We start from the raw sequence: 71,365 nt of genomic DNA on the forward strand, positions 1-71,365 counted from the left end.
CGGTTGCTCCTCTTCCAGTCCTGCTCTCTGCTGTGGCCCGGGAAGGCAGTGGAGGATGGCCCAGATGTTTGGGCCTTGCACCCGCATGGGAGACCAGGAGGAAGCACCTGGCTTCAGATCGGTGCAGCGCGCCGGCCACAACTCACCTGCCTCGGGGCTTCTTGGGGAGTGAACCAATGGAAAAAGGAAGACCTTTCTCTCTGTCTCTCTCACTGTCTAACTCTGCCTGTCAAAAAAAAAAAAAAAAAAAAGATTAATTTAAAGCAGCCTTGAAATATGATAACATATAAATGTGGAGCATTACTGTTCTTTTAACATTGCCTAGATTTTTAGGCATTGCCAAAATTCTTATTCTACTGACTAATCTGTGGTAATAATCCAAGTTAAAAGAAGCATATGTATGTTCCTGAAATTTATGTTCATAAAAAATGGAAAACATCGATCAGAGTATTTTCCAGTAGAGTTTGAATTGCCATTTGGTATAGATTAAAAAAAAAAAACTTTATTTTTGTCACCTTGAAATTTGTAGGGATTCCTAATGTTCTCTTTAAATTTTTATAGCATCTGTGTTGTTAATAAACTGTACAGGTTGAATCATATGGAGCTGGCAGGATATTGAGGTTGTTTTCCAGTCAAACACTGGCAATTACAAATGATCCAAGGTGGTATGTGAATAGGGAAATTTTTATTAAAATATTTTTACAGTTAATACTTTTTTGGTATAAATGGTCGCCTCCTAATTTACTGATTTTTATAAGCTGAAATTTTATATGTTGGGTTTACTTACAGAAGAACCCATTTCAATTTCACCAGGCTTTTCTGCTTTGCACATGTGTGGCAAGGTCTCCTGAGTAGAAATTCAGGAATGTAAGGGCAACTGGAAATCTTTCAGCACATGTCTTTCGCAGCATCAGCCACAATCCTCCCTGACAAGTTGGAGGTTCCCGACTTTGAAACACGGCCAGTTGCTGGGAACCCAGCGCGTATGCTTTCCTTGACCCTTACACACGGGCCTGTTTCCTATTAATGGTTTTTTTTTTGGTTTTGTTTGAGGCATGTGATGGTCCAGTTTCCTGGTTAATTTCCAGATCTTCTGCCATTCTTCTTGTACAACTCATTTTCTTTGTGGTGGGTCTTACCAAGAGATACCGTGTTCAGAGAAAGGGGCTTCTGGAAATTATCATGTTTCAGCAATAGACTTGTTTAAACATCTGACAATCATTTGCAACCAAACATCTCTGGTCTCATCCATGGAAAATATCACACATAGCACAGAAAATTGAAAAGAGCTGGCAGGAGATATCTGTGGAGTTTGCTTTGTGCACTGTTCAAATGGATTCCTAGGAGACCTCAGACCAAGGTTATTTTTTTTTTTTTTAAACTTGTTGGGTGTGTTTCCTTTTGTGGAGAGTAGGGGAATCAGAGTGTGGTTTTGAAGGTGAACTTGAGAAATCAATTAGTGCATCCTCCTCTCGTCTGGAAACTCAGTGTCATTATTACGGGTAGAATGGTGGCTAAGAAAGGAGACCTTGGATCTTGTCTCAAAGAAAACTTTCCTTTTGGACAAGGCAGTGAGCAAAGCAAGATTTGTTTAAGTCAGAAACCTCCTGCAGCAGCCAGGAGGGGGCGCCAAGAGAGGCAGACCCCAGAAACTGCACTGGTTGAGTCTTTTAAGCACAATTTTGGGGGTTGGGGGTTGGGAAAGAAACAGAACAGGCAGCGAACAATCAGAGGGTGGGAACAAAACCCCTCAAAAGGCCGGATTTGTAACGCTGTTTATCCTGTGTCTAGCTCATTCAGGATAAAACAGAGAGCCATCCGAACCATGTGCCTGGTAACTTCTCCTTCCGGGTCTCACGGTAAATAACCCAAAACTCAGCGAGGTAGAATCACTGCTTCCTTCTGTTCTGTGAGAAACCTGGAAACTCAGGAGTGGGGTTCAGTATTTCATCTCACTAAAGGCCACTGTTGGGGAGACGCAAACATTTTGCACACTCTTAGATTTCCCTTTTCCTCATTCCAACCGGAGGGATCTGACTGCCTATATGCCCATCTGCCTTCTCATGTCACTGTGGACACACAGCCTGACATGAAGGGGCAGAAGGAGGCTCCCTGAACCTCACAGGTGGGCAGTGGGCGTTCAAGTCCAAGATCTGAGGGCTCTGGGCGAGGTAACTCCGCAGGTTCAGACCAGTGGTTTCTCAGCACTGGGCGTCACTAACTAAATTTGTCCTTTCAATCTCTGGTTAGGAACCATGACTCTTATCTTTTCTTTAGGAGTCTATTGGTCTGTAAGATTTCTTTCTTCTTCTTTTTTAAAAGAGTTATTTATTTGAAAGAATTACAGAGAGAGTGAGAGAGAGCTCTTCCATCCCCTGGTTCACTTCCTAGATGGCTACAAGAACCAGAGCTGGGCCAGGCCGAAGCCAGGAGCCAGGAGCTTTTTCTGGGTCTCCCATGTGGGTGGCAGGGGCCCAGACACACGGGCCATGCTCCACTGCTTTTCCCAGGCCATCAGCAGGGAGCTGGATCTGAAAGGATCAGCCAGTGCGGGATGCCTGCATGGGATGTTGGCATGCAGGCTTTACCTTCTATGCCACAGAGCCAGCCCTCCTGTAGATTTCTTTAAAACCACTTTCAAGGTTTTTTTTTTTTTGATGAGATTAATAATAGAAAACCCCCAAGAAATCCTAACTTGAAATTAGCCTTTCAGGTGGAACTGATTTAATCCTGGAGCATAACCAGTCTTTGGCTCACAAGGAATATTCCCATATCATTTAGAGACATGGAGAGGCAGAGGCAAGAACATTCCACAGTCTTTCTTAGGAACACCCTTCTGAATGGAATGCTGGTAGCTCCCATTTCTTTAATGTATTAGGAGGTTCTTTGTTGACAGGTCACATTTTTCTAGTATATAAATTATACCATTTTATTTTTTAGGTTTTTATTTATTTGAAAGGCAGAGAGACAAATAGACACACACACAGAGGGAGGAAATGAGGGACAGAGAGATAGAGATGAGAGACAGAGCGAGCTCTTCCATGTCTGGTTCACTCCGCAGCTGAGCACAGCAACCAACTCGGGCAGGCTGAAGTCGGGAGCCTGGAACTCCACCCAGGTCTTCCACATGGGTAAGAAGGGCCCAAGTGCTCGGGCCATTATCTGCTGCTTTCCCAGGCACAGCAGCCAGGACTGAAATTGGCACTCTGGTATGGGACACAGGTGTCATAAGAGCTGGCTTAACTTGCTGTGCCACAGTGCTGACTCCTACACTACTATTAATGTAATCGGCTGAAAACTTTGAGAAAACTAGTGAATAAGCCAGTCACCATGAAACATACAACCGGAGAAGACGAGATCAGCTTCCGCATGATGTGCCACTCCTGGTTAATAATTATAGATGTCTCAGTTGAACCTCAAATGGCAGTTTTCTGCCCATCAATGGAGGAGGAAATGGATTTCAATTTCATGCCCAAGATCTTGTACTAATTAACGTGTGAAGTGCCCCTAATTTACAAAACCATGTTTGCGTGTCTTTAAACAGTGCTATTTATGTTGTTAGATAATTCAAAAAAATTTTTTAGTAGTCCCATTAAAAAAAGTGAAGAGAAATGGATGAAGATCATTGTAACGACAGGCAGTCATATGTTGCTTAACCAAGGAACACATTCTGAGAAACTCACGTTAGGTGACTTCTTCAATGAGGGAGTGTCCCAGAGGGCACTTACCTGGACCTAGAGGGCACAGTTCAGTCACTCGCACGGCCACTTGAAGCCATCCGGAGACGTGGTAAGCCCAGGATATATGAGGTGGCTGCTGGTATAAGAGCCTGGTGTTCTACGGTACGCAGAAGGAGCACACTTTAATGGTGAATAGCATGGTACATGCATAAATACACAAACCAGTTAACACGGGCTCTTACTGTCAAGTAGCATGTTCTGTACATAATTGTGTGTGCATGCTTTTATAAGGCCTGGCAGTGCAGTAGGTCTGTTTACACCAGCATTGCCACAGATACGTGAGGAACGTGTTGCATTACTGCCCTCCGAGGCCTATTATGTCCCTGGGGAAAAGAAATTTTGCAGCTTCATTATAATTTTATGGGACCACTGCTGCCCATTTGGCCTGTTGTTCAATGACAGGTCATTTTGTGGCAAATTATATGACCTAATATGTCCAAACTTCACCATCAATATAAAAATCATTAATGAAATATTTTATATTTCATTTTTTATAAGAGGTCTTACAAATCGCTGTATATTTTTATGTGGGCAATGCCTATCAATTTAGAGTAGCTGTGTTTCGAGTGCTCACTAGCTATGTGGAGACGGTGACTGCTGAACTGGAACAGCCAAGCTCTCAACTGCTGCTGTAGCTATAGTCAGCAGAGGGCTTCAGAAGGGAGAGGGGGTGGGGCAGCATGGAGAAAGAAAAAATGAGCCCCTGTAAAATAAAGAGAATTTGTGGAACTAAATTTCCTAGGGTAGGCTTCTGTTCACCACTTAGACTCCAAACTGAAAACACTGCTTTTCTCTATTTAACACCCCAGGAGGCTTTGTACTCAGTGTTTGCCCTAAGCAAGGCTGAGAAGTGAGAACAGGTGCCCCTGGTCTGGCGGAATAAGAGCGGACTCTGCAGATGGGCAGAGAGACCTGAGGTCAAAGGTCAAAGCAGCCCTGGGTGGCTAAGCTGTACACTTAGGCCAGTCTGTGGCCTCTCTGGCTACGCTCTAATGATGGGGACCTTATCATAGGGACAGGAATCCGAGTCTTTGAGTGTTTTAGCGGGGATGAAATTAGTACATGAATGAGCCACACTGAGTCAGGGTGTGGCGCATGGGAGGTGCTCCGTCTACAGGTGCTGTTATCTTTCTCTTTCTCCATGTATTTTTCTTGCCAGGGCACTCTCTCTCCCTCTACTTCCTGTCTTAGAGCCGGAACTAGTTTCCTGCTACACCTTCTCAGAGCTTTATATCTGCTGCAGCCCCAACTTATAGGCCTGCTGTAATTGGTGGTTGTTATGAATATCAAAACCTACTTGTTGAAGCACCAGTAGTAATGGCAATAACAATTCAGCCAACTGCCCGGTTCAAATCCATGGAAGTGTTAACCTTAAGTCAGTAACCTTGGTGAAAAGAACCAGCAGTACTTTTATTTTTGACCAATAGGTGGCAGCATTGTCTAAGTCACTAGTTTTCAAGTTTCCTTTTTGGCACCTTGTATTCTCTCAACCTGCATGAGAACTTTTAATCAAAAAAAGTCCTCTACAGTGACAGACAATGTCAGCCTCCGCACTACCAGGGGGAACTCCAGATACATACAGAATTCTTGTCCGTTCAGACACCAGGGGAGGTTGCTCTGGCCCAGCATCAGGGTGCCCAGTAAGGGGTGACCTATTGAGGGTGGGTGCCTGGCAGGAGTCTTGGCAGGTCATGTCAGAGAGACTACTTCCCAGCAGGAACCACCCTCCCCATCCCAAAGATCAAAATGTGAGGAATAAAGGGTAGGAAAGTAGACCCCAAGAAGCCGGATGAAGATGGTGACATCTTACATAAATGGAAGCTGTTGGCAGGCATCGAAGACTGGTCTTCATGAAGGTTCATTGTAACAACTGGGAAGTGGATTTCTCATTTGCATCCCCCATTCATGACAGGAAAGACCTGTCATTTTTGAATTAGAAGAATCTCTGTGTGTTTAAATCTACCTATCATCATCTATCAGCTATGATCTGTGAAGGAGAGAGAGAGAGAGAGAGAGAGAGAGAGAGATAACGTGTGAGCTTCTATCCACTGGTTTATTCCCCAAATGTCCACGTGGCTGGGGCCTAGGTCAGGCCAAAGCCAAGAGCGTGGCACCCAAACCACGTCTCCCACGTTGGGTAGCAGGAGGCAACTTCGTGGAATCATATGTGCTGGCTCCTGGAGTGTGCAGTAGCTAGAAGCTGGAATCAGGAGCAGCCAAGACTTGAACCCAGGCACTTGGGTGTGGGAGGCAGGTGTCTCAACCAGTAGCTTAACTGCTAGGCCAAATGCCCACCCCTAAAAGAATGTGTTTTGAAAAAAAGTTCTGTTTTTTTTTTTTTTTTGTATTTTGTCACCTGGAATTTCTATCCATTCTCCCTACTGCCAAGACCCAATGCAAGGATAGCTGGCCCTTAGAGCGATAATCATTAGGAACCATGCTACTCAGCTGTGTGAAGTAGAGAAAGTTTAATTATGGTTGCTTTCCTTTGATTATTCTCATTTTCGTCAGGGGGTCATTTGATTTGGTACGGATCAAGCAATCAACCAGACAACATTTGGAGAATGCAGAAGAGCACCGAGGAGCAGATACAAACCCCACTTTAGCTTTAAAATATGCGTATCTTGAAAAACAGAGCAGAAAGCAATGGGTTAGTGTTCCAGAGGTGTGGCCTAACCCAGAAAAGCTTTTGAATTATAGATCAAGCAGCATGAATTCTGACTAACCATGCTGGCAACAATAACAACAACAAAAGAGCAGGAAGTGTCTAGGATTATCTTGGCTTGTCTGATTAATCAGTCACTGATTTATTATTTATGTATTTCAATACTTGCCATGCTCTCCATTTTATGCTAGATGGGGGGTGGGGGATGGAGTGGAGCCACAAAAAAGGCACAGCCCTCGCTTGCAAATTCTTACAATTTGCTGGAGAAGAGACGCAAGCAAATCAATAATTCTAGTGTGGTAAGCCGCACAACAGGGGAACACACTTGCTATAGAAGCAGAGAGAAAGACACCTAATTTCTGGCTCAGAAAAGCTTCACAGGGAGAGGTACCCCAAGCTGAGTTCCCAGAGGCAAAAGGAGCCATCTCAATTGGGCAGAGGAAGTTGGAAGGAGGGCCCAGGGAGATGAGACTCGTGCAAAGTCCTTCACACTGGGCTGCTTCGTGTTTGTGCGGGGTGCTGAGCACTTTGAGATGAAGTTGGAGCAGACTGTGAGGGTTTGATGGGAGAGTGGGGGAGTGGTGGGGAATGAATTTGGACAGGGGAACAGGAGTGAGATGATGATGCTAAGTCCTCTTCCCCGCCCTATAAACACATTTTACCTTTGAGGAAGATCACGTCACGTGGCCAGCAGGTGACAGAGCTGGGATGAGAACCCAGGCTGATCCCAGAGTCTGCATTCATTATTTTTTTAATGACTTGCTTCAAATATTTGCTTTTTATTTAAAACATTTAAAATTTAAATTGACAACCATTAAGTGTGTATATTCATGGTACTGTGTGATGAGTCAATACATGTATGCAATGTGTAAGTGATCAAATCAGGGGGATTAGCATCTCCATTTCCTTAAATATTTGTTATTTCTTTGTGTCGGGAGCTCATGTGTGAACTCCTCTCTCTTAGTAATAAAATATGAAAGATCTTCAAAAAGTGCATGGGAAATGCACATTATGGAGAAACTATACATGGATTTCAAATGTGTTCACACCAAAAATAAATTTATCTGTCAATTCCATTTTCCATGAATTTTTTGAAGTAGCCTGTGTCTAACAGGTGTAAATTGCAGTAATCAGTGGTGCTGGGGAACACCAGAACTCCTCTTCCTCAGAGCCTGCAGCTGTAACCACTGACTCCACTGGAGCCATCAGCGTAGGCATGCAAATTGAAGCATCAGGCACAGATGAGACTGTAACGGGCAGGTTGTAGATCCAGAAGAAGCCAGTGTTCCAGGCTGGTGCTAGGAGAGACGGGGCACGAAGCAGAAGAGGCGCTCATGGTGATTGGGAAAGAGTTGCTGCAGAGGAAGGAAGAAAACGAGGAAAAGATACCGTCCAGGAGCCACGGAGCAGAATTTCAAGGATGAGGAGTTAACAGTGGCAAATACCACAGAGGTGAGACAAGGACTGAACGCTATCTTTAGAGCTGTGCCTCTACAAGAGGTCTTCAAAAAATTTATGGAAAATATGTATTACAAAAACCTATGGCGGGCGCCACGGCTCACTTGGCTAATCCTCCGCCTGCGGCGCCGGCACACCGGGTTCTAGTCCTGGTTGGGGCGCCGGATTCTGTCCCAGTTGCTCCTCTTCCAGTCCAGCTCTCTGCTGTGACCCGGGAGTGCAGTGGAGAATGGCCCAAGTCCTTGGGCCCTGCACCCACATAAGGAGACCAGGAGAAGCACCTGGCTCCTGGCTTCGGATTGGCACAGCATGCTGGCCGTAGCGGCTATTTGGGGGGTGAACCAACAGAAGGAAGACCTTTCTCTCTGTCTCTCTCTCTCTCACTGTCTAACTCTGCCTGTCAAAAAAAAAAAAAAAAAAAAAAAAAAAAAAAAAAAAAAAGAAAAGAAAAGAAAACCTATGGCCTATGGAGGGTTGGTGGGTGCTTGGTATAGTGGTTAAGATACGGTACGACATCCATGTTCCCTGTCAGAGTGCCTCGGTTTGAGTCCTGACTTCACTCCCAGTTCCAGCTTTCTGCTAATGCAGACCCTAGGAGGCAGTGATGCTGGCTCAAGTAATTGGGTTCCTGCCGCCCACGTGAGAGACCTGGATAGAGTTCCTTGCACCTCGATTCTGCCTACCATCCCACCTTGGCCTGTTGCAGGCATTTGGGGAGTGAACCAGTAGTTGGGAGATCACTCCTTGTTTCTTTCTTCTTGTCTCTCATTAAAAACCTAACACCAAAAGCAAAACAAAGAACCTAAAACAAACCCAAACTCTGGGGAAGAGGCACATAATCTAGTAGTTAATGAGCCTGCATCCCACACTGGAGTACCTGGGTTTGAGTCCTACCTCTGGTTCCTGATTCCAGCTTCTCACCAATGCAGACCCTGGGAGGCAAAAGATGATGGCTCAAGTTACTGCTTCCCTGCCACTCACCCAGCTTCCTGATTGCATTCCCAGCTTCTAGCTTTGGCCTGCGATTCTGGGAACGTGGGCAGTGAACCAGCAGATGAATGTTCTCTCTTTGTCTCTCTGCCTCTCAAATAATAATAAAATAGTAAAATGCAAAGCCAAACACTATGCATGGGTTTAAAAATTTCTTGCACCAAAAAAACACTGATCTTTTAATCCCATTTCCATGAACCTTTTCTTCCTTTTCCTTCCTTCCTTCCTTCCTTCCTTCCTTCCTTCCTTCCTTCCTTCCCTCCTTCCCTCCTTCCCTCCTTCCCTCCTTCCCTCCTTCCCTCCTTCCCTCCTTCCTTCCTTTTTATCTACTACATATTTGAAAGAGTTACAGAAATAGAGAGGCAGAGATAGAGAGATAGGGAGAGATCTTCAATTCTATGGTTTACTCCCTAAATGGCTGCAAAGGCTGGAGATGTGCTGAGCATAGTCAGGATCCAGGAACTTCCTCCAGGTCTCCCTTGTGGGTGCAGGGGCCTAAGCATTTGGGCCATCTTCTACTGCTTTTTCAGGCACATGGTACCACAGGCAGCAGCCCAACCTGCTATAATGCAATGCCGGCCCCCTCTTTTTCTAAAAAAAATTTATTTAAAAGGGAGCTAGAGAGATAGAGAGAGAGAGAGAGAGATCTCATCCGCTGGTTCACTCTCCAAATGCCTGCAATGGCCCCAGGAACTCATCCAGATCTCCCACATGGACAGAAGGAACCCAACCACTTGAACCATCTCTACTGCCTTCAAGAGTTTGCACTTGCAGGAAGCTGGAATTTGGAACAGAGGCAAATATTAAACGCCAGCACTCTGATACTATGTGTGGGTGTCCCATCTGGAGTTTAACCTGCCCCCAGGATGATCTTTGACGTCCCCTGTGCTCATGCAAGGAGCTGCGCCGACCTTAACCTGATCACCCTTCTCTCACCCACCCCTTCCTCTTCATGCCCTCTCTGATACCCCAGTTCTCAGCCTTTTCCCTACACCATTGGGTTTCTGCCCTGATTGGTGTCCTTGCCCCGGCCACGTTCTCATCCAGTCTACTCGCCGGGTTATCCTTCCTCAGTGTCAGCTGCCATTCCCTGGCTCAGAGGCCATCAAGGGCTCTACTCCTTGCCAAGTTCTAGCTGAAGGCCTCCTTGAAAGTGGCTCTGGCTTGTTTTTTTTTTTTACCAGGCTTTTCTGTCTCCTCAGATCCATTGCTTAGGTCAACCCTTTCATCTTTTATACCTAAATCCTTCCTATCAACAAAGGCCACTTCAGGTAGCTCCTTCTCTATTTTTATTTATTGATTTGGAAGTTAGAGTTACAGAGAGAGGAGAGACACAGAGAGATCTTTCATGCACTGGTTCACCGCCCAGATGGCCTCAATAGCTGGGGCTGGGCCTGGCTGAAGCCAGGAGCCAGGAGCTACTTCCAGGTCTCACACATGGGTAGCAGGGATCCATGCATTTGGAACATCTTCCAATGCTTTCCCAGGCCATTTTCAGGGGGCTGGATTGGAAGTGGAGCAGCTGGGACACAAACTGGCACCCATGTGGGAATCTGGCATTGCAGATGGCGGCTTCATCCCCTACTCCACAACGCTGGCTCTGGGGAATATGACACTTTAGTGGTGGCCCTCTTAGGACAATGAATGCATTATCCCTTACTTGTGGTTTCTTTGATTATACTCATATACCTGTCTTGATTTGGCGTGGGAAGGCAAGTTCTATTCCTGATGTATTTTTATACATATATATTCTCTCTTTGCGTGTCATGTGTGCATTCTATATGGAGGTGTTCTATTGAATATTTATTTCCTGAATGAATGGGTGGGGGAGCGCTCTTGTTACTGTCCGGATCTGTGCATTGTCAGGATTTTTTTTTCTCCCCCCCGCCAGAATCCTTTTATTTAAAGTATACAAACTTCATGCATTTCATAAATACAACTTCAGGAACACAGTGATTCTTCCCACCATACCCACCCTCCCATCTGCACTCCCACTCTTCCTCCTCCTTCTCCTCTTCCCATTCTTATTTTATACTAAGATCTATTTTCTTTTTTTTTATTTAATAAATGTGAATTTACAAAGTGCAACTTTTGCATTGTTGTGGCGTACCCCCCAACCTCCCTCCCTCCCGCGGCCCTCCCCTCTCCCACTCCCTCTCCCATCCCACTCTTCATCAAGTTTCATTTTCAATGATCTTTATATACAGAAGATCAACTTAGTATATACTAAGCAAAGGGTTCAACAGACTGTGCCCACACAAGGATATTTCTTTTCTTAAGCATTGCTTTAGACTGAGCCTTCCCTGGTCCCCGAGCGCTCAGCTAGATCATGGCCCATAGCCAGGGGGCTGTGGATTCTGAGTGGTCTCAGTGTCTGCAATGGGAGGGCTTATGCACAGACTTGGCTCCTCAGAAGTGCTCTAAGATGTGCTCCTTTTCCCGTCTGGGGAGAAATCTGCAGTTCCCTGGAGCATCCCGACACCCAGTGTGGTTCGTCTTGAGATGCCTGATGCAGCTGCCTCTCCAGGGCCACATTTACAAGGCGCTTCTGTAGGTGGCCAGACATCCAGGTCACAGGAGAAGGTGCTTGTCCTGGGGATGGAATCGCGGATCCTTTGGAAAGTCTTCATGTTTGATGACTGCATAACATTTCCAGGTTTTCCTTTGCTCATAGATGGAACCAGATTAGGGAATGAGAACCACACACAGGAGGCTGGCCCCAGGCAGGTGGTGCCTGTCTGTCCCGCCTTTGAAACGCAATCAGGAGTGTGGAGTTTCCATGGCTAAGCCTTCTATCCAGCATGGGTCTCTCTGGCCTTCTCCAGCCTTTGAGGGCTATTTTCTTCTCTGGCCACACGGGGATGAGCCGGTTGTTAAGCAGAATGCAGTGGAACTCAAGGGAGGGATTAATGGAAAATATCTTGTGTGTTACATTTATTTGGGTTTCAATGTCAAGTTTAGATCTTGTAATTGGAGCCCAAGGCCAGATGGAGTTCTTACCTTCTTACCAGCTGAGGCAGAGCTCAATTGCTCTTTTGGAGTGAAAGGACTACCAACTTGATCTTTGCCAAATCCTATACCAGGCAGAGAGTCAGCAACATATTTACTTTTATTAAGTTATGTTTTTATTTCTTGAAAGAGAGAGAAATAGAGAGGTAGATAGATGTCTTTCTTCTGCAGTTTCACTCCCCAAATGCCCACAATAACCCTGGGCCAAGCCAAAGCCAGGGGCCCGAAACTCAGTCTGGATCCCCCACGTAAGTGGAAGGGACCCAAGTACTCGAGCCTTCACCTGCTGTATCCCAGGGCGCACATTAGCAGGAAGCTGGAATTGGAAGCAAAGCTAGGACTCCAACCCAGGCTCTCCAATAGCAGACGCACATGGCCCAAGCTGTGTCTTAACAGCTGCCCCAAATGCTTGCCCCAGAAATGAATTTAATTTCCCTTGGTCTTTTTTTTAAGAGTTATTTATTTATTTTTATACGAAAGGCAGTTACAGAGAGAGAAAGATAGAGATTTTCCATCTGCTGATTCACTCCCCAAATAGCTACAACAGCCAGGGCTGAGCTAGGCTGAAGCCAGGAACTAGGAGCTTCTTCCGGGTCTCCTACACGGGTGCAGGGGCCCAAGCACTTGGGCCATCTTCTACTGCTTCCCAGGCCATAGCAGAGAGCTGGATCGGAAGAGGAGCAGCCGGGACTAGAACCAGCGCCCATATGGGATGCTGGCGCTTCAGGCCAGGGCTTTAACCTGCTACACCACAGCACCTGCCCCTACACACCTCTCCCTGTTCATTTAGGCCTCTTATTTCCTGCCCTCGTTTCACCTGTGTTTGATGCCTTTGCTTGCCATTCATTAGGAACTTTGGAGGGGGTCTCCATGTAGAGAACAGAAGATGAGATGGGAATCTCTTTTTTAAAAGGGGGGCTCAGGGGACTGGTGCTGTGGCTGTGGTATAGCTGGTAAAGCTGCCGCCTGCAGTGCCGGCATCCCATATGGGCGCCAGTTTGAGTCTTGGCTGCTCTACTTCCAATCCAGCTCCGTGTTATGGCCTGGGAAAGCAGTGGAGGATGGCCCAGATGCTTGGGCCCCTGCATCCAGATGGGAGACCTGGAGGAAGCTCCTGGCTCCTGGCTTCGGATTGGCCCAGCTCTGGCCATTGTGGCCATTTGTTTTTTATTTTTATTTTTATTTATTTATTTTTTTTGACAGGCAGAGTGGACAGTGAGAGAGAGAGACAGAGAGAAGGGTCTTCCTTTGCAGTTGGTTCACCCTCCAATGGCCGCCGCGGCAGGCGCGCTGCAGCCGGCGCACTGCGCTGATCCGATGGCAGGAGCCAGGAGCCAGGTGCTTTTCCTGGTCTCCCATGGGGTGCAGGGCCCAAGCACCTGGGCCATCCTCCACTGCACTCCCTGGCCACAGCAGAGAGCTGGCCTGGAAGAGGGGCAACTGGGACAGAATCCGGCGCCCCAACCGGGACTAGAACCCTGTGTGCCGGCGCCGCTAGGCGGAGGATTAGCCTAGTGAGCCGCGGCGCCGGCCCCATTGTGGCCATTTGGAGAGTGAACAAGCAGATGGAAGATCTCTTTGCCTCTGTCTCTGCCTCTCTGTAACTCTGCCTTTCAAATAGATAAATACTTAAAAAAAGGGGGTCAGAAATATGTTTTGTGGCATATACAGGCTCAGTACCATAGAAGATGGCTTGTGTTTTCATTCTCTCATGTGCAAGTTAGGTCAGGAAAGAGAGGGCAAAAATGTGCTGAATCCCAACAGCACACACGAGCCTGGAGTTTGAGTAGGAATAGAAGCAAATATTTTTCTTTCTTGTTCTCGAGCTACTTCCAACAATAAGATGAAATAACCATGTTTGCAAAATGTTAGACGTTGTTCCTTCCAATCCCAACAGCACTGTGTTGGAGGAGCAGGCAAAGGAGAAGGTTCTCCCTCATCCCCACACCTGGATCTGAGGGGCTGTCCTCCTGATGAGGCTCACTTCTGAAGTCCTTGTTTTCTCTTCTAACCCAAGAAACTCTTCCTGGTGCTAACTGGGTTCCTCTACAATTGCATAATGAACAGGAGGATCCTTTTATTCACAGAAAGAGAATCAGCACAGCTGTGAAAGGAGTATTTTTTTTTTCAATTCTCCCCCATTTCTCAGCTAGTGGTAAACATGGTCTTGTCACCCGATTCTACTGGTGTAATAATTTGGGCAGCTGTCCCAGGGTCACAGACTGCCATGGAAATGTTCTGCCCTAGCTGAACCCCTGACCTTGTCCCAGGAGAGAAGTCACTGAGCTGTGGCCAAGACAGCAGACTCTGAGGCCAAAGGTAGACCTTGGCATATGACTTGTCTAACATCTGGAGACTCAAGGTTCAATCTTGCTGAGGACCTGGACTTTATCTGCAGGCTTCAAAGTTGTTAGTTCAAGAGTATGAAGCTGATTCCTCATTAATTATATACCCATGTCCAGAATGGACTTCTCCTGTGCCAACTGACAGAGCAAGAGACTGGAGTTTGAATAAGAATAGAAGCAAATATTTTTCTTTCTTGTTCTTGAGCTACTTCTGACAATAAGATGAAATAACCATGCTTGCAAAATGATAGATGTTGTTCCTTCCAAATCACTGGCCACTGCTTGATCAGTACTGTAATGTGGGTCATCTTTTCATAGCTCCCCACCTCCCTTTGGTTGCTAGCTTACACGTGCAGCTTCATTGAGTGGATGATGACTACTTTGAAAGAAACTGCCCTCATTTGAGTGAATACACTTTGGTGTGTGAGTCTTAAAAAGTCACCCACATTCTTGTATGGCCTTACCTTGCAGGTGCTCTTTTCTGCATCAGATAAGCCTCTTTGTGCAGTAAGCAACAGTTAAAAGGCCTAGCTGCTGTAGTCTGGGCTGCTCCAATCGAGTGCCAGGGGCTGGGTGGCTTACAGACCACAGGTGTTTATTTCCTTGCTCCAGACTCTGGGTGTTCGAGGTCAAGGCAATGGAAAGTTTGGTGTCTTTCTTTCTTTCTTTCTCTCTTTCTCTCTTTCTCTCTTTCTCTCTTTCTCTCTTTCGACAGGCAGAGTTAGACAGTGAGAGAGAGAGAGACAGAGAGAGAAAGGTCTTCTTTTTTCCATTGGTTCACCCCACAATGGCCTCTGTGGTCAGCACACCGCTGCTGATCCGAAGCCAGGAGCCAGGTGCTTCCTCCTGGTCTCCCATGAGGGTGCAGGGCCCAAGCACTTGGGCCATCCTCCACCGCACTCCCGGGCCACAGCAGAGAGCTGGACTGGAAGAGGAGCAACCGGGACAGAATCCAGCGCCTCAACCGGGACTAGAACCCGGTATGCAGGTGCCGCAGGCGGAGGATTAGCCCATCGAGCCGCAGCACCGGCCAAGTTTTTGTGTCTTGTGAGGGCAGGTTTCTTAGTGTATGGAGGTCATATTTGTGCTGTGTCCTCACAGGGTGGAAGGTGCTTCTTTTAGGCCTTTTTCATAAGGGCACTAATTTTACTCTTGGCGGCCCCACTCCCATGACCCAGGCATCACCCCAGAGCACCCACACTGGGGCTGAGGACTTCAACACATGAATTTTGGAGGACACTTAGGCTTAGCCAGTCAAACTAATTAAGGTAAAAATCACAATTTTTTTTTTTTTTGACAGGCAGAGTGGATAGTGAGAGAGACAGAGAGAAAGGTCTTCCTTTGCTATTGGTTCACTCTCCAATGGCCGCCGCGGCTGGCACACCTCGGCCGGCGCACCGCGCTGATCCGAAGGCAGGAGCCAGGTGCTTCTCCTGGTCTCCCATGGGGTGCAGGGCCCAAGCACTTGGGCCATCCTCCACTGCACTCCCTGGCCACAGCAGAGAGCTGGCCTGGAAGAGAGGCAACCGGGACAGAATCCGGTGCCCCAACCGGGACTAGAACCCGATGTGCTGGCACCGCAGGAGGAGGATTAGCCTATTGAGCTGCGGCGCTGAAAAATCACAAATTTTTTAAAAAAAGGTTTATTGTATTTATTTGAAAGGCAGAGTTAGAGAGAGGGAGAGAATGAGTTTTTCCATCTGCTGGTTTATTTCCCAAATGGCCACAATGACGGGGACTGGGCCAGGCCGAAGCCAGGAACCAGGATCTTCTTCTGGGTCTCCCACGTGGGTGCAGGGACCCAAGGGCTTGGGCCATTGTTTGCTGCTTTCCCAAGTACATTAGCAGGGAGCTGGATTGGAATTGGAGCAGCGGGGACTCAAACAGCTGAAAAATTGCAAATTAATGGTTTGTGTGACTGAAAACACGCGGATCGTGTCCTGAGGGCCCATCTTTTCCCATCCTTTTGCTCTTCCCATCTCCTGGTTGGTTGTAATTTTGCCATGTTGGCAAGGTTGATGCCACAGCCTGCAGAGATGAATAACCAGATTGGCTCAAATAATCTGGAATTGGTCCAGGAAGTCTTATGATCTCTGAGCCTTGGTGTCCTCATCTGTAAAATAGGAATAATGGTACCTCATCTGTAGAGTACTACATGAAAATCTAATGAGTGAATGAAAGGCGTGGCCCTCAGTGGTTAAGGATAGGGGCTTTGCAGTCACACAGAGTTCCCTCACTTGTCAAGCTACTTTTTTTTTTTTTAAAGATGTATTTATTTATTTGAAAGTCAGAGTTACACAGAGAGAGAAGGAGAGGCAGAGAGAGAATGGCCTCCATCCACTGGTTAACTCCCCAATTGGCCGCAACAGCCGGAGCTGGGTTGATCTGAAGCCGGGAGCCAGGAGCTGGGAGCCAGGAGCCAGGAGCTTCTTCTGGGTCTCCCACAAGGGTGCAGGGGTCCAAGGATTTGGGTCATCTTCTACTGCTTTCCCAGGCCATAGCAGAGAGCTGGATTGGAAGTGGAGCAGCCAGGACTCAAACTGGCACCCATATGGGATGCCGGCACTGCAGGCGGCAGCTTTACTTGCTACACCACAGCACTGACCCCTTGTTAAGCTACTTTTGTGTGAGGATGCCTATAATACTTGACCACAGGTAGTTTGGGATTTAAGATAATAGGGTATATGTAAAGCTTCTGATAGGGAAGGTCTGGCATGTACAGCCACTGAATAAATGGCAGCTTTTCTTTTAAAAAATTATGTATTTCAAACACACACACATACACAAACGAGAGAGAGAGAGAGAGAGAGAGAGAGAGAGAGAGAGAGAGTGTTCCCATTTGCTGGTGTACTCCCCAAGTGACTGCAATAGCCAGGGCTGGGCTAGGTGGAAGCCAGGAGCCAGGAGTTCAATGTGCACCTCCCACATGGGTGGAAGGGACTCACCTGCGGCCTCCCAGGTTTTGTATTAGCGGGAGTCCTGATGGAGAGCAGAGCTGGGTCTCCAGCCCAGGCCTGCAGTGTGGCATGCACGCTTCCCGAGCAGTGTCTTCACTGCTGCACCACCAGTAGCTTTTAAGTGAGTAGTGCCGCAGCTCACTAGGCTAATCCTCTGCCTGCAGCGCTGGTACCCCGGGTTCTAGTCCCGGTCGGGGTGCCGGATTCTGTCCCGGTTGCTCCTCTTCCAGGCCAACTCTCTGCTGTGGCCCAGGAATGCAGTGGAGGATGGTCCAAGTGCTTGGGCCCTGCACCCCATGGGAGACCAGGAGATGTACCTGGCTCCTGGCTTCAGATCCGTGCAGTGCACCGGCCTCAATGGCCATTGGGGAGTGAACCAATGGAAAAGGAAGACCTTTCTCTCTGTCTCTCTCTTTCTCTCTCACTGTCCACTCTGCCTGCTTAAAAAAAAAAAAAAAAAAAAAAAAAGAAAGGTGATCATCGATGATTTGAAGGAAAGGATAAACTCAGGCACGGGAAATAGCAAGAAACGGGCATGGACAGGGATTAATAATGGAGCAATCTAGGATTGGGGCAGCGAAGTAAACTGGGATTGCAGCCAGTGTGGACATGTAGCTCTTAGCTCCTTGTATCAGGACAACGATAAAAATATAGCCACTTAGAGAGGGGCTGGGGAAGAACCTGCCAGTCAGGCAGGAGGTCTGTACCTTGAGAGGGGCTCTGCTATCAGCATCGGCACACTTTTGAAAGTATTCTTTTTATGTAATTACAGGCTTTGTGTTCATTGCATTGCCTTTGCAGTCAGAGACAATTTTCTTAATGCCCCCAGTGGTGGCAAATCTCCCTTTTATGAGGTGCAGTCTGTAATTTGGGCCAAATCTAATGCATAAGGTGGGGAGGGTAAAGTTGAGTAATTCTGATTCAGAGTGAAAAATAAAGACCAAAATTGTGTGATGATGATTTTTCTCTCTGACCTGGGCTTCCAAAGACAGCAATATGAGACAGTTATACCAGTTACAAAAGTCAGTTTCGTAATTTCACGTTTTACGTATGGAATGCATTAAATTCACAGATTATGGAGCACTTGTTAGTTACTGGCATATTAAATGCCAAGGATACAAAGATTAATATGTTTGCTCGTTGGAGAAATCCATGATCTGGAGGTGAGGGGGCCAGGAACTCAGTCATCAGAGTGTGGTAGGATCAGATTGGTGGAGTTTGTTCAGGTTCTTGGAGCAGTCACTAGCAGTGGGGATGGGTGGGGACGGTGTCTGGGAAAGTTTTAAAGCAGAGATGATACTTCCCACTTTACCCTCCCTTCCACCTACACACCCACCCTGCTTCCTCTTTCCTCTCTTAATCCCTCTCCTAACTTTGACTTTATACTCATTAACCCTACACCATGTATCACTTTGTTCCTAAACCTGTATACATGAAATACATGAAATTTGTATACCTTAAATACAATTAAAAAAATAAAGCAGAGGTATTGCTTGAGCAGGAAACTGAAGGATGAGTGTGAATTTGCCAAACCGAGGAGGGTGTGTGTGTGTGTGTGTGTGTGCTCGCACATGTGTTTCGGATGGAGAGAAACGCACGTGCAGAGACCTGTCCACAGAATGTTCTGGAGACTGATGAAGCAGATGAAACAATGGCAGCTTCTTATCAGTCTGGGCAAGGAGAAACATCCAGTTTCTGATATCTAATTAGGGTTAGCATTTGAAGAATTCTAAGGTACCCAGTCTTTTTTTAAAAAAAAAAAAAAAAAACGATTTATTTATTTGTTTGAAAGGCAGAGTTACAGCGAGAGAGAGGTCTTCCATCCACCGGTTCACTCCCCAAATGGCTGCAACGGCTGGAGCTGCACTGATCTGAAGCCAGGAGCCAGATGCCAGGAGCTTCTTCTGTGTCTCCCATGTGGGTGCAGAGGCCCAAGGACTTGGGCCATCTTCCACTGCTTTCCCAGGCCATAGCAGAGAGCTGGATCGGAATGGGAGCAGCTGGGACTCGAACTGGCGCCCATATAGGATGGGGGCACTGCAGACAGCGGCTTTACCCGCTACGCCACAGCACCGGTCCCAAGGTATAGTGTTTTAAAAAGCATAGCATAGGATTCAGCGATGACGCTGAGGTTGAGAGCCTTCCACTGCTCTCAAGTCAGCCTCCTGAGCCCTTCCTCCTGCTGACTGAGCTCCCTTCGAATTACTTGTATGCAGCCTGTTTCTCCAGGGGGTGCTGGCTGCAATTAGCTTGTAGGAATTAGCTTTTTCAGACAAGTATAGGTGTCTTTAGGAGTTCAAGCCATGCCATGAAAGAGACAGGTTATTATGCAGAGTGCCCTGATCCAGGCTGCTCACTGCCACTCAGTAGACCTAGGAACAGAAGCTTCCTTGCCCTAGGTCACTGGGGCCATCGCAGAGAACTGACAGAGCTCCCCAAGGACTTAAAGTATTTATAACTCTTACAGTATTTCTGCAAGGTGAGCTTTGCTGCCAGTGGCCTGAATTGGGGCAGCTTAGAGCCACTGAGCAGAGGAGTTGCTCAGAGCCTCTGCTCACAGTTCAGGGAATGCTTCTGTTAGCGTGGAGACACAGGGACTTGGCTGTCCTTCCTGGAGGGGGGGAGAGAAGGAGGGCTGGGAGGGATCTCACTCAGGCTCCCTCCTTCACTTTGGGATTTTTTTTTTTTTTTGTACAGGAACCAACTCATATCTTTTTTTTTTTAACTTTTATTTAATGAATATAAATTTCCAAAGTACAGCTTATGGATTACAATGGCTCCCCCCCCCATAACTTCCCTCCCGCCCGCAACCCTCCCCTTTCGCGCTCCCTCTCCCCTTCCATTCACATCAAGATTAATTTTCAATTCTCTTTATATACAGAAGATCAGTTTAGTATATATTAAGTAAAGATTTCAACAGTTTGCACCCACATAGAAACACAAAGTGAAAACTACTGTTTGAGTACTCGTTATAGCATTAAATTACAATGTACAGCACATTAAGGACAGAGATCCTCCATGAGGAGTAAGTGCACAGTGACTCCTGTTGTTGACTTAACAAATTGACACTCTTGTTTATGGCATTAGTAATCACCCTAGGCTCTTGTCATGAATTGCCAAGGCTATGGAAGCCTTTTGTAACTCATATCTTTTTAAAAGCAGATTTATTGAGGTATAATTTATATACCTGAAAACTCTACCTTGTCAATGCATCTTAACAGATTCACAGAGTGCTGCAACCATCATCACAAGCTAGTTTTAGAATATTTCCATAAGCCGAGAATGAGCCTCCATGCCTGTTTGTTGTCACTTTCTGCTCCCAGCCCAAGATCCAAGCATCTAGGAATCTCATTCTGTCTATGTTTTTGCAATTTTTGAGTATTCCATAGAGCCGGAGTCATGCAGTATATACTGTTTCATTTCTGTCTTATTTCACCCATGATGTAGCATGCATCAATGTGTTATTTTTTTCTTTTTTTTTGTTGTGATGAACAGTATGTGTGGATACCTATCCATTCATCAGTTTATAGACATTTGGATTGTTGCCACTTTTTGGGTATTATGAATAATGCTGCCATGACCATTCATGTCCAAGTTTGTGTGCGCACATAGGGTGTCATTTCCCTTGGGTGAATAGCTAGGAGTGGACTTGCAGGGTTGTTTATTTATGTCTCACCTCTTAAAAAAATTGTTTTCCAAAGTGGCTGTACTATCTTTTACTCCAGCAGTAATGCATGAAGTTGCAATTTATCCTCATTTTCACTGACACTTATTAGTGTCTCTTTTTGATTCTAATGAGTGTGAAGTTGGGTCACACTGTGGTTTTAATTTGCATTCCACTAGTGGTGTTTTCATGTACTTATATGTCATTCATACATCTTTGACTGTCTTCAACTTTTTTGTCCATTTCCAAAGTGGTGTGTTTGTCCAATTTAATTGTAAAAGTTCTTTATATATTCTGGATAGTATGTCCCTTATTAGATATATGATTGGCAAGTGTTTTCTTGTGACTTTTCACTTTCATAATGGTGTCTTTTGAAACCCATAAGTGTTTACTTTTGATGAAAACCACTCTATCAATTATTTCTCTTGAATTACGCATTTTGCATTGTATTTAAGAAATATTTGCCTATCCAACATCAGGATTTTCTCCTAAAATTTTCAGGTTTAGGTCTTATATTTAGACATGTGATTTGCTTGAGTTAGTTTCTCTGCATAATGTGAATAGGGATCTGGATTAATCTTTTTGCCTGTGGGTATCCTGCTGTCCTAGTAGTATCTTTTGAAAAGATTATCCTTTCCTCTTTGAATTGCTTGGTGTCTTTGTGGAAAATCAATTGACAGGAAATATAAAGGATTATTTCTGGACTTCCAATTTTGCTCCTTAGATTTATATATTTATTTGTGGTCAGTACCACATTGTCTTGATTACTGTGATTTAATGGTATTTTGCAAGTTCTTTTTTTTTTAAAGATTCATTTTATTTATTTGAAAGACAGAGTTACAGAGAGAGAGATAGAAATAGAGAAAGAAGTCTTCCATCCACTGGTTCACTCCCCAATTGGCCACAATGGCTGGAGCTGTGCCCATCCGAAGCCAGGAGCCAGGAGCTTCTTCCGGGTCTCCCACATGGGTGCAGGGGCCCAAGGACTTGGGCCATCTTCTACTGCTTCCCAGGCCATAGCAGAGAGCCGCATGGGAAGTGGAGCAGCCAGGACTTGAACTGGTGCCCATATGGGATGCCGGCGCTTCAGGCCAGGGCTTTAAGCTGCTGTACCACAGTGCAGACCCCAACAAGTCCTTTTTTATTTTTCAAATTGTTTGGGTTGTTCTGCATCTCTTACATTCCTGTGTAAATATTAAATTCAGCCTTTTAATTTCTGGAAAATTGCCTGTAGTGTTGTTTTTGTTGTGAGTGAGTGTTCTTGAACCTATACATATCAGTTTGGGGGAAACAATGGCCCCCACAACAATACTGAGTTTTCCAAATCTGTGAATACAGAAGTCTCTCCCTTAATTTAGGTCAATGATTTATAGTTTAGGGAGAACAAACCACCTTGTTGAGAGTCTGTGCAGCTCAGCCTGGGAGACTTGCTTTTCTCTCAGAAGTCTCATGGAAGATAATGGAGAGAGGTGCACAGCTTAGCTGCTAAGAGTACACAGCTCAGCTCAACAAGTTGGAAAGGCATGGCTTGGGGGGTGAGAAAGACTAGCTGTGATGGGCAGCACATCACTTAGCCTCTCAGCTTACTGACGTCCAAAGTGAGTGTAATGAAACTCATTTGGCTTCAAAGTTTTGAGGATGTCAGGTAATATTTAGAAATGACATGGAAAAATGTTGGCATTTAGCTGGGATTTGCTATTTGTTGCCTGTGGCGATTGTTATACAGTTTTCTATGAGCCACCAAGGAGGGGAGGAAACCTGGGGTGGGGGAAGGAGCAAGTGTGTGTGTGTGTGTGTGTGTGTGTGTGTGTCTGCTCTCAGAATCGTTCTGCAGCTCAAGGCAGAAGCTAAGGATCCACGATGGAGAAGCCCATCTCATTCACCTCCAAACAACTTATTGAGTTAGTGATCACCATCCACATTCACTTACATTCAGACAAAGTCCTGTTCCCAAGGTCACAGAGCCAGGAGGAGCCAGGGCAGGATTTACAAGCCAGGCTTGGCAAGCTCCCACGCTTGTGCTGCTCCAGTGGCCCTTAGTGCCCGCGCTGACCCTGCAAAGTCTGGCTGTGGGAGCTGCAAGGCAGCAGAGTATTCCCAGTGGAGCACATAACATAGTGAGTGAGGAATATTTCTTGCTTAACTAATTACTTAATACGTTAAAGGTGTAATTTTGCCCCAAGATTCTGGAACATAGTTGTGAATACCACCACCAAGGAGTGGGTGGGTAAAGCAAGCTGATGGGGCCTCTGTCTTCCCTTTCTCCTTTTGTGTTTTTCTGCATTACAGCTATAGCCAGAGTTATTGAAAAAAAAATCAAACTAGGTCATTTCTCCCTTTGGTTTAAAACTCTTTAGGTATTTCCATAGCTTTTTTTTTTTAAAGATTTATTTATTTGAAAGTCAGAGATACACAGAAAGAGGAGAGGCAGAGAGAGAGAGAGAGAGAGAGAGAGAGAGAGAGAGAGAGGTCTTCCATCCGATGGTTCACTCCCTAATTGGCTGCAATGGCCAGAGCTGTGCTGATCCGAAGCCAGGAGCCAGGAGCTCCTTCCGGGTCTCCCATACAGGTGCAGGGGCCCAAGGACCTGGGCCATCTTCTACTGCTTTCCCAGGTCACAGCAGAGAGCTGGATCAGAAGTGGAGCAGCCAGGACTCAAACTGGCGCCCATATGGGATGCCGGCACTGCAGGCGGCAGCCTTATCGGCTACACCATGGTGCCGGCCCCCTAGCTTTTTTTTTTTTTTAAGATTTATTTATTTTATTTTATTTGAAAGAGTTACACAAAGAAGGAGAGTCAGAGAGAGAGAAAGAAAGAGAGGTCTTCCATCTGCTGGTTCACTCCCCAGGTAGCTGCAACAGCTGGAGCTGTGCCCATCCGAAATCAGGAGCCAGGAGTTTCCTCCAGGTCTCCCACATGGGTGCAGGAGCCCAAGGACTTGGGTAATCTTCTACTGCTTTTCCAGGCCACAGCAGAGAGCTAGATCGGAAGTGGAGCAGTTGGGACTTGAACCGGCGTCCATATGGGATGCCGGCACTTCAGGTGGTGGTTTTACCCGCTATGCCACAGTGCTGGCCCCATTTCCATAGCTTTTGGGAGGAAGACACAAATCCTTTCCTCATCCTCCAGGACCCTGCATGACCTGGCCCTTTTCTGTCTCTCCCAGTTTATCTTCGCACCACTCTTCTTATTGACTATGTTGTCAATGTTCTCTCTTTTCAAGTCCTTGAAGGTGGCATGCTCTCGCCTACCCTGGGGACTTTGTGCATGCTTTTGGCTCTTTGGAATGTTCTCACTCTGACCTCCACCTTTGAAATTCCAGCTCAGCTGTCTCTTTCTTAAAGAGGCCCTCCATAGCATCTCCAGGCTAAGAGAGTTGTTTTCCGATTTATAGGCTAAAAAAGTATATGCGTTATGTATGTGTGTAGAAGGCACCTTTTAAAAAAAGATTTCTTTATTTGTTTGAAAGGCAGAGTTACACACACACACACACACACACACACACACTGAGAGAGAGAGAGAGAGAGAATCTTCTATCTGCTGCTTCACTCTCCAAATGGCTGCAATGGCTGGAGCTGAGCCAATTCAAAGCCAGGAGCCAGGGGTTTCTTCTGCATCTCCCACATGGGTTCAGGGGCCCAAGCACTTGGGCCATCTTTGCTGCTTTCACAGGCATATTAGCAGGAAGCTGGATCAGAAGTGGAGCAGCCGGGACTTGAACCAGCACCCATATGGGATGCTGGTGCCACAGGTGGCTGCTTTACCCTCCATGCCACAGCGCTGGCCCCAGAAGGCACATTCTAATATTATTTGCTTATGACTCTCTGCCTGGGCTATAAATTCTTAGGCTTTGATTCATTCTCTAATTTTTTTTCAAATTCTTTTGATGATTGATAAAATGATGCAAAAGCCCAGTTAGAAACTAAAATCCGAGGCTGGTGCTGCAGCTCGCTTGGCTAATCCTCCACCTGCGGTGCCGGCACCCTGGGTTCTAGTCCCGGTTGGGGCGCTGGATTCTGTCCCGGTTGCTCCTTTTCCAGTCCAGCTCTCTGCTGTGGCCAGGGAGTGCAGTGGAGGATGGCCCAGGTGCTTGGGCCTGCACCCACATGGGAGACCAGGAGAAGCACCTGGCTCCTGGCTTTGGATCGGCACAGCACACCGGCCATAGCGGCCTTTTGAGGGGTGAATGAACGGAAGGAAGACCTTTCTCTCTGTCTCTTTCTCTCTCACTAACTCTGCCTGTAAAAAAAAAAAGGAAACTAAAATCCTCTACATGAAGAGTTCTTGGGATTAAACTCCATAATGACAAGCTTGAAAATTTGGAGGAGGGGCCAGTCCTGTGGCACAGGGGGATAAGCTGCTGGTTGTGATGGCAACCTCTCATACTGGTGTACCAGTCCATGTGTACCAGTCTGAGTTCTGGCTGCTCCCCATCTGATCCGACTCCCTGCTAAAGTGCCTGGGAAAGCAACAGAAAATGGCCCTGGTACTTGGGCCCCTTCCACTCATGTGGGAGATGCCCATGAAGCTCCTGGCTCTTGGCTTCAGCCTGGCCCGCCCTGGCCACTGAAGCCTTTTTGGGAGAGTGAGCCAGCGGATGCAAGATCTCTGTCTCTTCTTCTCTTTCTTAGTTACTCTGCCTTTCAAATAAGGAAATACATCTTTAAAAAGATTTGGAAGAGGAAGGGATATTAGAGCTCCTGTCCACAATCTTTATTTAGGGGTGAGATGATTTGCTTGAAGTCATGCAGCTGGTGGATGTGAAGTGAGAACAAAAGTGTGCTACAGGCACGTTGCAGCAGTTAAGACGTCTCTTGGGACCGCTGCATCCCACAGCTCACTGCCTGGGTCTGAGTCCTGGCTCTGCTGATCCTGATGGCAGTCTCCTGCTGCTGTGCACCTCAGGAGTCAGCAGGCGATGCCTTGGATTCAGTTCTGAGCTTCCGATCCTGGTCTGATTCAACTCTGTGCATACGTCTGGGGAGTAACCCAGCATGTGGAAGATTTCTGCCTGTCTGATTCTCTTTCCGTCTCTGTCTCTCTGCTTTTCAAGTACATAAGTAAAATTATGAAAAAAGGGAAATAAAAATGTGAGTCTAGGATGTTCTCCTTGAAGGGAAGAATCTTGTCTGTGATGTGGGAAGGTGGCTCATTCATTAACTTTTGAGGACCTACTTTGAGGATTTTATTGAGTTCTTTATTATAAAGAATTTCTGAAGTTTAGAACTCTGAGTTTAATTCTCATTTTCAAGATGAAGGTAAATGAGAACGACAGATGATAACATGCTTAAGGCCCACACAACTCACAAGGAAATGTCCACGTTGATACTAAAACCTCATCATGGTGAGGTTTTTACTTGTTTATTGGGTGGGGTGAGAGGTTAAGACCAGATCAGCCTAATGGGCTTTTCCCTGGAGCCTGGTAATCCCCAGAGGCTTCTGAGTAGGAGACTTGTGGGGTGCAGTTCTTCCATGTAAAGTCACTGCATGAAGTGATCTTGCAATCCAGGGAGCTTCCTGGAGCTGCTACCACGTGTCCTGCTTGGTACCAAGTCCATGGACAATTGAGTCATGGACAATTTCTGAGGGAGATAAGATCACAGGAATAGACCAGTTCTATTCCATTTTACTTGCTGGGAATGAGGCTGGTGGTTACTTAAATGAGCCCAGGGAGAGGTGGGCAAGTAGACCCCAAGTTATGTACCTGACTGTGTTGTTCTCCAGTGTTAATCTCTTAGCCTAAATAATTGGCCTGCTTAATAAACCAGCCAGCGTGCACCATTTCATCATCTGACTCCTGTCTGACACTTAGCAATGCTGTGAGATTTCCCCACATTCTCTGTGGCCCCTCCGTACCCCTCAGAAGAATCACACGTGCTATGCCAGTGCTGATGGCTAGTGCAGTCTCCACCATCTGGCTGCTTGTAAAGAATGGATAATCCTGTTAAAGACTTAATAGTAATAGATGATTTGTTTGGCCTCATTATCTAACACCAGCTTTTGCATAGCCTGTGTCAAACGCACAGCTTTTGAGTTTGAATTCTAGCGACGGAGAGCAGTCAGGAACAGAAAGGAACCGAGAGCAGGGTCATGGAAAATGAAATCTGGGAAAAAGTATGCTATTAGTTTCCCCAACACAGAAGTCTTTTTCCCTGTACATAGGGGAAGAGTAAAGTGGTAGAGGAAACACAAAAGGTGGTATGCAGAAGACCCAAGTCATTGAACCTCTCAGTTCTGCCAGCTACCAGTTGAGTGACATAGGGTGACTAATGATCTTTTTAAGTCTTAGTGTTTCTTATCCATACAATGGGGTCAGTAACATCCTTCAGCTTTGTGCGCTGGAAATCAGTCAGCACTGTCGGGTACTGTTCTATCTGGAGCCCAGGCCTCTCTTCCTTGGTGCTTGAGGAAGTGTGAAGAGATGGGGTGGGGTTGTGTGCTACCCTGACTCAGCCTGCAACCTCAGAGAGTTCCTTCCCATGGCCAGGGCTTATTTATGCAAAGTCCTATTGGAGAAAGAAACTCCAGCAGGTGGACCCAGGGCAGGGTGGGCAGACTACTTTTTGTTACCTGCTTTGAGAGCCTCATACACAGGTGGTTGACAACTCATGTTCCTCTGTTTAATGGCACATTGTCATCAATGGCCCATGCCAAGCTCATCTCTCTCTCTCTCTCTCTCTCTCTCTCTCTCTCTCTCTCTCTCTTTCTGCCTCTGCCTTCCAAATAACATGATAAATCTTTTTTAAAAAAAAGTGAGTGTGTGAGAGAGAGAGAGAGAGAGAGAGAGAGAGAGAGAAAGAGAAAGTCTTGGATTCGCTGGTTCACTCCCCAATTGGCCGCAACTGCTGGAGCTGTGCCCATCTGAAGCCAGGAGCCAGGAGCTTCTTCCAGGTCTCCCACACAGGTGCAGGGGCCCAAGGACTTGGGCCATCTTCTACTGCTTTCCCAGGCCATATCAGAGAGCTGGATCGGAAGTGAGGCAGCTGGGACTCAAACCGGTGCCCATATGGGATGCTGGTACTGCAGGCGGCAGTTTTACCCGCTACGCCACAGCACCGGCCCCCAAGCTCATCTCTTACTTTATGTAATCATGCTCACTGGTTCCCTTACAGGCATTCTTCTAATGTGTTCAATAGTGTATTTAAAATAGTGCCTCTTGGGGCAGGTGTTATGGCTCAGTGGGTTAAACCACTGCTTGGATGCCCACATCCCATATCAAAGTGCCTGGGTTTGAGCTCTGCCTCTGCTTCCCATCCAGCCTCCTTCTAGTGCACACCTTGGGAGACAGCAGGTGATAGCTCAAGTACTTGGGTCCTTACCACTCACTTGGGGACCCAGATGGAGTCCTGGGCTCCTGACTTTGGCTCCTGACTTTTGCTCAACTCAAACTTTTGTGGGGGTTTGAGAAGTGTACCAACGGATGAAAGATCTGTCTGTCTCTATGTGTTGCTCTGCCTTTCAAACACATAAACCTGAAAAATGAACCTCTTTCATGGTAGTGTTTGTTTTAAGCCTTGGGAGATATTAGTAGAGAAATCAGGCAAAAATTCCTGCCTTCATGAGCATACGTTCTATTTATGGTTTCCCCTTTTCACTCACATTGCATCTGTACATTTAATTGGTTGATTCTTTTTTCTTTTTTCCTTTTTTTTAAAAAGATTTTATTTAAGCCAGCGCCGTGGCTCACTAGGCTAATCCTCTGCCTTGCGGCGCCGGCACACCGGGTTCTAGTCCTGGTTGGGGCGCCGGATTCTCTCCCGGTTGCCCCTCTCCCAGGCCAGCTCTCTGCTGTGGCCAGGGAGTGCAGTGGAGGATGGCCCAAGTGCTTGGGCCCTGCACCCGCATGGGAGACCAGCATAAGTACATGGCTCCTGCCATCGGATCAGCGCGGTGCGTTGGCCGCAGTGCGCCAGCCACGGCGGCCATTGGAGGGTGAACCAACGGCAAAGGAAGACCTTTCTCTCTGTCTCTCTCTCTCTCTCACTGTCCACTCTGCCTGTCAAAAAAAAAAAGATTTTATTTATTTATTTGAGAGGTAGAGTTACACAGAGAGAGGTAGAGACAAAGAGAGAGAGGTCTTCCTTTTGTTGGTTCACTCCCAGATGGCTGCAATGGCCAGAGCTGCGTCGATCCGAAGCCAGCAGCCAGGTGCTTCTTCCAGGTCTCCCATGTGGGTGCAGGGGCCCAAGGACTTGGGCCATCTTCTACTGCTTTCCCAGGCCATTAGCAGAGAGCTGGATTGGAAGAGGGGCAGCCAGGACTAGCACTGGAGCCCATATGGGATGCCAGTGCTGCAGGCAGAGGATTAACCTACTGTGCCCCTAATTGGTTGGTTCTAATCATCCCATACCAAGACATAAATTTCATCTAGTCACTGACATAGAGTACTGCGATGGCCATGCTCATGGGTGTTCCATTGTGAGCTTGTGTGAGCACTGCTGTGGAGATGCATCCAGGACCAAGTGGAAGTGCTGGGTTGTAGGCGTCCCCTGCGTCTGACTTAAGTAGTGCCCATTGTTCTCCAGGCTGGCCACACCTGTTAGATACCCATCAGCAGTGCATGGCAGTTCCTGTAGCCCAGTGGCCCTGCTAATATGTGATGTTATCCGGTTTTTGCCTACCTGCCAATCTAACAGATGTAAAGTGCCATCTACTGTTTCAGTGTGCTTTTCTCTGATAACTGATGGAATCAGTACTTTATACGCTTGTTAGCTTTCTTGGGTTTCTTTTTCTATAAACTGGCTGTTGATATTCTTAGCTAATTTTTCTGCTGGAGTTCTGTATTTTCCTTTTTGAATCATAAGATTTCCTTGCATATCCTGGATATTATCCATAGTTGCTTTTATTTGCTTTTCTAAAAAAAGAGTTATTCATTTATTTCAGAGAGTGAGTGAGCACATGAGTGAGCATGCACTTCCACCCACTGATTCATTTTCCAAATACCTGAAATGCCTGGGGGGTCTGAGGCTCAAGGTGGGAACTCAATGATCTGTTGCTTCTTAGGATTTGCTTTAGTAGGAAGCTGGAACTGGGAGCCATAGCTAGGACTTGAACCCAGGTGCTCTGAGATGGGATGCAGTGTCTGGAGCAGTTGCTTAATTACTGCACCAAATGTCTCCTTTGGAAGGTTGGTTAGAGGTAGCCCTGGGGGCTGGCACTGTGGCGTAATGGGTAAAGCCACCGCCTTCAGTGCCGGCATCCCATACAGGCGCCGGTTTGAGTCCTGGCTGGTTCACTTCTGATCCAGCTCTCTGCTATAGCTTGGGAAAGCAGTAGAAGATGGCCCAAGTGCTTGAGCCCCTGCACCTGCGTGGGAGACCTGGAAGAAGCTCCTGGCTCCTGGCTTCAGATGGGCACAGCTCCAGCAGTTGCGGCCAACTGGGGAGTGAACCAGCGAATGCAAGACTTTCTCTTTCTCTCTCTCTCTCTCTCTCTCTCTCTCTCTCTCTCTGCCTCTCCTTCTCTCTCTGTAACTCTGACTTTCAAGTAAATCAATAAATCTTAAAAAACAGAGATAGCCCTGGAGGTTATCTAGTACAGCATCTCATTTTACAGTTGGGAAAATTGTGACCCAAGATCTCAAGTAGTGTCTTCAGATCACACATTGAGAAAAAGCTGAGTAGATTCAGTGCTTTTCCACCATATCATATGACGTGGGAGACCTTTTACTGAGTCAGGAATGATAGTAAGTGCTGTGCAGGAGCTGTTGGACTTGCCTATTCCTCACCATCTGCATTTCTCTGTAGGCAGAAGGGCCTCTTGACCTGATCTGTTGGCCAAGAGAAGCGCTGGACCCAGGAGACTGTAGCAATCCATGAAGCCCTCGTTCTAATGACCATTTCCTACTCCCCATTCACTCCATCACTACCTTCTTTGTGGACTTCATCCTCTTGCCTGGCCAGTTTCTCTCAAATTTTAGTATGGGTAAGATTCACTGAGAGAATTTATTAAAATGCAGATTATTGTCTTGCCTGCTCCCCAGGGTCTGAGGACTGAGAGTCCCTTAGGTCATTGATGCAGGTGGCCCAGGGGCCGATTTGGAGAAACAGTGCATCAGACAGTTTCATTAGCTGTCTGATTGATCTGCTGTCTCCACCCTCCAGCCACTTCAATTTTCATCCTGCCAAACAGAATTTCAGCTGTGCCGCCAACACATCTCTCTTTGTCATACTCCGTACTTTCACCCCCACCATCCATCTAAATGTCTCTCCCTGTGTGAAATTCCATGTTTTTTTTCAAGACTTAGGTCAAGCATGGTCTCCCCAGCAAGTCCTTCCTGGTTTTTCAGTGTAGGTGAAGAACTACAGCAGGTATGTGAGCATCCCACTCATTACCATTTTGTCCTGAGTAATTATGTTGGGTGATCTCAGGAGAAGATGGTTGAAGCAACTTCTTGGAGAAGGGTAGCAACATCCTAGACCAGGTGGCTTTTTCTTTTTTTTAAAAAGTACTCATTTTAGGGGCTGGTGCTGTGTTGTAGCAGACTAAGCCTCCACCTGCAGTGCGAGCATCCCATATGGGTGCTGGTTCTAGTCCCAGCTGCTCCTCTTCCAATCCAGCTCTCTGCTATGGTCTGGGAAAGCAGTAGAAGATGGCCCAAGTCCTTGGGCCCCTGCATCCATGTGAGAGACCTGAAAGAAGCTCCTGGCTCCTGGCTTCAGATTGGCCCAGCTCTGACCATTGTGGCACTGGGGGAGTGAACCAGTGGATGAAAGACCTCTCTCTCTGTCTCGCCCTCTGTAACTTTACCCCTCAAATAAATAAGCAAGATCTTTTAAAAAGTACTCATTTTAATCAAATGTACACGTATGTTTTGTTTAGAGTAATTGTTGTACAACACTTGTTACTGAGAGCAGTCTTCCAACTGTTTGTCCCCATCATTTCAACATCATTTTCAGAGGCAAACACTTGAGACTCATTTGACTGATTCTCTTGGTATCTACAAAATATGCTATTTGATTTTCAGTTTTTGGTGCTATGTTTTTCTGTTGAGTTTAACCTGCTGTTCTGCCTATGCCTTCCATGCCTGATGTTTCATTGCATCTGATATGCTTTGGTGATTTTCCCTGCCCTGGTAATGGTGCAACCAGCCACCTGACTGTCCAGATCAGAAATACGAGCACCCCCAACCTCCCCTGTAACTCTTTTTCCTTTCTCCTAATCTTCCCTCCATTCATTCTTATTTTTTAAATTTTTATTTAGTTGACAGGTAGAGTTATAGACAGTGAGAGAGAGAGAGACAGAGAGAAAGGTCTTCCTTCCTTTGGTTCACTCCCCAAATGGCCACCATGGCCGGAGTTGCACTGATCCGAAGCCAGGAGCCAGGTGCTTCCTCCTGGTCTCCCATGCGGGTGCAGGGCCCAAGCACTTGGGCCATCCTCCACTGCCCTTCCTGGACACAGTAGAGAGCTGGATTGGAAGAGGAGCAGCTAGGACTAGAACCCGGTGCCCATATGGGATGCCAGCACTGCAGGCGGAGGATTAACCAAGTGAGCCATGGCGCCAGCTCCCCCCACCCCCCATTCATTCTTCCCAGCTCTAGTCGCTCATGGAATTCTACATCTGACAGCCTTTTAAATTTATCCAGTTCTCTTTGTTTCCATGACCTTGGTCTGTCATGCCCATCTCCTGCTTGTAATATTACAGCGTTGCTAATCTGCTTTCTCATCATGTTTCCCTCTGATCTCTTCTGCACCTTACAACCAGAGCCAGTTTGTATACACAAATTAATTAAATCATGTCATTTTCATGCTAAAACCCTTGAGTGTGTTTTGGGACCCACAAGAGAAAGTTAGAGACAATGCCAAGGCATTTTGTCCTCCTGGAGTTCGCACACACATTTCCTTGCAGTAAGATGGGGGGCATGAGATGTGTGAGTGGAACTGACATGTGTCTTTTCCAAGCCCAAGCAGTTAATAGCTATGTGCCTATTACATTGCCTTTCTCTTCTGGAGTGGCCTCCGAGGCCCATGTTCCAGGTGCTCTAGCTACGGGATGGAGGAGGGCTGCCTTTCCCACTTTTAACTTTACGTGAGTTGCCAATGAAACTTGCAGGTCCATGTGTTATTGCAGTGTAGCCTACCACAACTCCGACTAACACAAGGAATGGAAATAAAGCCCTTCAGAGTTTGGCCTTGCTTCTTGAATATTATTTCCCTTATCTGTCTTCCCTTGGAGTCTACATTGCATACAAGGTGGCACGCCAGGCTCCTTACTCCCAAGCCTTTGTACATGCAATTCCTGTTGATTACAATGTCTTTTTGTCACCCACCTCTTCGTGGGCCACTTTGCCTGGCTAATTCCAACTCAACCTTCAAGCTTCTACTTCGATGTGGCCTCTCTGGGAAGCCCTCTAGTACTGCATAATACCTCCTGGGTGAGGTGCCCCTCCTCCGAGTCTCCGCCTATCTTCCACACACCATTCTGTGCTGAAATTGCCTGTTTACCTGTGACTCCATTAAACTGAACGGGAAGATCCCTGAGCTTTGTGCTATGCCTGCTTCCCAGTGCTGATCACAGTAAGTGCTTGGTCCATTTCTGTGGAATGAGTTATTGTGGGAAGATTCACTCACTGTCTTGGTGGAGAGGCTATTGTGAAAAGCTGTCATCCATGTTTATTTTGTCCAGATTTCCTTGGTAGTTAAACTTCCCGAGAGGTAGGATTCCTTGATACTTTCTAGGAATTAGTCTGTAGTCTCAATAATTTCTGATCTTGCTAGCGGTGTAATTCTTAGCAAGTTACTTCACCTCTTTAGCTTTGATTTCATGGTCTACTGGGAATAATAATAATCCTACATCATAGAGTTATTATGACAATTCAGTGAGCCAGTGCATGTAGATAGCAATCAGTGCGTGCACACACAGAGGGAAGCTTTGAGAAGTTCACGGAAAATTCACATTGTCTTTTAATTTCATTTTTCGTGAACTTTTGTGATAACCTTGTATATGTGCTTGAAGCAATGCCTGGCATATGGAAGTGCGTGGCAGGTATTAGATAAATTATTATGTGTTATTATTTTTAAAAGAAATACTAAATACAAATATAGTGCCCTGGTTGGGTCCTGGAAAGGGGAAAGTTCATTGAAAAAGACCTGTGAAATCCAAATGGAGTCAAGACTTATTGCAATGTAAGGGTCTTAGCGTTGATAAACGTACCATTGTAGTGTGAGATAACCTTAGGGGAAATTGGATGAGGTGTATAGGGGAACACTCTGCGCCATTTTTGTAGCTTTTCTGGAAGTCTAAAATTATTCCCTGATAAAGTTTATTATTCTTTTTATAATTGCTATTCATTTCATTTTCACAATGTATCTATATGATATAAGCACTCTAATGATTGTCATTTACATGTGAAGAAACTGTGGTACACAGATGTGAAATAGGTTGGCCAGAGTCCCCCCTCATTGCAGGATAACAAGGTAGAAATTGGAGGGTTGGGACTTAAACAATGCAATGATAAACATGTATTGATCCCAATCTTGTATCAGAAATCCCAAGTGCTGTGTGACTAGAAATGGGAGTAGGTTGTCTCTGACCTCAAGATCATTACAAGCAGGAAGCCCAAGCCTACACAGGGGCTGAGTGCATTGAACCTGGTTCCTGATTCAAGAATTCACTTTTAACCATTGCACCAAACAAATGGGGAAGGGGGAGGGAGTGGCGACTGGAGTCATATGCAAGTCACAGTGTAATTCAAGGTAAAGATGACTCTGGCTGGGAGACTAGGGACAGCTAGCTTCCTGGTGGGGGTTTGAGCTGAGCCCTGAACTAGAACATCATTTGATCTGGCTAGAGAGAAAAGGACAACTTGTGATGGGTCTTTAAGCCTAGATTGAGCCTTCTCTTTCTTCTACTCTCTTTCCCTTCCTCTGACCAGCTCTGAGAGATGGACCATGCCCGTGCAACCATTGTCACTCTAACACTTCAGGAAAGATAGCAGCTCCTGGTGCATGGAGCATGGTGTTTGGTGTCAGGCAGAACCTGGGTTCAGCCATTTGCTTTGCTTTACATCCACTGTGGGATTTGAACGGGTTATGTTGCCTCTCTGAGCCTCATAAGCAGGAGGGTAGTGGGACTACCTGGCTTGGTTGTTATGAGCACTAAGTACATGAGAAAACATTTGGAAAGCTGATACAATGATGAGCACTTGGTGATGACTCAGTAAGTGCTGGCCGCCTCCATGTGCTTCATTGCTTTGTCTTGTCCAAGGCTTATTTGTTGAACTTTGGTTATGTTGCTATAAGTTTCCTGGAGATGCAGCCTCATGGACAGGAGAGAAAGTAGGCTTTGGGAGTCTGTGCTACTAACCATGGGGGGCCAAAATCAATCATTAAATGTGTCCAGGCCTTAACTTCTCACTATTAAACAGTATCAACATTGTAGGGTAATTGTCATCATTATGAGATGGATAGTAGAGATGGCCCATTGACATATGTCAGTCTTGACTTTCCCCAAATGGATAATTTTTTTTTTTTTGAGGAAGATTTGAAATACTGTGGTTCTCGTATCTTACCCTGCACCACTTAGCTTGGGTCTGTAGTAGGCGATGGTTAAACGCTGAGTTGAGTTGCTTTGGGTGTGGGCTTCCTCAGCACTTAGATCTTTCCAACAACGTTTCTAGGCTTTGTGCCGCCCCAACCTGCTGAGCTTGAAGAAGCTGGTGGAGGGACCAAGCTGTGAAATGGCCAACATTTATTTATTTTACTAGTAGGCTTCAGTCTCTAAGATAGTTACATAGTGTTGAGCTGGGGGCAAGAGAGAAAGCTGGGCAGAGGGGAGGCTGTGGGAACATCAGACGGTGGTCTCTGGTAGCTAAATCAGCTGAGGGAACCCACTATGCACTGAGTTAGCCCTGGCTTGAAAAATCCTCCTGGTGACTTCCACCCTGTGGCTGGCCTCGTCCTCGATCTCCTCCTCGCTTGACTTGCGGCGGGCATTCTGGTATAGCACAGCACACACACCTGTGAGCCACGCGGCCACGGTGCCCGCTGAGAAGATGCAAAAGCCGATGAGCAGCATGAAGATGTAGTCTTTGCGATCCAGGTGTGTGATGCACATGTAGCGGAGTGGGTTCCCTACCTGGGTGATGGGCCATCCCAACAGCTCCGTGGGCTCCATGCACGTGGCATTTTGACCATCTATAAATAAAAACACAGCAGGCATGGGGCTGAAACAGTGGCTCTTTCAGGGTCCTGAGGCCAAAGGGAGCCTGCAGGCGCTGCCTGGGACCCTCCCTGCTCAACGTGTGGTGGGTGGGCCAGCAGCAGTGGTTGCATCAGCTGGACCTTGTTAGAGATGCTGAATCTCAGGCCCTACCCTGGACCCCCTGAACTGGAATCTGCATGTTAGCAAGCTTCCTGGGAGATGTGGTGGCACACTGCCCTGTGAGGACTTTGCCTGTACTGCATCCCTTGCCCTCCAGATTGACTGTGCTGCGTTTGGTAGGTGAGAATGGGCTTGTTTCTTAAGGGTCCCCAAGGATGGAGAGACCACAACAAGGGCCAGGAGGTAGGAAACTTGAGCCAGATTTCCCTGGAGTGTAGACACTTCCCAGATCTCCACGAGTGTTCACCATCTACCTCCCCTCTTTCTCCCTTTTGCCCCCACCTCTCCCCTTCACTTTGTCCTTTTCTCTTCAACTGTGCCTGAGTCCAGCTAGGGCCCACTAGTGCTACTTAAGAGCATCATAAAACATCTGACTTGACTCTAGGGAGGGATGAGAGTCCCTGGAGATGCCGACTGAGTGTTCTCCCACCGGGAGAAGTCAGGTGGAACTCAGGGGGACAAGATCATAGCAGGGGAAGCAGCTCCACTTCTCAGCAGTGGGGTTGACATTCATGGGTTGCTCACACAGTGTATGTGAGTCTTCAGCCATTTTTAGTAGCTGGCTCAGTTCCCTGGCTAATTCTCTGAGCACCTCCCCACCACCAGTCCCAGGGACTTCGGTCCACAGCAGAAGAAAAAGTGTGCTCTGAAGCTAGATAGACCTGGGTTCCAATCTAGACTCTGTCACTTGCTAATTTTGCAAACTTTGGCAGGATACCTAGTCATCTCTCTGAGTCCCATTTCCATATCTTACAAAATGCAAAGAATGATATCTGTGCTCAGGATGGAGTAGGGGATCAATGGACACAGGTTGAGAAGGTATGCTACTAGGTCTGGTGCACAGAATCTCTGGAGCTTTATCCTTAGCCCTGTGTTTTACTAACTCCTCTGATATGCCATCCTGGTGCCTCTGGGGGGTACCCAGGCAAATATACTTGGCATGCTTTAGATAAGTGAGCTCAGACTCAGGGCTGAGATGTGGGCTTGTTATAACCATGATTAAGATTCTGGCTGGCTCCACGGCTCAATAGGCTAATCCTCCACCTAGCGGCGCCGGCACACCGGGTTCTAGTCCCAGTCGGGGCACCGGATTCTCTCCCGGTTTCCCCTCTTCCAGGCCAGCTCTCTGCTGTGGCCAGGGAGTGCAGTGGAGGATGGCCCAAGTGCTTGGGCCCTGCACCCCATGGCAGACCAGGAGAAGCACCTGGCTCCTGCCATCAGATCAGCATGGTGCGCCGGCCACAGCGCGCCGGCCGTGGCGGCCACTGGAGGGTGAACCAACGGCAAAAGGAAGACCTTTCTCTCTGTCTCTCTCTCTCACTGTCCATTCTGCCTGTTAAAAAAATGATTCTAATAGCAGCTATATTTACTAAACTCTTACTACACGCTGAGTGACAAAAGTTATCCCATTTAAATATATATTTTTTAATTTATTTATTTTAAGAGGCACACACACACACGGGGGTGGGAGAGAGAGAGAGAGCGATGTCTCATGTCCACTGCTTAACTCCCCAAATGTGTGCAATAGCCATGACTGGAACAGGGCTGAAGCCAGGAACTGGGAACAGAAACTCAGTCTACCATGTAGGTGTTAGGGACCCAAATACTTGAGCCATCACTTGTTGCCTCTCAGTGTTTGCATTAGCAGGAAGCTGGGATTGGGAACCAGAGCCAGGACTTGAACCTATGCACTTGGATGTGGGATGCAGGTATAACAACATTTAAATGCTAGGACAAACACCTGGCCTTCATTTAATTCTTTTATTTTTTGAAGCATCATTTAATTGCATTTTATGAACTTTTTTGGAGTTACTTATATATTTTTTAAAAATTTATTTATTTGGAAGTCAGAGTCACAGAGGGACAGAAGGAGAAGTCTTCTGTTTACTGGCTTACTCTCCAAATGACTGCAACAGCCAGGGCTGAGCCAGATTGAAGCCAGGAGCCATGAGCTTCATCTGGGTCTCCCATGTAGGTGACAGGGGACCAAATACTTGGGCTGGCTTTCTGCTGCTTTTCCCAGGCCATTAGCAGGGAGCTGAATCAGAAGTGGAGCAGCTGGGGACTTGAACCACTACCCATATGGGATGCTGGCAGTGGCTTTACCCACATTCTACAACATTGACACCCTTAAATGTTTTTTTTTTTTTTAATATTTACTTATTTGAAAGGGAGAGTGACAGAGAAAGTGGGGGAGAGATTGAGAGATAGAAAGAGAGAGGGAGAGAGAGAGAGGAAGAGAGAGAAAGAAAGTGAAAGAATCCTCCATGCTTTGGTTCATTTTACAAATGCCAGGGAGGGCTGAGCTAGATCGAAGCCAGGAGCCAGGAGCTTCATCTGGATCTCCCATATGGGTGGCAGTAACCCAACTTGGGGCATCACCTGCTACTTCACAGGTGCATTAGCAGGGAGCTGGATGGGAGGTGGAGATGGGACTCCATCCAGACACTCTTATGTGGAGTGTATGCTCCCGTCATCCTCCCCACCCCCACCAAGCTGAAAATTAACCTGCTGAACAACACTCACTCCATCATTTACTTTTTAAAACAATTGTGGTGGCCATAATATTATCCTTGTTTTTACAAATAAGTAAACTGATTCTCAGGAGGTTTTGTGGTTGAAGGTTCTGCAGGATTTAGGCAGGAAATAAGAGACAGAGAAAACCAGGACTGAGTTGTCTAAATTTGTTTTGCAGAAGTGGGAGATGCAACAGACGCTACTGTGGACAGAAGCTCCCTGTAAACTTCAGGGCTGTACCTGTCTATGTGAAAGCATCAATATCCATGGTGACTAAGGAAGTCACGGAAATCAGGTTCAGTTATGGAAGTCCTAATGGGAACCAGAAGCAGAAGAATTAGAGAGAAGAGTACAGGAGTGAGCTGAAAAGGAGGCAGTTGAGTGTAGGTGGCTGGAAAGAGCAGAGTCCATTTCACCTGGACACCATGAGCTGCACCTGCATCTCATCCATGCACCTGCAGGGAAGCTACTCAGCTACACTGAACAAAATGACCTGAAGTTTGCAGTGCTGTTGAGGACTTGTTCTTGCAGGAGGTAGACATGGAAGGAACAGCCAGTGCAGAGACCATGTCACACTCACTTTGTGCAGCAACTACAGAGGAGAGGACAGGAAGAGGCCCTTCTCTGGACTCAGTCCCCCTGCCCTGTGCGAGAGCTCTCAAGTAGAGGAAGCGGTTGAGCATGGGATAGGACAGGAGCACAGTTATGCCCGTAGACCTCCTGCCAATCTGCCTGGCTTGAGGACCTCTGGGTCAGGGAAGGCTCCTGGGAACTGTCCAGGAATTCTATTAGGAGAGGGCTTGGGTCACCTGGCTAAACTGCTAGATATGCAGGAACACACAAAGAAAGACATACCTGTGAGAGGCAAGAGGCAAACGTGGGATTCAAGGGCCAGGGCTGGGTCTAGGGTGCGTTTTTTTTTTTTTTTTTTAATCTCATTCTACATTTAAAAAGATTGGGCTTTTAAATTGGGGCTGGGGAGGCAGAGATGAGACTAAACACTGAAAACACGTTTTCCCATTTTGGAGCATTAGCTTTGAAAGGAGCAATTAGGCAGTGATTTTAATGCATTGTGAGGCTGCTGTTAAGTGAGGGATGTGGGTGGCTCTGTTGGGAGGGAGACCTGGGTTTATTCTGCTGCTGCCACCATCTGTCTCCCTTTCCCTACTGTCACTGCCAAAATTGGGGGTCTCCTCTCTCTGTCTCCCTGTCTCCATCATTTCCATGTTTCTCACTGCTGGCTCATGTCTCACACTCCTGCCACATTACCTCCTTCAGGTATAGATCTTCCCGATACACTTTAGCTTAAACTTCTGTGTGGGCTTCAGAATAATATCCAGACCACCTGGCCTGGCCTGCAGAGACCCCGAGGCTCTGCCCCCTTCTCCCTTTCCCATTTTATTCTCAGCACCCCCAGCAGCCCACCTTTGCTTCAGACAAACCAAACAACATATTTTCTGGGCTTGAGCCCTACCCTTGCCCTCATCTCTAGCTAACTTTGTTATGTGGCTTTTTTCTTTTTTTTTTTCTTTGCACCAAATACCCATTTCTCCAGTTTTTGCAGGATCAAGTTCTTCCCATCCTTCAAGATCTAGCCCACTCCAAAGAGACCTTCCCAACCACCTCATCTGCTAGCTTAGAGGACATGTTGATTGTTACCACACCTGAACTCATCCACAGCATTTCTTGTATCATTCTTAATGTGTCTGGAAAGGCAGCAAATAATGGCCCAAGTACTTTAGCTCCTGTCACCCATGTGGGAGATGGGAAGGGAGTTCTTGGCTCCTGGCTTCAGTCTGGCCCAGACCTGGCTGTTGCAGCCTTCAGGAGAGTAAACCAGCAGACAGAAGACCCTTCTCTCTCTGTTGCTTTGCCTTTCAAATAAATGAATAAATCATAAGAAAATGGAAAATAGAATCAAAAGATGTTTATTTTGGGGACAATAATTTTGAAATCCATGCATAGTTTTTTTTTTACATAGTATGCATTTTTCATGAACTTTTTGAGGACACATCATCTGCAGATTTCAGAATGGTTTTTTGTATCAAAATAAACTTACCTTTTACTTCTGTGTTCCCTGAACCTTTTTTTCAAGTGCCCTCCCAGAAGGAACTGCTTTTTTTCTTGGTCTGCACAATGGATCACAGTTCTTCCCAGGTGTCTGCTGCGGGTTCCTAGGGCCTTGATGCCCTGGAGGAGCCCGGTCTTGTGTGCAGGCTGCCCTGAGTCTCCAGAGAGCCCGTGCTCAGGAACCATCTGGGCTGACTGGGGGTGGGGAGGTTCCAGGCAATGCAGAGTGAGAGGATGGACTCAGAAGACCCCTCCCAAACTCAGGCCAATGTTTGAATTAATATTAATGGTTGCAGGATTAGGGGTGGAGACTTAATTCAATTATGGTGTCTGACAGGTGGGTCTGGAGGAAGGTGCTTAGGTCACTGGGGGTGTGAACTTGGAGGGTATGGTTCTCACAAGGAGTTGATTATCTGTGCTCAAGTTTGGCCTAGCTGTTCTGTCTCTCCTTCCTGACTGGCCATGTGATAGTCCTCCACATTTGCCATGACCAGCTTCCACCTGATACCAGACTATGGAGCTGCCTAATCCTGAACTGTACCCTCCAAATGTAAGCTGAAATAAACCTCCTTTGTTTCCTCCAGGAAAGAGTAAATGAAGTAATAAAAGAATACTAATACAGATGACTAACACATGCTAGAACTCAGGGAATGTTTGTGGAATGAATTAAATCTTAATTTTTTTTACCACCCTATGGGGTTGCTGTCATACTGACATGATGCTCTGCTGGAAAAAAGGAACCCGGCAGGTTCCATGTGAGAGCACGCCACAGCAGGTGATACTGATTGCCGCCTGCCCTGTTGGAGTCTGAGAAGGGTTCAGTGACCTGGGGTGGGGGGGTGGTTCCTGAGGAGGCAGGAATAGGTGGTCTCTGAATCAAATGGAGAGGAAAGCCTTGAACTAGAAGGAGCACCTCCTTTGTCCTCCATGACTTTAAAGAAGGAAACAACGGGAAGAGCGTGGGAATGGAGGTGCTGTAGGTATGACATCAATGGTGATTATGATTACCCCCCAGTTAGGGCTCGAGAGCCCCTTGCGAGGAGAGGCCCTTTCTGTTCACTTGGCATCCTTGTGTCTGGCACACAGGATTTGCTAAGTAATTGTCTGTTGAACGCATACCTGGGAGAATGGGTAGATTATTGGTCTCCAAAAGCACATCTTGATCTCTTGTGTCTTTGATCTGTTGTTTAGGACAAGTTCCCTGGTGGGATTTGGAGAGATCACTATTATAATCTGCTGTCCTGTGGGTGGCCCAGGGGAGATGATTCCCTAGAAGAGAACCCAGACTGGGAGGTGTAGCAGCCTGGCAGCTGTGATGCCAGCTGGCCGGCCGGGTGCCCTTCTCAGAGCCTCATTCATGGTCCTGCAAACATTTCTAGTCCTAGTACTGACTTCTGCCTTAGCCTACCTCATCATTCAGCTCTCTTCTCGTGATCCCAGAAGTCAGAGTTCTGTCTGACCAAATCCAGCCTTCTACCTGTTTTTGTAAATAAAGTTTTATTGGAATGCTGTCATTCTTGCCCTTTTACTATTTTCTAAACTGTTTTTGTATCAATGACAAAGTTGAATGCTTGCAGTGGAGGTCCACAAAGCCTATAATATTTATTATTGACCTTTTATAGAAGTTATGTGCTGACTAATGGTCCAAACTGTCCACATCATCTTGAAACTCTAAATATTTTTGGTGATTTGAGCTGTGCAAAGTACAGTCTTGTCTAATACTCACCATTTTCTCCCTTTGGATTGAGTCCATAGTTCAGTAAGGGTTAAATGTGATTCATAGACTCAGGGAACACTGTGAAGGGGCTCTGGAGTTTAGCAATTTCCATCTGATTATTTCTGTGCATTGCAGCCATTTAGGTTATAGGATTGGGCTTTGCTGTAACTGGGTGCATGTGGGTATGATTTACAAGCAGAGAGTCACCTTTTCCCCGTAACACCTTCTCAGGTACTTGCCAGGAGATGAATTCTTCTGTCTCACCAATAAACTAAGACTAAGTGTAACGTTTTCTGGGAAAGTTGTGGATGACTTAGTCCTTTCCCAGGGGTAAGCCTCTGCTGCCATCTTTCTTAGTTAGGCTGTGATGGGGTCAGGAGATGTTACCAGAGTATTCTTGGAAGTAAAGGTAAACTCTAGCTTCTTCTCTATTTGTCCCACAACTAGACCTGCTTAATAACCATCCAACTGCTCAGAGAAATCCAGATAGTATACAGTTGTTCTCAAGGTTAACTAGAAACTTAGAAAATCTCAGCAGCTGAAGGGCGCCACCATTTATCTGATGACCAGGTAGAAACACTCAAGTCTTGTCTGCTTCCTCTCTTATGTGCCATGTTCAAATCATAAGAAAATTCTGTTAGTCCTACCTTCAAAATATGTCCTGACTTTTTGTCTTGAATCATCATCTGAACCACTAGCCATATCCCAACCACTATCCGCCCTTTCCTGAGCTGTGCTGGACTCCTAACTCATGTCCTTCCTTTCCTCTACACGCTCTTCTCCATTTAGTTGTGGGGAGAAGCTGTACATCATAGATGATGCTATTTCCCTGCTCCAAACACTTCCTTCCCATCACTTTTAGAATAACACTAAAAGCCTCTTCACGACCTGTTTTTCTGTTATGATCTGGTCTCTGATATTTTTTTTTTTTTGACAGGCAGAGTGGACAGTGAGAGAGAGAGACAGAGAGAAAGGTCTTCCTTTTGCCGTTGGTTCACCCTCCAATGGCCGCCGCGGCTGGCGCACTGCAGCCGGCGCACCGCGCTGATCCGATGGCAGGAGCCAGGAGCCAGGTGCTTTTCCTGGTCTCCCATGGGGTGCAGGGCCCAAGCACCTGGGCCATCCTCCACTGCACTCCCGGGCCACAGCAGAGGGCTGGCCTGGAAGAGGGGCAACCGGGACAGAATCCAGCGCCCCGACCGGGACTAGAACCTGGTGTGCCGGCGCCGCTAGGCGGAGGATTAGCCTATTGAGCCGCGGCGCTGGCCCTGGTCTCTGATATTTTCTTTCTCAATTCTTTCCCTTTTTCCTGTCCTCCATGCAAGCCATATTCATAGTCTAATCAGTCAACATCTTTCCACCCCATGGCTTTTATACGTGCTCTTCCCTCTGTCTATAAAGACCTTCTCTCTATCATGCCACGCTTCTATGACTTGCCCCTTACTTTATTCAGTTTGATGCTCAAATTTTGGGCACATGCCTCCCCTTTATTTTCCTCTATAGCACTTATCATTATGTTATTTATTATCTTCCTCTGCCATTAGAATGTACATTCCATGATAGCATGTCTGTTTCTAGTCACAGTGATATGCCCGGCGTCTGCTCCAGTCCATGGCACCTAGTAGGTGCTCAGTTATACCAGTCAATGAATGCCTGAAGGTGCCAGGTTGGGCTTCTCAACTCTCTGTGAATGTGAAACAGGGTTAATAATGCCAAATGTTGTGACCAAACATCTTTTTTAAAATAAAATAATTTATTTATTTTAAAGTTTTAGTTTTTAACAGATTCAGTGTGATTTGTAGATACAGTTCTAAGAACATAATGTTATTTCTTTTCTCCTTCCCTTCTACCTTCCCCCATGGCCAAAGCATCTTGACTATTGGAAGAAAACACATTGACAATGACAGGGGTTATCTAACATGACTTTAATCCTAGTCCTAAGTATTTTTTCACTGGATGTGTCAGATCTATTAGCTATTCCTTCATTTGGTGCTATGGGTTGAGAAGGGTTTGTCCTTTCTGAAATTCATGTTGAAATTTAATTCCCATTATGAGATAGTAAAAGGAAGGACCAAGTGGAACTCTCAAGAGGTGATTTAGGGCTCTGCCCTCATGAATGGATTAACCCATTTATTCTATCAATACATTTATGGATCAGTGGGTCAATGGATTATCCTGAAAGTGGATCTACTATAAAAATCACATGTGATGCCCTGTGCTATCTTGGGGCTCTGCCAGCAAGGAGGCCATTAATAGTTGTGGTCCCTGGACTTTAGACCAAAACGGAAAGCCAAAACAGAACTTTTTTCTTTATGACTCATCAAGTCTGCAATATTGTGTTACTAGCAACAGAAAGCGGACTGAGACATCTGAGTGAGAGGAAGGCTAAGGTATCACCATGTGATCAAGTTATCCTTGCATACGGACCACGCATCAGGTTAGATGGTTTTTACATTATGTTGTCATGTTGAGTTTTAATGCCCCTGCTCCAAGAGCTTGGCTGCTCTTGAGGTGGATCAGAAAGGCATCATGTGCTTAGCCTGTTTCTGTAAACCACACTGCTCTACACCTTCTCTGCATCCCATGTAGCATTCAGAATTGTTACCAGGCAACCAGGTTCCAACCAGGCTCTTCACTTTCTTGAAGAATTGTAACAACAATGTAGCTAGCCTTAGTCAAACATGTACCAGTGTAATTCTAAAGTTTTCATGTGGGTTATTTCATTTAGCTATCACTACTCCAGGAAACGAGCTCTGTTTTATCTTCATCTTACAGATGAGGAACCTGGGTTTCATGGAGACTGGGAAACTCCATAGTCAAGTAGTTGGAAGTGATAGAGGCAGGATTAAAAACCAGTTTGGATCTGTGGGCCATCTTAGTTCTGCCTGATCAACTAGAATGTGAGCATCTGAAGAACAAAAGAATCTTTTATAGTAACCCAACTGGGTTGGTCTTACAGAAAGCATGTGAAACTCATGTGCCTTATAAGCATACTCTTTGTCTTTTCTCTTATTAAAAGTAAAATAGAGGCTCTCAGGGTGGGTCCCTCAATTGCATTTGCCATACATTGTCACACTTGTTCCCAATTGTGCTTAACCCCATTTCCATCTCTGCAGTCCTGGAGGACAGAAAAGGTGCCTGCCCCCATTCCCTGCCTACCCTTTCCATTTGGAAGCCTTTGGGGCTATCCTTCCCCCTTTACGTCTTTTTTTTTTTTTTTTTCACTGCACCAACCCTTTCTCATCATCAGATGAACATTAACACAGATCCCCTTTCTCTGGCAAAATACGCTCATGCTTTTTGTTCCTTGTCCAATTGTCATTCTATTTCCTCGGTCCACAGTCATGTTTCTTAGAACAGCTGACATTGTTTCTCTTTTTTTGTTCAGCCCATAACCTGTTGCTGTCTGGTGTCTATTCCCACCACACCACCAGAACTGCCCACAATATTAGGGGCTTCTGGGTAGCCAAATCTGATGGACAGTTTTCAATTCCCCGTCTGACTTGCTCCCACGTGTTGGGATTTTTTGGCTTCCATGTACCTTTTCTGATTTCCTACCTTTGGCTGTTCCTTCCCAGTGCTGTGCATAGGTTACCCCTCCTTACCTGGTCCCATAATAATATATTGGCTTTCTCTAAAGCTTCTGTCCTTGGCCCCTGTTGTCCCCTCATTCTAAACTCTCTTCCCTGGCCTCATCTTCTGATTGGTTTTAATGATCACCAGTGAACCAAAAGAGATACGATCCCCAAACACATATTTTATGTCTTGTTCTCTATTCTGAATTTCAGACCAGAACATTCAAATTCCTGTTAACTAACAAGGAACTCCCCTCTGATCAAACTGAAGATGGGGCTCCATTTTTGTCCCCTCTTTAAGAATGTCTGTCTCACTGAAGTCCCCATGGTTGTCTAAGCCAAGGTCTTGGGAACTATCTTTGATTTTCCCCTTTCCTTTATTTTTCATCTCTCTCACTCATTTAGTGAAAATTTATTGAGTGTATTCTGTGTCAGGCCTTGTGCTAGTTTCTAAAGATTCAGACTTACTCTCATAGAGCATCCAGCCTATGTGGGAAGACAGAATTTAAGTGAATATAATTTATTAGTTACTTAGAATTGTGTGAGAAGTTATGATGGGAGTACAAGGAACCATGAGAAGATATAGTTCAGGCCCAAGTCCTGAGGTTTCCACCTTCTAAGTGATTCCTTCTGACTTGTTTACACCTCTCCATTCTCACTGCTGCTGTGGGCTTGCCTGGTTGCCTAGAGGAGGATCTTTCCTGTCACAACCTCCAGGTTTGTCTGTCTACCAGAGCATCTAAGGAAACATGGCTTATTCCTCAGAAAATTTTCAAAAACCCTTAAGGAGGCCAATGCTGTGGCACAGCAGGTTAAAGCCCTGACCTGAAACGCTGGCATCCCACATGGGCAACAGTTCAAGTCCCGGCTGCTCCACTTCCCATCCAGCTCTTTGCTATGGCCTGGGAAGCAGTAGAAGATGGCCCAAGTGCTTGGGCCCCTGCTCCCATATGGCAGACCCAGAGGAAGCTCCTGGCTTTGGATTGGCCCAGCCCCAGCTGTTGTGGCCAACTGGGGAGTGAACCAGTGGATGGAAGACCTCTCTCTCTCTCTGCCTTTCCTTCTCTCTCTGTGTAACTCACTTTCAGATACATAAATAAATCTTTAAAAAAAAATCAAACCCTTAAGGCTGGACCCCTGTCCCTCTTCACTGGGTTATTTCAAGGTTGGGGCGCACTTCACCTCTAGAAAGGAGGAAGTCAAGGTTGCTCCTTTGGTTAGCTTTGCTCTTCAGCTTCTCAGAGGCCTGTGTGACACTGGGACAGCTGATGGGTCATGAGTAAGGACCTGGTGCTACAGAGCTTGAAGGAACCTGAGATCACCGACTCTCAGGGATCTCAGCTATGCTGAATTAGGGAGTGTGCTAGGGTCACCTAGGGCTTCTTCCTAAACTGTTCCTGCTACTCCCATTGTGCTCTGGATTTCTAGATGGCTGAGGGATCACTGACTTAGATGTACCCCTTTCTGCCTCCTGTTGCCCCTAGAAGGCTGCTCTTACAACTTTCTGCAGGAGGGAGCTACAGGCCAGGGAGTTTGTTACAAGGTAGGAGAGCCAGCCTGGCAGAGCAGCCTTGGAATTATCTGATGCCCAGCTTTTTTTTTTTTTTTTTTTTTTTTGGCCTTTGGTCTGTATTTCAATTTCCCTGATGGAGGAGATGGGTAAGTGTTAATAGTGGAATAGTGCAAGGGCCTGAATTCATTCTGGCAATCTAAGCTTTGGCACAGTTGTGGATGACTTTGTACTTGGTGGGTTGAAATGGGGCCATTATCCTATTATAGCAGTCTTGAATACAGGATGAAATAGCCTCAGAATGAAACTAAGATGTTCTCTCTCAAAATGCCCTCAAAATGACTTGGACCTGCGGCAGCACATGACCCAGCCCATCTGCTCCCTGCACATGTCCCTGGGTGGCTTTGTCTACCCACCTCTGGGGCACCTGGTCCAGGCTCAGTGAGGACTGCCTAAGGACTATAATTTAACAGCTGACGCAGAGGGACCCTTTGTCCTCAAACTGCGACTCCTACTCTTCGCAGCCTGTTACTTGCTGAGCTCTCACTGTTTCTTGTTGTTCTTTGTCAAATTGCCATTGCTCTTAGAGGGAGACATTTCAAAACATTATTAGCCATTACCATCTAATTGCAAATCAATTTAGCCACCAATTGGAGCAGTTGCTAAGTCTAGACATTGACATAGTGTTTCTGAAAAGTGACCCAAGAATCACCTGCAGGTCATGGCATCTCAAATCTCAGAACATGGGGTCTCAGATTCTTGCGCTTATCAGAGTTTGAAGACCACTGTCTGAGCAGGTCACGTATGGAAAGAAGGTCTGAGGCTCAGAGTCCATTGGGGGATAGAGGCCTTGTTCTAGTGGAGTTGAATGTGCTTAAGACAGGAGGATGTTTTAGAGTTGAATGAACTATGGTGTGCTTGACAGCATGGAAATACCATGGCATTGGAGAACAACATTGAACTTGGGCATAAGGCCATCTCTGTGCTAGGCTTGGCTCAGTACTCCCTTAACTGTGAGGCAAATGGATTCTCAAGTTCCAGCTTAAGTATCTTAAGTTAAAAGGCTTCCCAAACCAGTGAAGTATCCACTAAAATTAAAATTTTTGGATCCTCAGTTGGTTTAGCCAAGTTTCAAGAGCTCAATAGTAGAGCTGATGCTGTGGCATATCAGGTAAAGATGCTTCCTGAGGAATTAACATTCTGTATGGGTGCTGGTTCATGTCCCAGCTGCTCTACTTCCCATCCAGGTTCCTACTAAGGCTCCTGGGAAAGCAGCAGAGGATGGCCCAAGTGCTTGGGCCCCTGCACCCATGTGGGAGACCCAGAGGAAGCTCCTGGCTCCTGGCTTCATTTCACCATTTGGGGAGTGAATCAGCAGATGGAAGACTTTCTCTCTGAAACTCTGCCTTTCAAATGAATAAATACAACTAAAAAAAAAAAAAAAGAGCTCAATAGCATGCTCAATAGCAGCAACCTGTAGCCAGCTGCTGCTGTCCTGGGCAGCACATATAACCACCATTTCCAGGCTGCAGAAACTTCTGTTGAACAGCACTGGACCAGACTTTGAGAGTGAGGGAAAGAGGGTGTCAGAAGGCCAGGTTTCTGTGTCCAGGAGTTTAGTGTTGAGTACATTTTTGAGAGCATTCTGAGAAACATTCAACCCTGACCCACAAGGGCACATAGAATATCTTGGGAAGAACTTGACTGCCACTCTTCCCTTCACATAGCATTAATGACTGGAAAATTACAGTTCCCACCAGGAATCAGTCCTCCTACCTGCTGGAGGAAATGGAATGTGTGGGCCTGTTTTATCCTGTATAGTGCACCCGGGCACCTGTACTTCACTACACACCTCCATTTCTGCTGTAATTTTTGTTTGGGAAGTGAATATGTGAACTCTGAGGACTGAATACGTTTCAAAACATCTGAAAAGTGTGCCTTTGGGGGGTTTCCTTTGCTCCAGATCTTTGATAGTAGCACTAATTCCCTCACCAATTTGAGGATGCTTCCATCTTCTTGTTCAATAGAGCCTTATGATGAAATAAGGGGAATGAAGCACTCAACTTCTTCTACCATATAAGGGACATCCTCAGCCAAACACGACATAATGGAAGGCCATGCTATCACCTTGCTGTCTTTTAAGATTTCTCCATTTCCTTCCTGTAGCTTAACTTCCTTTTTTTTTAAGATTTATTTATTTATTTGAAAGTCAGAGTTACACAGAGAGATAAGGAGAGGCAGAGAGAGAGAGAGAGCGAGAAAGAGAGAGAGAGCGAGAAAGAGAGAGAGAGAGAGAGAGAGAGGTCTTCTGTCCGCTGGTTCACTCCCCAATTGACCAGAGCTGTGCCAATCCGAAGCCAGGAGCCAGGAAGTTCTTCCAGGTCTCCCATGTGGATGCAGGAGCCCAAGGACTTGGGCCATCTTCTACTGCTTTCCCAGGCCACAGCAGAGAGCTGGATTGGAAGAAGAGCAGCTGGGAATAGAACTGGTGCCCATATGGGATGCCAGCGTTTCAGGCTTTAACCTGCTGTGCCACAGTGCCAGCCCCAGATTTAACTTCCTGCATGGTTCTTCATTGTTGCAGAATTAATCCTGGATAAATGAATTTACCCAAAATTCACTCCTCCCTCTGATATGACAGCTGATCTAAAGGCTAAGGGGCATTTACGTTATTCTTCCCAGGAGCTTATGTTTTTTTTTTTTTTTTTTTTTTTTTGCAAGGCCCTTTTCAAGATCATAACACCTTCTGGGGCCCAAAGGGGTGAATCTCTAAAGGCTAATTTCAGCTCAATGATAAGCAGTGGATGGGAAGATATTGGGGCAAAGTTATTGCTTGGCACTCTTAGCTCAAAAAAATCACACCATGGTGGTGACTCTTTTCCCTCAAGGCCATATTTGCCCCAAGCTATACTGACTTTCTCCCTCATCCTTAGAAAGCTGTTTGCACATCCACACCTGCCTCTGGAAGTGGGACAGGTCTCCAGGTAGAGCATCAGTTTCAGATTCAGGCAGCTCAGGAACAACCACCTTGCTAATGCTGGTCCAGCCCTGAATCTCATGGCTTAGGCTGAGGCCAAGAATTGACTTGGGCTTCTAGTTTGCTTGGTTCTCCAGCATCTTTTTATGAACCCTGTGTTCATAAACTAATACTAAACTTCCTCCAGGAGTCCCCTTGTCTCACTTTCTCAGGGATTACCATCCTAGGACTTGCTGTCCATCTTCCCACACCCAATCTATATCTCTTCAGTTATGTCTCTTAGGATACACTTTCCCCTAATACCACACGTGTGGAGAATTTCTGAAGTCCCTCGCTTTTCTGGGTTGTGTACATGTTTGCTACTATTTTCTTGATCTCTTATTTTTTTATATATATACCAACCATTTGCTTATTGAATGGTATGGTATGTCAAACTTAATGCTAACAGCAGTTCATAAGTATTTTTATTTCATCCTTATGACAGCTCTAAGGAAGTTGGTTCTATCATTATCTCTCTTTTACAGATGAGGAAATTCAAGTTCAGAGAGGCTAAGTAAACTCAACAGATATTCTATAAATTGTAAGTGGCATGGCCAGGATTATAACTCAAGTCTACTTCACTCCAGAAATTGAGCTCTTCACACTGGGTCCTGCTGCCGGCACAGTGTCTGTCCTTTGTCACCTGTAGCTGAGGCTGTCCCACAACAGGCACACAAAGGCCTCTTTTATCCTGTCTTGTTGAGTCTGCTATGCCTGAATGGACAAGGGATACATGTGGTATAGATAACCCAGAGTCACGTGAGTCTCCATACTCAGGCCCAGAATTCTTACTTAGCTTCATGAGCACGTGCTTGGCACATAATAGGCACTCAATTACTATTTAAATGGACGAACAGGTGAATTGAGTGGTATCGTGGACTTCCCTTACTTAACCAAGCCTTGCTTGTCAAAAGAGATATATATGGATTCCATTGTCACACTGCTCTTCAGGTTCCACGAATACTTGAAGGCCCCTCATAAAGCACCACACATAAAATCTCCCAATGCAAAGCTTTGCTATCTTTGTAAATCTAAAATGAACCTATTTGTAAGTTGGGTCATGCTTTATGAAAAGCTAGATCACTCTCAGCTTATTTCATAGAAATTCTCCCTATTTCCTGAAATGTGGGCACTTGGGGAGAAATGTGTGGGCTCGTACTAGAACAAGTCAAAGATTCTCATGTTGATAGCACATGCAGTATAAAACAGTGAACTTAAGGTTGAGATTTCATCAAGAGTGCTTGTCAATAGCAAAGATATTTCCACTTAGCAGGGACCATGAATCATCATGCGAGATTCAAATAAAATAAATATCTTTGCTTATATTGAGATTTGGTTAAAGGACAAGAGAAGGATTAGGTGAATATTACAGTGTGTGTTCAACTTTATGTGTAAGTAGGTGTGTTTGTGTACATTTATGTGTGTACATATGGTGTGTGCATGCAATATGTGGGCAGGTATGTGTGTGCAGATGGTATGTATATGCAAGTATTTCTTCGTATTTGTTCATATGTATGTGTATGTATGTGTGTTTGTGTGCATGTTTGTGATTATATGTGTGTATGAGAAGGGTAAACCAGGCTGAGTAGGGCCAAATGAGAGCAAACACTGAGATCAGATTCATCCTTTTGTTTGTGTGGATTTGGGTGAAACCTGGATTTTCAAGGGAAGTGCAGGTATACCAAAATGAATTTGTGATGGTTAGTGCTTATTAACCAATGAAAATGAACTTGGGTGAAGTCCGAGTGGTAGCAAGATAGGGGATAAAGCTGAGGCTCAGATATTGTGGTCATATGCTTATAGCATGACTTATATTTATAACTAAAATGATTTCTAGGATAATAGTTACCATGTGATGTGATGATTTAAGAGAAAGTATAGTTTCACAGAAAGACCTGGATTTGAAATCAAATAATTTTCTTGCCTTTTACCACCTATGTGATTTTTAGGAAAGTCAAACTCTTTTTTTCATCCAAAGATAGGGTTAAAAATACTAATCCTGGCCTCTTCCACCAGTTGAGGGCACACCATTTAAGAACTGGTATAATACTGAAAAGAAAATGAGATACCCTCAGTGAAAAAATACTCCCCAGACCTGGCATTGTGGCACAACAGGTTAAGCTGCCACCTGCAATGCTGGATCTCATATAGGCACTGGTTTGAGCTGTTCCACTTCCAATCCAGCTCCCTGCTAATGGCCTGGGAGAGCAGCGGAGGATGGCCCAAGTGCTTGGGACCCTGTACCCACATGGGAGCCCCAAAAGAAGCTTCTGGCTCATGGCTTCAGCCTGGCCCAGCCCTGGCTGTTGTTGCCATTTGGGGAGTGAACCAGCAGATGAAGATCTCTCCCTGTCTCTCTCTCTCTGTCTTTTGTATGAATAAATACATAAATATTAAAAAAAAAGAAAGAATACTCCCCAGGTGCAAAGCTCTGTACAAATTAGATTGTTCTTATGTCTGACTTAGGGCTAGAAAACAATAGTAACGTGGAACAATGAGACCATATTTCTGCATGAAGTATTCCCCGGGCTACCAAACAGCAGAGGGATGAGCAGAGTAACAGTTGTGGGTGCCTGTGTGGGATGCCCCTGGCCAGTACATGAGAACTCTGTCTACCTCAAAAGACAGACTTAATTTCTGAGGAGCTTGTGGTCTTGTCCAAATAGATGCTTCCTTTAGATGTCCTTGGAAACATGTGGTGAAATAGACTTGGTTTATGATCCTATCCACTTATGCATTGTACTAAAGAGTGAAGAAATGCAAAGTAGGCAACCCGAAAATTCAAAAAGACACACCTGTACAAGCAGAAATGTGATTATGAGAGAATAGGTCGGGGGCAAAGTGGTTGGCTTAAGGGCTGGGGTACAGGCCAGGCAAGTTCACTCTGCTCAGTGAAGGAGGAGGTCGCCCTGGTACCTGACGAACTTTGGGAAGATGTGTGTATGTGTAATTAGGGGGGCGAGAGAATGTGAGGTCCTTCCACAGGCCAGTTACATGAACACTGATGGCGGAGTCCCGTTCAGGAACCACATTTATTACATGGGAGTGAATAATTTGAACCCTTCTGTAGGGAACTTTCTAGAAACTCTCACAGCACCAGTTATGGAGAAAAGTAGAAGACATCTCTGGCTCCCAGAAATGGGAGCCAGACAGGCAGGGAAACCCATCCAGGATGACTGCTCTTGTCTCCTTTTGTGATTAGGACTGTTAAGAGGATGTCTGAGGGCCAGTGTTGTGGCACAGTGGGTTAAGCCACTGTCTGTGTCACTAGCATCCCATGTGGGCACCAGTTCTAGTCCCAGCTGCCCCACTTCCGATCCAGCTCCCTGCTAATGAACCTGGGAAGGCAAGGCTGCAGAAGATGGCCCAAGTACTTGGGCCCCTGCCACCCAATTGGGAGGCACGAGTGCTCCAGGTCTGGCACATCCCCAGTCATTGCGGCCATTCGGGGAGTGAACCAGCAGATGGATTCTCTCTCTCTCTCTCTCTCTCTCTCTCTCACTTTACCTTCCAAATAAAATAAACGAATTTTAAATAAAAGAAGATGTCTGACAAAGCTAGTTCCTTTTGATTTATTATAATCACTCAAAAGGGATGGTTTGCTGGTGGGAGGGTGGTTATGGGGGGAAAACCGCTATAATCCAAAAGTTGTACTTTTGAAACATATTTATTAAATAAAAGTTTGAAAAAAAATTGTGTGGGAGCAGGGCAAGGTACTAACTAAGAGTACAAAATTTAAGGAGGCTCTTATCCTCAATGTGCTCATTCTCAGGGCATAAATTCTGTGCACCTCCTTAAATTTTGCATCCCTGAGTCTTGTTTGCATCACCTAGCCTAGCTCTGCTGAAAGATCTAAGAGGGGCACCCTGGGAGGCCCAGCGGGCACATTTTCACTCCCAGTCACCACCCTGTTCCCTCTCTCTCAGTTTCCCTTGAGGTCTGTCACTTTGGCAGGAATATTCTTAGGATATTGTCACGTGGGTGGGACTTCAGGGGGGAAGCTTCGCAGGATGACCCTGCAGCTGGTTCTGTGAAAGCATGCACCCAAGGAAGGGCGGGAAGACAGGCTTTAGAAGGGTGTGCTTTTCTCTGCAAAGTCCATGTGTGCTGGATTCTAGCAGTGGCACTCATAGTTACCATTTCTCTGCAGCTCTGATTTTCCCGGGTGAAAGAGCTTTTGTGGACAGGGAGAACTGGAGGGGAAAGGATGGGACAGAGACGTCCCCAAGAAGAGGAGGGAATGAGGCACAGAGACGATGGCACTGGGGCCATGGCCAGGGGGTGGGGGATCTGCATGGAGTGACAGCAGCTAGACTGGGAATCTCCCAGTAAGACCTGAGAATCTGCTGCCACCCAGGGAGCAAGCTGTGTACCCGTTCACTGATTTGTGCCCTTCTTTCCTTCCTGGTGAGGTCAGCACGGACAGAACAAAAGGCTTTTTCTTCTCCCACGCCTCTCCCCTCTCATTGTCCAGATGGCTCCCAGGCCCCTCCTCCCATCTCATTTGAACTTCCCCTTCTATACTTATAATCCCACTGGATCCTGCACTGTTTGTATGCGACTGAAGTTACTTTTAGATCCTGGAAGAATGTAGTCACTGAATTAAGCAGACTACAACAGTTTACCAAAGGAACATCGAGTCCTTGTCTTGTTCCTTGTCCTTGTCCTTGTTCCTTTGCAGCTATAGGATCCTATCATATCTGTACACATCACTTTATTTGAAAGACAGCTCTGTGTGTTAGGTAATGTTACTGTCCCCATTTGTGGATCAGGAAACTGAGGCTCAGAGAAGTGGTGACCTCCTCAAGAGCAGCCGAGTTTAGGACCCGAACTCAGCTCTTTGGATTCCTATCTTACAGAGCCTATGGCATCCCAGTCAGCGACAACGTGGACCCCCGGGGCAGTAGGGAAGCGTGTGCATTCTGTCTAACCCGGGCTTTTCTCCCATCCTGCCTGTCTTTTGACTTATACCTCTTTGGGAGCCAGTTCCTCTATCCATCACTTCCTCTTCCCCATGCCCGGGCAAGCCCTCACCTGGGTAGTCCAGATGGGACACGATCAAGAAGATGGCGAAGTCCAAGAAGGAGCAGTTGCACTTCCAGGGGTTCCCACTCAGATACAGGGTCTGTAGGACCGTGAGGTGGTGGAAGGCAGCTCTGTCCAAGGTCTTCAAGCCAGTGTTCCTGAGGTCCAGATACCGCAGAGAGCTGGTGTTGGCAAAGGTGTACTTGTCCAGCGATAACAGGTGAGGGTTATTGGCAATGTTCAGCTGTACGAGGTTGCTGAGCACCGAGAAGCTGAACGGGGAGATGGAGGTTAGGTTGTTGGAGCTGAGGTCAAGGTAGATGAGTCTGAAGACCCCGATGAAGGTGTAGTCCATCAGCTCTCGGATCCGGTTGTTCCGACAGTCCAAGTACACAAGGTCACTGAGAAGTCCCAGATGCATGGCTGGCAGACTAGTGATGCTGTTCTCATTGAGGAATAGGCGCCGGGTGTTCAGGGGTATGTCGGGAGGGTATTCCGTTAATTGCTTCCCTGTGCAGATCACCTCTTGAGCTTGACACTGGCAATTATTTGGACACTTTGACCCTGACACCAGCCCCATTCCAAAGGAGAAGAGTAACCACCAGGGGCTGGGACCTGAAGCAAGGGACATAGTAAGAAGCCAGGACTAGCCTCCTTGCACCTTCCTGCGGGCGCTGTCCCTCTGAGCTGAAGTCTGCCGAGGGTGGGGCAGGGCAGGGGAGGGGCGCTGGAAAGAACAGTAACACTCTAGCTTTGTGCAAAGCAATTTTCCATTACAGGAGAACTGAACAGAAGTTGAAACGCGAGGCCCAATGCCCCGGCGGCCGGCTCGGTGGCTCTGCTGTGCCGCTCGGGAGCTCCCAGGCTGCTGCTGGACACCTGCCCACTTGGCCGCTCTGAAAGGTCTCACCCTTGCCCTGCGCTTGCCGTGAAGGGGAGCCAGGGGAGAGCCACATGACAATGAGGTTGCCAGTCGGCTCCATTGTGATGTCAGCGGCCTCAGGAGCAGCTTGGCTGAGGCAGAGACTGCTCACCTCTGCTTCTGGGTGCTGTGGGGGTGTTAGGTGTGTTTCGGTAAGTGGGCTGTCCCCTGGCAGGGGGCCTCGTGCGTAGGGGCCTGCATGTGTGCACAGGGGGGGACACGTGTGGGGTTTATTATGCATGGTAATGCTTGCCTCATGGAAGTGTAGGAGAGGATCAGGCTGGTCTGGCCACAGGGGGATCGGTGGGAAGTCCCCAGCCCTATGCCCTGCCCTTGGCTGATAGGCAGTGACTTGCTTAAGGCCAGTCCTCAGAGTGGGTTTTTTCTTGAGTAATTGAATTTAGATGAGGGCCTTTTATTGTTGTTTTTTTTTTTTTCTCTTTTGGTGTTATCAGGAGATGGGAAAGGGAGTGCATCCTTTCAAACTGAATAAACTCAAGTGGATTTGTGTCTAGTTAGCTCACTCTTGATTCTGTTTATTTGCTCAGTATTACTTGGATAGCAAAGGGTGGGATCCTTGAGATTTAATTCCTAGGTTGGATATATCCCTGTCTTCATTTGGAAGACACACAAAGGGTCTTTAAATTTTGTGGAAAATGGGATTAAGTAAGTTTATTCTGTTATTTCAAAGACAATTTTGAAATCTTTTTTCATCGTGCACATTTTCCACAAACTTTTTGAGCAGCTTTGGTGTGTACTGATTGCAAGATCCATTGGCACAAAAATAAACTTAACTTTTTAGTTAAATTCCATGAACTTTTTTGAAGTACCCTCCTATGTGTACTTTTTGAAAGAGTATGAACACTCCCCATAAAACAAAACCCAAATATGTATGTTAAAAAAAATCTGAGTGTGATAACAGAAACTATTTCTTACCATTTGTATTCTCCTAGGACTTTTAAAATAGTGAGTGCCTCTCTAGTGCTTCTACTGTGAGTGTGGGTTCATTAACCAGTTGACAGGTGATGTGAATCTTGTGGAGGGAGAGGTGGAGAATCTAGAAGTTTAAGAGGTGGAAGAGAAAGGCACATTGGGCAGAAGTGAAAAAAGAGCATTTCAGGTGTTAAATTTTTATCTTTCTGGGAAAATAGGATTTCATTCTTGAAAACTTTCATAACATAACAGTCATAACATAATGGAACCCGTATTTAGCTTAGCATGGTGCTGGGCACTGGGTATATAAAAACTATTTACTGAATGAATGAGGCATGAATGTCTCTGACAGTTTGCTTCCTTTTCTTCTCTGCCAAGAGAGAAATTAATAAAGTCAAGTGCATTCGTGGCTAGTTAGCTAATGCTTATGCTGACTTACTCAGCACTCCTTGGGTGACTGATGGTGAATTACCTGATGACTTAGGGGTGTTTACTAAATTGAAAGTGACCTTATTCAAGCAGAAATTTCAAACACTTAAGGTAATGACCCAAGTGATAGTTGTGCTAATTAAAGCAGGATCGAATTGATAAGGAAACCACCCGTCCCTCATCATTAAAAAAGAAATTCTATTAAAAAATAAGCTCCTCCTTAGGGCTTACAGAACTGCCCAGGAGAGAAATTTGGAACAGAAAGGCCACAGAACAGAATTAATCTCAAAGGTGAACCACGTCCTCTGGGAGCTGTGGCAAGGGTGTGTTGCCTGAGCAGGGGGCGTCACTGGGCTGCTTTGTTGGGAGTGGGCTGTGTGTTGTGGGTTTCCTTTGCAGGAGGATCACTGGCCGAAACGTCAAAGCTCACGGACTGATTTTGCTGACTTCCTGCCTTTTCTTTCACACCACGCTCCTTCTTCCAGACTCATCTTTGTTCCTCAGAGATTTGGAATCTCCAGGTTGCCTCATTTAATTTCCAGCCTCCCCATGTAGACTTATTTTCTCAGGACAGTAGCCTCAGGCTTGGTCTCACTTGCTTGGTCATAAGATTATAAGTGCTCTCCCTTAGACAAGTCTTAGATAAATAAATCATACTCAAGGTTATTGACTGACATCACTCAGCCGAGTCTCACTCTCTGGAGCCTTGCCACTGAAGAAAACCTCACGCATGGTTAATCTCAAGGAATATTCCTTATGCTTTATGTTGCTGTGTATTTTTTGGCCCCAAAGTCTGAACATTGATGGACTAGTTTCAGCTTTACCAGGTTAGACCAGGTCCCTAAGATAGGTTTTCCATTGTGAGACTGAATAAGTAGATGCTGGAGAATAAGAAAACCAGACAAAGAAGAATAGAGAATGCAGCATTTCCTAAACTCTCTGATCTTAGAACCTTGGCAGGAATTGTGTTTCAATCAAAAGACATCTTATGATACCACTATTTCACAAGCCCTGCCTTGAGAAATTATAGAGTAGACTCTTAGCCTTTGGGTGAGTAGCTTAACGTCTCTGCACTTAATTTTTCCCATCTACCTGTTGAGGGAGGTGGACTACCTCATTTCCATGTCACCTTAGGACTTCCAAAATCCTTCATAATGGGAAGGTGCTGGGCAGCACCCAGTAAAGCAGTGGGGCGGGGGGAGTGTTTGGGGGCCAAAAGAACAAGTTTCCTGCACTTTCTCGTCACACCGTATGGTCTCACTTGTCGGGCAGCTACAAAAATGGAATTCACTGTCCCCAGAGAGCTGCTCATGTGGCTTCAGCTGCAGCAGGGTTGCATGTAGCATGTGCAGCTGTTTTATCAGATACCTCTGCCCCTCGGGTGGCCGGGGTGCCCAGCCTCCAGGAGGACAGGTGCGTATCAGGCAAGCACAATAGAGGCCCCTCCTATCAGTGCAATCTCACTGGCTGAGTCTGGTCTTGGGCAGGCTTCTATTTTTAGCAGTATCTGATCAAGGCCCAGCCTTCCTAGCCTAAAGATTCCTCTCAGGTGCCTGTATGCCTCCAAACATCTCTTCTGACAGGTGGGCACTGACCCTAGTATCATAAAAGGAAAGTGAAGGACAACATAGGACCAAGTGGACATGGCCGAGATGCTAGAGTTTCCTCCTTTCTGTAAAACAAGACAGATGCTCTCTAAGGGCATCACGATTCATCTGTGAAGGGAGAGTACAAAAGCTTGCAGCTTCGAGACCCAAAGAGCAGGGCCAGAGAGTGAAACAATTAGGCAGGACTTGCACAGTGTAAGTGGTCCTTAAAGGTTAATTGGTAAACATTCCACTCCAATGCCTGGGTACAAGTGCTAAGGGAAATTTAATTTTGGTACACTTTTATGTGCCCAGGAGAGAAATAGCAAAACGGAATGCATGTGCCTTGTCATTAAGTTAGAAACCACAAAGTGGGAAGGGTGTGGAGGAGGGAGGGATGGAGAGAAGATGGCTAATGGGTACAGGAGTGCAGCTGAATAGGAGGCACACTAGGATCACTGTGGATGACCACAGTGGACTATTTCAGAGTAGCTAACGGGATTTGGAATGCTCTCAATGCAATGACAAGTGTCTGAGGTGATAGGCCTTGATCTGATCACTATTCATTGTATACCTGTATTCAAATACTGCACTACATACTATGTAAATATGTTCAATTACCACATATCAAAACTTTAAACCTGAAGTTGTAACATGCTCAAGGCAGACTTGGTGTGTGGTTAGCAACCTAGGTTACACATACACTGCTTACTTTATTTTATCCCCAGGCAGGGGATATAGTGGATTCAGATCTAAAGAATGTTAACATTTCAGAATCTTTGGTGCAGGAGCTGCTGTTGGTAGCCAGTTCATTTCAGACTTTTGACATTGCTTTGATTCTCTTCAACAAATTCATTGTAGCACATGTGGGACTTGGGGTGAGTCTCATAGAAAGCAGATGAAAATGAACAAGAATGTCAGCCTAGGTTCCAAAATAGGCCAGGAAGGTTGAGGCCTAACGGCCAAATATGTGTGTATGTAGCTGTCTATGTATGCACAGGGATCTGTTTTAGGTACCAGCTGGTGTCAACTATTTTTATCTTTTCCCTTCAGGCAGCTGGAGTTCCCCCTTGGGAGACTGGACCTTACACAGGAAAGGCCAGAGGAGAGCACTCCAATTTGTTCCATTCCCCAGGGAACGGAAGCCTTTGTTTTCAGGCTTCATTCACATTGTGCATTTCTGCAGCATTCATTATGCAGAGGAATCCAAGGGGAAGCTTGGAAATCACATTCTATTTTTTACGGGAGGTATTGGATCATGTTTCTAGCTTATACCCAATTTGTATACGACTGTCCATGGCTGGTGTGTATGTGTGGTAGTCATTATGCCTGAAACTGAGACTGTGACTCTGCCAACAATGACACCTGTCAGAACCCATTGATTTAGGAGCACATGGGCCCCCTTTCTAGGTATCTTGTAGATCTCAGTGTGGAAGAGACAACTCTGTTGTGTGAACTTTGGAATGAGAAGAATTTACACTGGGTGACTGAAGGGGGTGCATCTCAGCATCTATGAATATTATGTTCTTTGGTAAGACAGAGATGATGATTGCTGTTCTGGGTCTATAACAAAGATTGCGTGTAATTTAAGGTCTGTGACATCTACCACCTATTTGCCCTTGGTCAGGCAACCCAGTCACATAGTGTGACTCTCGTCCCATGAATGAGAAACAGGATCTCTAAGAGGTGCCCTTTGCCCAAGTCTCAGAACTAGTGAGTGATGAGTTGGTCTAGGAAGTTTTGCTCTTGAGGATAAACCTTTACCTACTGAATGGTATCATTGCATCATATGCATGTGCTTTACAAACCTTATCACTTTTATTGGCTCCATGGACTAAATTGTCCCCTTCTTAGCACAAAATGGCGTCTTGACTTCAGACTGCATCAAACCCCTGTGTGTGTACTTTTTGAACATGATCTGGTTATACTTTGGAGGTTCTTGTCTTTCAGAAGGCTATGACATTTCTCAGGCTTTAAATTCTTATGTTAACCTTTGAGATTTCTTCAGTCTAATTTTGAGGTGAGAAAATTAAAGGAAAAACAACTTGCCCAAGCTCATTCAGAAAATGAGTGGCAGAGTGAGCAAGAGTTGATCCATCCATGCCTGGCGTGATCCGAATTCCCTATACAGCCACACTTGTAGGGTGACTTCTTTCCCAGGTGATAAGGAACATGCTGTGACCACTGAGCAAACTGCTGCCCTGACAGTACATGGTCACCATGGTGGAAATCTCTCTGAAACTGGGGTGCCCTCTCATCCCCACTCTACTCTTCAAAGCAATATTCAAAACTGGAATTCTAGGGCAGTGAAGACTTTGGGTGGTCCTTTTGGCAGCATCTGTACCTCATATCGGCTTGTGAGGTCATAGCTTGGGGGAGGACTGAAGGAAATTGAGTCCTATCTCTCTTCTAGTATTCTCATAGATTATCAAGAAAATATGTGATATTTAAGGTGAGAACCTTGAACACAAGTGTTAAAGACTGATGTTAGAATTATCTCTATTTGATGTTACATAGAGAGGGGGCAGCTTGGCGTTTGGTTTGGAAGTTGAAAAGGGTAGCATTAATCCTGAGGCTGGGCCTGTGCTGTGGCTTACTTGATACTTCACCTGTGGCACTGGCATCCCATATGGGCACCGGTTCTAGTCCCAGTTGCTCCTCTTCCAGTCCAGCTCTCTGCTGTGGCCCGGGAGGGCAGTGGAGGATGGCCCAAGTGCTTGGGCCCCTGCACCTGCATGGGAGACCAGGAAGAAGCACCTGGCTCCTGGCTTTGGATGGGTGCAGCGCCGGCCATAGCGGCCATTTGGGGGGTGAACCAAGGGAAGGAAGACCTTTCTCTGTCTCTCTCACTGTCTAACTCTATCTGTCAAATAAAAAAAAATCCTGAGATTGGTGAGAAAGTCTCTAAGCCTCAATGTATTCCTACTATTTTTGAAAGGCTGCTCCTTTTCTTGATGGGATGGCTGTTAGATAAATTCAGTGACAAAGTTATCTTATTGCAATATTCCTGAAAAGACTAAAGGATGAATGGAGTGAGACTCAGAGTGTTTACAGGGAGAATGCTCACTGTACTGTAGATCTTGTAAAAAGCAGGTAGTACTCCTCATCTGTGGTTCCTGAATCTACTCCCATGGCTAAGCCCCTCCTGGACAGGCTGAGAAAGTTACCTTCAAGGCCTGGCCATGGTTCCCATAGTGCCAAGTTGGAGGGAAGCAGACAGCTGAGCAACTGGTCCACTGGGCATAAATACCCGGTCAACTTTGGGACAAATGCATTTGCTTCCATTACCAGGCCTGTTGTCCATCTGAATTCTTCTCCATAAGAACCGTCAAGATGATAGATGTAGGGAAGGCATTCCCCGCCCCTGTTTGAGTGTCCTTAGATAAGCCCAAGTATCAGAGGCAGGGTTGCTCATCTGTCATGGGGCTCAAATAGCTTCTTCTTCCTGGGTCTTTTTATCTTCCTTTCCAGGAAGCCTGTTTCAAATGTCTCTACTCCCCAAATAGTGAAAGGTGAAAGGTTAGAAAATGCCCATGTGAAGTCCTCCTTACTTGTCTTCGACTCTGTTTTCCAGCTTCAAGACCCCATGCTTCTTGGGGCCGTTCTGGGTTCTTCTCTGAGACAGGTTCTTTCTTTGCTGTTGCCCTAGTAACAGAATTATTAAACCAAGTTCCAGCCTCGGGAGTATTTGTGCCTGGTGAGGTAACGTCTGTCACATCCAGCTTTTCTTTTCATTCCCACTCCTGCTCCCTCATTTCATGCCCTTGGCACCCTGCACTTAGACTGGGGTGCTCAATCTCCTTCCTGGTCTCTGAGCCTCCTGCCCACCCTCCCTGATGGAGCTGCTCCCCACTCAGTGACATCCCTTCTCAGGTTCAGCTCTCTTTGGCCAAATTTCCCATGAGCCTGGCATTCAGAGCTCCCCATAATTGCCCTGAAGCATCATCCTACAACCCATTGTGTCACCTGTGCATTGATCCTAGAGGATGGTGGCCATGGGGGACTGAGCCAAAGGAGAATCCAGAGGGTTCAGGAGCTTGATTGGGGAGTGATGGAGTGCAATGTTAAGCACATAGGTTTTGGACTCAGACAATCTGTAAGATCTTGGTGCTCTCACTTAATAGCTAGAGGACCTTACAAAAGTTTCTCAATCTATCTCTCATTTTGCTCAGTGGAAAATGGAGATGATGATAGTGACAACCTGGTAAGGGTTTTCCTGCCTGGTTAAAGAAGGCCATTGTCTGAAGTGTTTGGTGTACCATCTTAAGAACACAGAAATGGAGCCAGCACTGTGGTGTTAAGCACTGTGGTGTTAAGCATCCACCTGTGGTGCTGGCATCCCATATGGGTGCTAGTTCAAGTCCCAGGTGCTCCACTTCTTCTTCTTTTTCAAAGATTTATTTTATTTATTTGAAAGACGGAATTACACAGAGAGGTAGAGACACACACACAGGCACACACACACACACACACAGAGGTCTTCCATCTGCTAGTTTACTCCCCAGATGGCTGCAACAGCCAGAGCTAAGTCTTTCCGAAGCCAGGAACCAGGAGCTTTTTCCTGGTCTCCCACATGGGTGCCATCCTCCAGTGCTTTCCCAGGTGCATTAGCAGAGAGCTGGATTGGAAGTGGAGCAGCCGGGACTCAAACAGGCATTCATATGGAATGCCAGTGCTGTAGGCTGGGGCACCACAGCACTGGCTCCTGGGCTGCTCCACTTCTGATCCAGCTCCCTGCTGATGGCCTGGGAATGCAGAAAATGATGGCCCAAGAACTTGGGCTTCTGTACCCCCATGAGAGACCTGGAAGAAACTCCTGGCTCCTGGCTTTGGATTGGCCTAGCTCCAGCTGTTGCAGCCATTTGGGAAGTGAACCAGCAATTGGAAGATCTCTCTCTCTGTCTCTCCCTCTCTCGGTATGTAACTCTGCTTCTCAAGTAAATAAATAAATCTTAAAAGAACGCACACACACACACACACACACACAAGAACACAGAAACGTTAGCTGTGATGATGATGATGGCACAGGAAAGTAGAAGGCAGATGGTGTGTGAATGGAACTGAGAATGGCTCCTGATTGTGGTCAGTGGGTGAAATCAGGTAGATGGAAAATACAGATGCAGAAGAAATAGGTTTGCAAGAACAGATAATGATTTTGTTTTGGGGGCTTATTGAGTTTGAAATGTCATAGCTCACTCTTCTTGAGTCTCACCAAGTGCCAACCATGACACTAAGCACTTAACATTCACTATCTCTTACGTGGTTCTCACAACACTACCTTGCACTAAGAGTTGTTAATGGAATGCAAGGTTTAGTAACTTGCTCACACTTATTGAACCACAGAGCTGGCATGTGGACCCATCTTTTTGTCTCCAGAGGAGGCATACTTTGCTGCTAAACACACTGCCTCCTAAATGTCTTTCCCATGGTTATTGTCCCTTTGTCAGGCTTTTAGTGCTAAGAAAGTTTTTGGGACAGCACCATGGTCTGCCTGGCTTCCTGCCTGGTGGGGTTCTGTTCCCTCATCTGGTCCCCATGTGTAAGTTTGGCCCCAACTGAGCAGCTTCTTTTAATGTTTATTTACTTGAAAGGCAGAGAGAGAATGAAAGAGAAGAGTGAGCACCCATCTTTTGGTTCACTCTCCAAATGCTTGCAACAGCCAGGGCTGGGCCAGGTGGAAGCCAGGTGCCTGGAACTCAGGGTCCCTGATATGGGTGGCAGGGCACAAGTGCTTGAGCCACCAGCAACAGCCTCCCAGGGTGCCCATTAGCAGGAAGCTGGAATGGAGACCAGAGCCAGGATGCCAGCCAGGTACTCTGCTATGGGATGTGGGCTTCTCAACTGGCAGTTTAATCTGCCCGAGTCAGATGTCTGCCACGGGAATTCTTTTTTTTTTTTTTTTTTTTTTTTTTGACAGGCAGAGTTAGACAATGAGAAAGAGAGAGAGATAAAGAGAAAGGTCTTCCTTTTTCCTTTGGTTGACCCCCCAAATGGCCGCTACGGCCGGCACACTGCGCTGATCTGATGGCAGGAGCCAGGTGCTTCTCCTGGTCTCCCATGAGGGCGCAGGGCACAAGGACTTGGGCCATCCTCCACTGCCCTCCTGGGCCACAGCAGAGAGCTGGCCTGGAAAAGGAGCAACCGGGACAGAATCTGGCGTCCCAACCGGGACTAGAACCCAGGGTGCTGGCACCACAGGTGGAGGATTAGCCTAGTGAGCCACGATGTTGGCATGGGAATTCTTTTACATAAATGCTGTCCCAAGCTTGTGCTGAGCCTCAGCGGTCTCCTGCCTCACTCCAAATCCCACCAGCTGTGACCTTGGAGCAGATTTGCTCCTTTTGTTTCACTTCAGCAGGTCTGTTTCCTTCTTCAGTTGCCCTGCTATCCTGGATATTTACCCAAAATTACTGTGCGTTGGGGTTGACATGTTTGTAAACTTTTGGGGTACCATACACCAGTGTGGCAGTACTGGTTATGATGTCATACACCAGTGTGGCAGTACTGGTTATGATGTCATACACCAGCGTGGTGGTACTGGCTATGTTGCCATATAGCACTCTGGTAGCACTGGCTATGATGCTGATGTTGGGTGGCAGGCACATGCCTATGTGTATGGTGTGGTGGATGAAGAGGTGGCAGGAGGGATGAGGGTGTGGACTGGATCATATTGCTCCACAGATTTTCTTTGTAATGAAGAAAAATGCTACAAGACCCTGAGGGACATGAATTTATCCATAGTTAACAGAAACTTGGTACAGTGAGTTGTTGTAACAGGACTTTTCTGTTCTTTTAATGGTAATGCAACTTCCTAAACATTTTTTTCCACCATCATTTCAGGTGCTTACATTTCAGTAACCTGCATATGGATTTCAATGCTATTTAATTAAGCCCTGAACCTATAAAAATGCACATTTAATACTCAGAGTAAACTCTTGACTTGTTCCCTCTGAAGATAAACAGGGGAGATATCTTCTTAAGCTCAGAGTTCTGAGATAATTAAGATTAGTTGCCATAGAGAAACTGAAAGAGAGAGAGAGAAACACATTAAAATGTAGCATACTTTCTGTGTTTAGGAAATTCATTTAATTAAATATTCAGGGCCATCAAATCTGCCCAGACCCAGATACCTATTCATCTGTTGGCCACTCAAGATCCCAAGAAATCTCTCTTTGTCAGAAAAGCTTTCTGGTTGCCCTAGTCTGCCCAGCAGCTTTTGATGGCTCATCATCGTCTTGTGTAAAGATGATGCCCAATCTCCTCTTCTTCCTTTTCAAAGATTTATTTATCCATTTGAAAGTCAGAGTTACAGAAAGAGGGATAGGAAAGAGAGGTTGATCATCCTTCTGTTGGTTTGTTCTTCAGGTGGCCACAGCTGCCAGGGTTGTGCCAGGCTGAAGCCAGGAGCTTCTTCCAGGTCTCCCACGTGGGTGGCAGGGGCCCAAACACTCAGGCCATTCTCTGCTGCCTTTCACAGACCCTTATCAAGGAGCTAGATTGGAAGTGGAGCAGCTGGGACATGAACTAGCACCCACATTGGATGCCGGCATTGCAGGCAGTGGCTTTACCCGCGATGCCACCATGACAGATGTCAAATCTTCTTAACAGGAAATATTCTAGGCCTTTTAGGATCTAGGCTGAGCCTTCCTTCCCAAACTCACTGGTTACCAGCCAGCCACCATGGCACCTGTTGCTCTTTCTTATACTCTGTTGGCTTTCTAAGTTCTTGTTCACCCTTTAAGACCCAGTTCAAACTGCATATCTAATTCAAATTCTAGACCTTTTTGGATCCCTCAAAACGGAACTATCCTAAAATTTCCTAGACTTTGTGCTTTTAAGACAATATTCATCATAGTGTTCCATAATTATACATTTCTCCTACTAGACTATGAGCTCTTGGGGTCCAGACATTGATTTTTATTTATTTGTATATTCATATCATGTCTAGCTCATGTGTTTTCCAAATCACACTTGTTGCAGGAAATTAAACCAATAACATCATATGGCCAGTTAATAGTATATGTTATGAAGTCATAAAGGTTTGTAAGAGAGTGAATTCTCTGACCCAGATCTCATCGGTAACAGTGCTTATAAAAGTCCCACAAATTCCCACTGAAGGCTGATCTTCTGCCAGAACCCAGCAGCAGCAGTAAGAAGCCAAACCTAGGGTTTATCATGACTCCTTGGTTAACTGCTAGAAAGCCCAAAGTTAGTCTCTAGAATCACTTTCCTAATGGTGCCTATAGTACCCTATAAATGCTCTAATTACTTTATAATGGGAAGTCATGTAACTTGGTTGTTAAAACAGAGTGGACCTGACTTCCCAGCTGACTATATGACTTGGAAACTTGCCGAACTTCTCTATAGTTTTGTTATGTGTAAAATAGGAATAATCACAGTGGATTACCAAGGTTGTTTTAAACATTAAACAAGATATTTGGGCCATGTGATTAGTAGGGCATATAAGAAAGCACTCAACAAAATAAGATGAAAAAGCTATTTTTTTGTAATTTTGTTTGGTTATGAGTCTTTAATAAAATATATAATAGTAATAAAAATAATGATAGTGTATGGCTCTCCAAAGAAATAGCCAATGCAGCAATAATCACTAGTTTATTGGTGAGTTAAAATATGGTTTGCTATTAGTTACGGGGCCCTGCCAGAGGTGGAAGATAATTGCAGAAGAGTTCCCAAAGAGCTGCCTAGCTAAGGCCCTCCCCCAGAGAGAAGCTGGCCAGCTGTCTGTGATTCTAAGTGTGGCTGATTAGTTGGTAAGGTTCCTGGACCCTCCATGTGGATGAGGCAGGGACACAGCTGTGTACAGACATTCAGCTATGCCACACAAAGCACATAAGACTCAGGCAATCTCTCTGCACACAACACCAGAACATAGGAGACCATCGCCTCCTGCAATGAACATAGAACTGCCAATGAAATTTTTTTGGGATGCTGTAGGGAGGATACATCTAAAGCTGCCTCTTAATTCTCTCCCCATCAGATCTGTCCTTCCCAAATCTTGTCACTCATTTCAACTAGGAAGGAAGTGCATGAGTATGTAATCTTTAATGACTAATGACTAAATTTATTTAAAATGTAATCTCATGTCTTTGGTGTCTTTTTTTTTTTTTTGGTATTTTATTTGAAAGACAAAGGCAGAGGGAGAGAGGAAGTCAGAGAGAGGTGGAGTAAGAGAGAAAAAATATCTCCTATTTGCTGAGACCCAGGTACTTGACACATCTTCCACTGCTTCCCATGGTGTGCATCAGCAGGGAGCTGGAATCAGGAGCAGGGCCAGGAACTCAGACACTCCAATAAGGGATGCGGGTGACCCAGTGGGAATTTTTTTTTTTTTATTTTTGGACAGGCAGAGTGGACAGTGGGAGAGAGAAAGACAAAGAGAAAGGTCTTCCTTTGCCGTTGGTTCACCCTCCAATGGCTGCCGCGGCCGGCGCACCGCGCTGATCCGATGGCAGGAGCCAGGTGCTTCTCCTGGTCTCCCATGGGGTGCAGGGCCCAAGGACCTGGGCCATCCTCCACTGCACTCCCTGGCTACAGCAGAGAGCTGGCCTGGAAGAGGGGCAACCGGGACAGAATCCGGCGCCCTGACCAGGACTAGAACCCGGTGTGCCGGTGCTGCAAGGTGGAGGATTAGCCTAGTGAGCCGCGGCGCCGGCACGACCCAGTGGGGTTTTAACTGTCCTTTTGATGTCTTCATTTTTTTAAAAAATATGTATTTATTTGAAAGAACGAGAGAGAGTGAGAGCAAGAGAGAGAAAGGGAGAGAGAGAGAGAGAGAGAGAGAGAGCGCGCGCTTCCATCCCCTGCTCCACTCCCCAAATGGTGCAAGAGCCAGGCCTGGGCCTGGCTGAAACCAGGAGCCAGGGACTGCATCCATGTGTCTGTCATGGGTAGCGAGGCCTCAGAGCTTAGGCTACTTTCTGATGCCTTCCCAGGTGCATTAACAGGAAGCAGAATGGATCCAGCACTCCAATATGGGATGCTGGAATCACAACTTGCAGTCTAAACTGCTGCACCACAATGCTGGACCCTGTTGGTGTTTTCTTAAGCATTCTTATCTATGATCATTCCTTATCAAAGAGAAGAGTTGGTTTGTTTGATTATATTATTTCTGCTTTTATAATTACTACCCTTTCCCTCCATGGTATTTTTTTTTTTTAAAGGAAAGAGGTTCCCAGAGTCAGGTTCAAGTATACCGAATTCTGAAGACCAAGAAGGAAACGTATGTGTGTGTGGTGAGATCTGCAAAGGAGGTCCAGGGAGATTTCTGGGGTGTCCTTAGAATGCAAGAGTGTTCATGGGTTGACCCCAAGCACTTGTCAAATCCATGAGAGGGCAGTGTGCCTCAGAGACCAGAAGCTGACCTATTGTAAACTCCTCCCTCTTCTTCCTTCAGCCCCCCTAACCCTCTTCCCGCCCTCCCAAACATCTATGTTTGGAGCTAATTGGGCTGGGTTTAGGATTGGTGAGAGATTGATGGGAGATCTCACTGGAAAAAGCTTGGAACTGGGAATCTGGGGTTCTGAGTTTCAGTCCTGGTGCCTTCATGAATTCACTGTCTAACCTTGGACAAGTCCTTCGCTCTTTAGGCTTCAGTGTCCTCATCTGTGAGACAAAACAACTGTGTCTTTGGTTCTTAAATGCTATGGAGCTAGGCCAGGAACAAGCAGTGGGGCAGGAAATAGCCCTTTTTACCTCCTGCAGGAAGCCACATTCTAGCTGTCCTTTATAGTGTTGTCCGAGCAAATGACCCACGGTGATGAGACTGGTGCAACCTGGAATTGGCTGCCTGTAGGTCTGGAACAGCTGCAAGCCACTGGGACAGAGGGAGATGCTGACCTGGGGACAGCAAAGCTCCTGGCTTCCTTGGGAGGGGAGTGGAGAAGTGCTCTTCTACAGAAGAACCCATCAGAATTGTCAAGTATGTGACCTTAGGAGGAGGACTGGAGAAATCAAACCCTCGTCTTTGGTCTTGGGGGTGGGGAACCTCCCCGCTGGAGGGGGAACCCTTCAAGATGTGGAGTTCACATTCAGAGAAGTCCAAGTCAACTGGAAAAGTTCAAGGACCCTGGTAGGTACTAGGGGAGGTTGAAGAAAAATGTAGGAGTCAACTATAATTAGAACAACACAAGTGACCAGATAAATGGAGGTTTTTTTTTAAAAAAAAAATTGTAAATGTACTCCATACCCATAGCAGTAATTAAAATAGTACAAAAAATTATCATTGAAAAATAGTTTCCCTCTTGCTTGCCCATTGGTCTCCATTCCCAAGGCAACAGCCTTCTATGATTTCTGTTCTGTAATAGCACATTTATTTATTAATCATTTTGACAAATATTTGAGTGCCTATTAACAGCCAGGCAATGACTGCTTTCAGCATTGAGAATGCAGCAGTGGAAAAGCAAGGCAAGATCTTGGCCCTCTCTACATTCTAGTGACAACACCAGCAAACAAACAAGTAAATGATGATTATGAAATGTAATGCCTGGTAGTGAAAAATGCTGTGAGGCAAACTAGAAACAGTATGGGGATTGAAGTGACGGGGATTCTTTCAGATAAGATCGGGGAAGACAGCTTGGGGGATGGCATAAAAGACAGGAGTAACACAGGCCAAAAGCAAGTAGTGGAGTTTGGCAGGTGGGAGTGATGACATGGACTAAGGACCCCAGGTAGGAAAGTGCTGGGCACGTTAGAGGCACAGGAGAGAGGCCAGTGTGCTGAGATGCGGTTGTGGTGGGACAGGAGGTCATAGACTCAAGCAGGAACAGAGCCCCAGGAGGCCTTGCCAGTGTGAAGAGCAGTTTGACTTTTATTCTCAGTGACACATGAAGCCATTGTGAAGGAGCAGAGTGGAATGGAGGGAAACAGGTGATGGTGGTTTGGTTCAGAGGGGG

At 46.2% G+C, this 71,365-nt stretch overlaps 1 protein-coding gene and 1 long non-coding RNA gene across 2 annotated transcripts in view; both read right to left on the reverse strand.

The window, feature by feature from the left end:
- The window catches only part of LOC138850301 (uncharacterized), a 7,329-nt gene extending 1,337 nt beyond the window's left edge, over window positions 1-5,992 (reverse strand). Inside the window, exons 1-2 of the long non-coding RNA XR_011390028.1 lie at window positions 5,551-5,992; window positions 3,729-3,837 (exon numbers count right to left, since the gene is read on the reverse strand). This is a non-coding gene — a long non-coding RNA (uncharacterized lncRNA). The remainder of the gene's footprint in view (window positions 1-3,728; window positions 3,838-5,550) is intronic.
- Window positions 5,993-35,505: 29,513 nt separating this feature from the next.
- On the reverse strand, window positions 35,506-56,450 carry LRRC52 (leucine rich repeat containing 52). Its single transcript, XM_002715857.5, has 2 exons — window positions 55,593-56,450; window positions 35,506-35,966 (listed from the first exon to the last, which is right to left on the reverse strand). Exons 1-2 carry the CDS (start codon window positions 56,212-56,214, stop codon window positions 35,641-35,643), a joined length of 948 nt encoding a protein of 315 aa, XP_002715903.1. The 5' UTR covers window positions 56,215-56,450; the 3' UTR covers window positions 35,506-35,640.
- Between the last annotated feature and the right edge of the window lie 14,915 nt (window positions 56,451-71,365).

The sequence above is a fragment of the Oryctolagus cuniculus genome, chromosome 7 (assembly GCF_964237555.1).
Source record: "Oryctolagus cuniculus chromosome 7, mOryCun1.1, whole genome shotgun sequence".
NCBI lineage: Eukaryota > Metazoa > Chordata > Mammalia > Lagomorpha > Leporidae > Oryctolagus > Oryctolagus cuniculus.

Excerpts from the sequence above, each read along its gene's own strand:
- LRRC52 (XM_002715857.5), bottom strand. The coding sequence starts at position 56,214 with ATGTCCCTTGCTTCAGGTCCCAGCCCCTGGTGGTTACTCTTCTCCTTT. Across the intron at positions 35,967-55,592 it reads GTCCCATCTGGACTACCCAG|ATGGTCAAAATGCCACGTGC; the intron begins GTGAGGGCTTGC and ends TTTTATTTATAG.